This window comes from Rosa chinensis, chromosome 4, assembly GCF_002994745.2.
Source record: "Rosa chinensis cultivar Old Blush chromosome 4, RchiOBHm-V2, whole genome shotgun sequence".
NCBI classification, from domain to species: domain Eukaryota; kingdom Viridiplantae; phylum Streptophyta; class Magnoliopsida; order Rosales; family Rosaceae; genus Rosa; species Rosa chinensis.
The window spans coordinates 49,600,035-49,672,123 of record NC_037091.1 but is presented as its reverse complement, the minus strand read 5'-3'; the positions used below and the strand labels follow the sequence as shown (position 1 = coordinate 49,672,123).

At 40.0% G+C, this 72,089-nt stretch overlaps 1 protein-coding gene across 2 annotated transcripts; it reads right to left on the bottom strand.

Moving 5' to 3' along the window:
• Positions 1 to 16,289: 16,289 nt before the first annotated feature.
• Positions 16,290 to 46,161, bottom strand: LOC112196620 (cyclic nucleotide-gated ion channel 1). Of its 2 annotated transcripts, none has more exons than XM_040518882.1 (9): positions 45,904 to 46,161; positions 45,244 to 45,792; positions 42,452 to 42,643; positions 41,571 to 41,854; positions 35,595 to 35,706; positions 24,554 to 24,817; positions 23,843 to 24,457; positions 23,074 to 23,352; positions 16,290 to 17,232 (listed from the first exon to the last, which is right to left on the bottom strand). In XM_040518882.1, the coding sequence occupies exons 2-9, from the start codon at positions 45,760 to 45,762 to the stop codon at positions 16,639 to 16,641; spliced, it is 2,859 nt and encodes a 952-aa protein (XP_040374816.1). In that variant the 5' UTR covers positions 45,763 to 45,792; positions 45,904 to 46,161; the 3' UTR covers positions 16,290 to 16,638. The 2 variants fall into 2 exon arrangements, with proteins under 2 accessions (XP_040374816.1, XP_024192782.2); XM_024337014.2 differs by having other exon boundaries at positions 16,291 to 17,232; positions 45,900 to 46,161.
• Positions 46,162 to 72,089: the final 25,928 nt, after the last annotated feature.

Below are 72,089 nucleotides of genomic sequence, written 5' to 3'. Positions count from 1 at the left end.
AAGTGGATTACCTTGGTGGTAGTTATTGCCGTCAGTGGCTCTGTCTCTATCCATTTGCTGCTGTAGTCAATGGCGACAATGATGTATTTGAATTGACCTTTGGCGGTTTGGAATTTTCCCATCAAATCCAGGCCCTACGTTGAGTGAATCCAGGGGCTGACGATAACCGACAGAGGTTCCGCCGGAGCGTGTGGAAGATCAGCAAATTGTTGGCATTTGTGACAGGATCTTGATATCCGCCGGGCGTCATCACCAAGGGTAGGCCAAAAGTAGCCTTGTCGCATTGTGTGATTAGCCAAGGATCTGGCGCTTGAGTGATTTCCGCATTCCCCGCCATGTATTGTTGCCAGCACGACCTTTCTCTCCTCTGGGGTTAGACAATGAAGGTTGGGGTGAGTGAATCCCTGGCGGTAAAGTTTGCCGCTCTGCATGTTGTAACGGGTTGCTCTCCGCTGGAGCTGTCACGCCTTGATCTTGTCTTCTGGCAATGTCCCGTTGCGCTTGTATTGGATAATCTCGTCCATCCAACTAGGATTGGCCGCAATGCTAAAGATCTCCGCCAGGGTTTTGGTGATACTTGGCCTGTCCAGAGACTCTACCCTTGTGTCTGCTGGGCTCTGGTGTGGTTGGGCGGTTGCCAGTCTTGCCAGTGAATCAGCCTTGGCGTTCTTTTCCCTGGGGATTTGTGTGATGGTGTGGAACTTGAATTTCTTGAGCAGCGTTTTGGCGTACCCTAAGTATGCCGCTAACTGCTGATCCTTGGCCTGAAAGCTGTCGTTGACCTGGTTAACGACCAACTGAGAGTCGCTGAAGATGTTGACACTGTCGGCCCCTGAATCAATGGCGAGGAGTAGGCCGGCAATGAGTGCCTCATATTCCGCCATGTTGTTAGAAGCTTTGAAGTTGAATTTCAACGCATACTCGACGCTAAGCCCCCCTGGTCCTGTTAAGATAATTCTGGCGCCGCTGGCCTTGGCGGAAGCGGAACCATCCACGTGTAGGTTCCAGTCTGATTGTTGGGGTGCCGGCTCTACGGCCATAGCAATTTCCGTTCCGAGCGGTATATCGATCTTGGTTTCGGGTTGACGCTCGGTGAGCTCAGCAATGAAGTCTGCCACCGCCTAGCCCTTCATGGCGGTTCGTGGTTTGTAATCAATGTCAAACTCGCTGAGCTCAATGGCCCACTTGCTGAGGCGCCCCGAATGTTCAGGGTTCTGCATAACTTGTCTCAGCGGTTGATTGGTTAGCACATGTATTGTATGGGCTTGGAAGTACTGGCGGAGGCGTCTGGCGGCAAAGATGAGTGCGAGAGCAAGCTGCTCCAATGGAGGATACCATGCTTCTGCTCCATTCATGCTTCTTCCGGCATAGAAAACTGGGAGCTCGTCCTGGCCCTCCCGCCGGACGATGGCGCAGCTAACCGCTGACTGAGATACCGCTAGGTAAATGTACAATGTTTCTCCTTGGACAGGAATGGAGAGGAGCGGGACTGCCGCCAGGTATTCCTTAAGGCCTTGGAACGCCGCCTGGCACTCTGGGTTCCAGTCGATGACCTTCTTGTGGGTTGTTTTGAGGACTTTGAAAAATGGGGCACACCTGTCGGTCAGTCTGGAGATGAATCGAGACAGGGCGGTTAGCTTGCCCTGGAGGCATTGGACGTGCACCTTCCATTCTGGGTCCTTCAGGTTGAGGATGGCCTGTACCTTGTCAGGGTTGGCCTCGATGCCCCGTTCACTGACAATATACCCCAGAAATTTGCTGGCGGTGACGCCAAAGAGACATTTCTCTGGGTTGAGGCGCATGCCGTAGGCCAAGAGGATGGTTATTATGATTTTCAGATTTGCCACATGTCCGCTGGCCTTTATACTTTTGACCAACATGTCGTCTACGTAGACCTCGATTATCTTGCCCAGATGTTCCGCGAACATGGCGTTCATCAGCCGCTGATAAGTTGCCCCTGCGTTCTTCAAACCGAAAGGCATCACATTGTAACAATACAGGCCTTTGTCGGTGGTGAAGGTGGTACATTCCTGGTCGTCGGGATGCATCCTGATCTGGTTATAACCGGAAAAAGCGTCCATCATGCTGAGAAGCTCGTGTCCAGCGGTTGCGTCGACGAGTTGATCGATGCGGGGTAACGGGAAGCTATCTTTCGGGCATGCCTTGTTAAGGTTTTTGAAGTCGACGCACATCCTCCACTTGCCGCTAGCCTTCTTGACCATAACCAGGTTGGAAATCCACTGGGGATAGATGACCTGGCGGATGAACCCAATGCCCTGGAGCTTGGCAACCTCCTCTCTGATAGCGCGATACTTCTCTTCGTCGAAGGCTCTGCCTTTCTGTTTGATAGGGTAGAAGGATGGTTTGATACTCAACTTGTGTGAGATGATTTCAGGGGAGATACCTGGCATGTCTGCATATGACCAGGCAAAGACTGTAGCGTTGTCACGTAGGAACTGAGTGAGCTCCGCCACCAGCTCTTGGTCCAATTGAGCGCCTATGCGGACCGTCCGCTCAGGGTGCTCGTCCGAGATGCTGACAACCCTCAATGATGTTTCTGGGTTGACCGGCTCCTTCCTTACGTACTTCTTTTCATCCTCCCTGGGGTCCTAAAAAATGTTTGGTGGTGGTGCCTGACTGCCTACCGCTAGGATCTCGTGGCGGCTGGCTGATTGTGCTATGGTAGTAGAATAACACTCGCGTGCCAATTGTTGACTTCCCTTGACACATCCTGTGCCATTGCGTGTGGGGAATTTCATGAGCAGCATGTACCCGGCGATGATGCACTTGAGTTTGTTGAGCGCTGGCCGACCAATGATGGCGTTGTATGAACTCAAACAATCGACAACTATGAACTCCGTATGTATTTCAGCCATACATGGACTAGTACCCATAACGAGCCGCATATAGTCAGAGCCCAGCGGTTGCGTGACGTCACCGGAGAAGCTGAGCAGTGGTTCATGATCTTGGAGAAATTTTCTGTTCCTCTTAAGGTTGTTGTAACAACCACCGAATATAACATTGACAGCGGAACCGCTGTCAACCAGGATTCTTCCCACTGACATTTTGCCCAGAATAGCGTCAATCAAGAAAGGATCGTCGTGGGGCAGATGTACTCCGCGTTCCTCCTCCTCTGAGAAGGTAATGGGTTCCCAACCAGACCTTGGGAGTTTGGCGGATCTTTCGTAGCGGATGTTGCAGAGTTCCTTTGGGTGATTAGCTCGCGCATAACGCTTTCTAGCTCTGTGAGACATGCTGGTGATTGGAGCACCTCTGTCGATTGTGTTGATGAGGCCCATGGGCTCAATATCGGCGATCACAGGTGGCGGTTAGCGTACCTTGAACTGCTCAAGCTTACCGTCCCGGTACAAGGTCTCAATGGCCGTTTTGAGGGCGTTGCAGCTGTTGGTATTGTGACCGCTGTCCTCGTGGTATTTGCACCACCTGCCGGTGTTCCTTGGCTTTCCTGTTTTTGGGTATTTTCCCGGGGGCGGCGGTGGGATCTGATCCTTGCACTGATTGTATATTTCTTCATGTGAAGCCGTGAGGACTGTAAATACTGCATACCGCTGGGAAGACTCCGCATGTTTATTGCGGTTGTCCCCATGGGATGGGCGGTTTCCCTTGTAGTGCTAATCCTTTTGCCGCTTGTTTTGGTACTGACCCTGCTGCCACTCCCTCTTCTTGTCAGTTGGCGGTGTGGAGGTTTTATTAACGGTCCCTTGCTGACTGGAGGAGGGTTGTGTCGACTTTGCCAATGCCGCTGGTGGTGGTGGGGCCTCCCCATATGTGATGAATTCTGCTTGGGCATGAATGACCGCCTCACTCATGAGGTGGTCGTATACCGCATTTGGATGATTGTAGTTGAGGTGATAGAGAAATGGCCCTTTGAAGAGTCCCTGCTTAAAAGCCGCCGAAGCCATTGTTTTATCGAGATCACGGCACTGAGATGCTGCTGCTCGCCACCTTGTGACGAACGCCTTCAGTGTCTCCTCCGTACCCTGCTTAACGTTGAAAAATTGGCTTGTGTTGTGGTGCCCGACGGACAGTAGGATGAACCGAGAAAGGAAAGCATGCGATAATGCCTGAAATGAGTCAATGGATCCCCGCGGGCACTCGAAGAACCAATTCATTGCCTCATTGTCCAGCGTTTCACTGAACAAGTGGCACATGGTGGCGTCATCGAATCCCTTGTTGTTGGTGACTTTCTTGAAGGTGTCCATATGGACGAAGGGATCAGTCTTACCGCTGTAATGTGACATTTTAGGGGTCTTTGCATACGCCGGTCTGACGGCCAGCAAAATTGTAGCGGTAAATGGTCCAGGCCTGGCTGCGAAAAGTGGGTTTGAAGCTGGTGCCGGGGTGCCCGATTCCGCCCGGATTATCCTTTGTTCCAGCTGCTGCATCCTCTCCAGTATTTGAGCGGTTGCGTCGCCGGCGGGGTCTAGGCGGGTACTCCACTGAACTGATCCTCGCCTGGGAGCGGGCGGGTCTCCCTCTGTTCTCACCCTAGGTCTCGAGAGGTGGGTGTGCAGTGATGACTCCGCCTCCTGTTCCAACATTAGCTGGGGTGCAGGGGGTGGTCCCATTCCCGCTAGCTCTGGTTGGTGCAGCGGGACTTGCATGTGTACAACCGGTGCTGGTATCAATGCTCCCGTGCCGGGTCAGCTATGCCTGGTGCTTCGTGACTGCTCACTTCGTGCCGGGTTGGCGGTTGCCTCCAGCGTTTTCTTTAGCTCATCGAAGCGGGACACAAGCGTGGCCACTTGCCTCTGGGCTTCGGCCTTTTCCTTGCGCTCTTGTTCATGTTCTCTGTTCGCCTTGTGAAGATCCGCCAGTGCCAGCTCATACAGGGAGGCGAGGTCCTGGCCTGGCGGAAGGCTGCTACCTGTGTTCTTCTCATCGCCGGGGTTGACCGGGGTGGTGAATAACGCGCGGTTGACGCCTACCGCTAGGTTGGTGGGTTGGGGAATGGCGGATTGATCTTCCTGCTCTGCAGCGTTTCCCCCACTGTCGTTAGTCATGGTGATTGTGGCGGGATGACCTCTTGTTCAAGGCTTCCCACAGACGACGCCAATGTTGATGCTCAAGTCCGGCGGTAGCCGATTCCTTGCTTAACGCGGGTCCGGTGGGCGGACCGCTACTCCTAAGATTAGGTGATTCCTGTTAGCTGCAACACGATAGACAGGGCGTCAGAGGGAGACTGCGTTGGGCGGTCTTCACTTCTTCGATGCCTAAGTCAGTCACTGTATACGCGCAGCATAACAATAAATGAGTAGTAATTGCGTAATTAATGAGGAGAGAGGAGAGAACCTTTTATAGGTGAGGAAGAGGTTGATCATCTTCTTGTTTCCGATGTGGGACTGATGTGCTTTGATTCCCAGCGTCTGGAGCTTCTGATGCTATCTTGACGCGGCGCGTGGCGGCGCGTCAGCGGTGATCTGGGGGCGATCCAGGGCTCGAGCTGTAGCCCGCCTGGCCGTGACTTCGCAGGTCATCCCCTTGGTGAGAGTCGGTACCTCTGGCGGTACAATGAGCGTGGCTCATTATAGCTAATTATGCTCGTTCTAGCACATGTAGGTACATTAAATAACTGAGTGTTTGGTAAATTGTGTTTTTAAAAGTGCTCTGAGTACAAAAGCAGTGTTAAATGTGTTTGGTAACTTTAGTATAAAAGTGTTGTGAGTTTAAATAGTGACAAAAAAGGACATGAAGTTAAAATGGTGTTTCTTATGTATAGTTTTTAAAAATAAGGATTAAATTCAGTTTGCCCTCTCAAACTTTGGGGCAAACATCAGTTTGGTTCCTGACCTTTTTTTTAAGCATGATGGTCCTTACACTTTTATTTTTCATCACGCACGTCCGAAATTCAAATTTATCTCCAAAAATGACGTTAGATGCTGAGTTGGACCCGACAGCATTGCCCACTTTTCAGACTTCGAAGGGCATAATGGACATTTGAACTCAATAATCTCAAAAAATAAAATTAAATAATAAGCCCCATAATTCTTTAAAAAAAAAAAAAACCATAATATATGGGGCTCGGCTCAGATCGACCTTTTTTTGTCCCTTGGATCAAATCCAGTTGTTCTGTCCCTGATTGTCTTCTCCCCCATCGACGACGCCTCTTCTCTTCTCTCCTACACTTGAAAATTGCAGAAATCTTGTTCTCTTATCCGGGAGAAAGACCTTCCGATCTGGGTGGTTGGAGTCGCTATCGACGGAGACTACGCGGCGGAGCTAGGTTGCGGCGAGTTAGTCCTAGGCTAGGTCCTGTTCGGTGAGTAGAATTTTGTTGTCCGGGGTGGTGGTGTAGGAGGCCATGGTTGTAAAGAACAAGAAGATGAAGATGAAGAATATGAAGGTCTCCCGCCTCCCATGCATCTTTCGAATTTGATCGGGTTCCTCACTTCCTTGAATTTCACTCTGAGTATGCAGATGTGAAATGTGTAGCTGTGGTGCTCTGTTTGTTTTGGTCTCAGATCCATCCTCGTCTTCCTTTCCGCCAATCTCGTCGACTTCTTCATCCTCCAAAAACTCAAATTCGAGCAACTCCAATTGACACCCACCTCAAAAATCTAAAAAACTCCCCTAATCTATTTTCGAAGGTAACCCATTTCTAAAGCTTTCATCTTTCTCTTCTGGGTTTCTTTCATTTTGGCTAAAGTTTCAATCTTTAGTTATGGTATTTATTTATTTATTTTTATGCAGGTTAGCTCTGTTATGGAATTTGGGTTCTGGACCTTTGTGGACTTTGCCAGTAGCTAAGTTGACTTGCCGGTGTGTTACTTCTTGGAGTTAGAAGAGAAATCTGGTTTTAATGGTGAAGGCGAATTGAATTTTGTGTTTGATTATTTGGGTGGCGCAGGTGAAGTGAAATTTGGTTTTGATGGTGGTAGGGATGCCTCTGGAGAGTATAGAGAGAGTGGGTTTGGGGAGATCCGGAGATGAGGGAGAGGAGAGAGAATGCGTAGTTGGAGACTAGTTTTGACGGTGAAGAGGATTGAGAGTGGGAAGTGAAGTATGAGAGGATGGTTGGGTTGCACTCATGGTGGGGATTGGGCGGAGCTGTGAAGGAATCTGGGTTTTTCGGGTTAGAGAGAGGGTTGTGGGATTTAGGAGAAGAGGAGAGATGAGAAGAGGGTAGTTTGGACATTTCATCTAAAATTAGGGGACAAGTCAGAAAAGTGGGCCATGCTGTCGGGTCTAGCTCAACATCTGACGTCATTTTTGGAGACAAATTTGAATTTTGGACGTGCGTGATGAAAAATAAAAGTGTAAGGACCATCATGATTAAAAAAAAAAAGGTCAGGGACCAAACTGATGTTTGCCCCAAAGTTTGAAGGGGCAAACTGAATTTAGTCCTAAAAATAATAACATTTATGATCTTTATAAATTATACTCTAATCATTCAATATTTACCTTACAATTGTGTGTGTCTATATATATATAATTATCTACAAGTGTCTTTGAAACTATATTTCATGTTATTACATGTTGTAATTGTATAATTGCAAGGAAACATGGGTACTTTCCTATGAGTAACTTCCATTGTCTGAATGAATTAGCTTCATGCGTCCTCTTCCATGTGAAATCTCGTAATGCCATACTTTCTAGCCTGTGTAATTAGTTTGGTTTAATTGGTGGGATATCTATGCGAGTCTGGGTTTCACTAAGATAATGGACACATGTATGACCATTTGGGTGATTTAACCTTCCCCTTAATAAGCATAGCAGCTTTGAGATTATAGAAGCACCAAAATTGCAACTTCTATAAGTTCCATTGGGTTTCGTGAACTTTTGCTAAAAGTTGATTCTAAAACTTTTACCAAATAGGTCAACTAGCTTAAATTCCATATTAAGCTGCTTAATTGTTAACCCCAGCAAAGCCAAACTGGGCCTTAATGAAATTCCATATTAAGCTGCTTAATTGTTAATCCCAGCAAGGCCAAACTGGGCCTTAATGGAATTCCATATTAAGCTGCTTAATTGTTAATCCCAGCAAGGCCAAACTGGGCCTTAATGATGGAGCCACCATCAGAATATGCCACCAACTTAGGCCCAGTTTGGGATTGATTCCTAAGTTGCTTTTGGAGCTGCTTCTACTTTTGGGTCTAGAGGAGAGTGTTTGGTAAAATTTTCCAAAGCTACCAATTCGCAGCTTTTGGAGCTGCTTTGGTGAAAAACACAGAGCAACAGTACATTATTAATTAAATATGTCGAACTACCAAATCTGTCATCCTCATTTTCTAAAAATTACATTGAAACAGCTAAATCCAATCTTTGATCTGCAAATTCATTCTCCTCCTTCCTTCTTTTCCATCAAAAATACATTGAAACAAATTGGGAGAAAGGATCTCTACTTCTCTCCTTCTATCTCTCTGTCGTCACTAAAAGATTCAATCTTTCTCTCCACACCATAGTCTTTCAGGTTCAATCTTTTTTTAAATTTCATATTCGTGCTCATGTAACTGGTATTGTTTTGTGAGTTGGGTTTGTGCTTTTAAGCATTATTGAAGTTTCTGCCTTGCTTAATTTGTCATTCTCATCACTGAATTGTGCTTGTGTATGTTGATTCTTTGGTAGATAATGATCTTGTATGTGAAGTTTGTGATAATGGGTTGTCCATGCAAGATGTTCGAAAAAAATGCCAAAACCAGTTTGAGTGTTGTGATTTGTGAATAGCTCATATTTGTGTGTACTGCAAGGTTAGGAGATATGGGCAATGCAAGTAGATCTAACTGAATAGCTGATAAGATTTTTGGGCACATTGACATGCAGTAATAAACAAAGACATTAACTTTGGTTTGTATTGTCTTATGATTCCTGTGTTTTTGGGCACATTGACATGCAGCTCCAAAAGCTGGTTTGTATTGGTTCCTGGAGACATAATTAGCATCAAACTTGGTGATATTGTTCCAGCTTATGCGTGTCTTCTTCTTGAGGGAGATCTTCTGAAGTTTGATCAGGTAACTCGATATATGATGAGTATGTCATGTCATTGGGATACCATGTTACGTATCGTGTTAAGAAAACTTGCAGAACCATGTTAATTTGTTGATGATCAAAACATAAATCATGCAGTTGAACGATTATGGCATCACTTCATACTAACCTGGTTAGTTTGGCAGTTTCTTATGAATGATAGATACATGTGTTCTGCAATTAGTCGATCTTATAAAGCAATAGTCATACTCCTTATTTAGTCTTGCTCGTCATTAGATGATGACATCTTGGTTCTGGTTCATTTCTTTACCCTCTTTACTAGTACACTACATCAAAGCATAATATCGATCTAATCAATTTGGCATTTTGTTCATCTGGCATTACAAACATGCCTCCCATTAGTAGCTTAAGCGTTCGACCAACACCTCTAACTATAAAGTATTGTTCTCCAATAAGAACTAATGATTGGACAGCTGACAAAATTTATGAATACATTAAAATGATACATGACTTGTATTTCCAACAACTCCCAGACTCACAAAGGCCTCTTGCATTAGTAGAATCCACAAATGGTACCAAATCATAGTTTTGGACCTTCTTGTATATTTCTTTGTAATCGTCAATCAATTCTTTACAGTCCATTGTTAAATACCCTCTGAAATGTAGCTAAAAGTTGGTATGGATGGTTAGGAGGTGATGCTAAACTCCAATTGCATTTATTGAGAAGTTGGAACCTGTTTACAAAGTGTACATTATCTTGTCTTGTTCATGAAATATAGTAACAAGTACTCAATTATCTTGTTTTGGTGCAACCAGGTCAGATTTAATCCAGGATTGATCTTGAGAAATTTTCTAACACTCTTTCTGGAAACCACACAACTAGAGGAAAAAAAAAACTTAAAATTGCTTATATAAATTGTATAATTAATATAGAAGATGAGATAAATGGTGCATTGATAATTTGAACCAGTGTACAAGCATAACGCCATGGCCTCAGCTAGGATGCGTGGGAGGCCCGTGGGTTCGAAGGATACTTTGGCACGTTTCAATCATTTGATCATCGACACTCAAAATCCATCTCATGAGTATCTTCTGGATTAAGGTTACTGTTGGGGGATGCCTCAATGTCAGAACCTATTCCTGAGAATATAGAGCTCTATGAAAATTACACTAGTGTACATGAGACTTGGGATAGAAACTCCATCATAATTGATGACGTAATCGTGCTTTCCATTACGCATGAGTTTGTTGATTCCGATGATATTGAACCATGCTTCGTTGATGAATGAATGCCAACGTACAGAAATTTGGCCTAAATGGAAAGATGTGATCCAGGTTAAGATGAATTCTCTAACGAAGAAGAAGGTTTTCGAGCTAGTGATGCCAACACCTCCTAACATAAAACTTATTGACTAATGGGTCTTCATTAGAAAGCGTGATGAGAAAAAGAGATGGCAATCTCACCTTATGGCACAAGGCTTCTCACAAAATGCCCTGGAATCGATTATGATGAGACATATTCTCTTATGATGAGACATATTCTCTCGTAATGGATGTCATTGTACTCCACTACCCTGTCAGTTTGGTAGTTTCCGAATAACTGAACATGCAGCTTGCGAATGTGGTCACTACATATCTCTATGGGGATCTAGATACGGAATATACATGAAGGTTCATGGTGAACTTCACTTACCCAAATCAAGTGACTCTAGACCACGGAGCGCGTTTACAAAGAGGTTGAAAAGCTCACTAAAGTGACTACTTGATTGGGAAGGGATATGCCCGTGCGTTTCCATAACAAGTTTCAGATTGTATCACGGTTCATGTTGGACATAATATTCATTGGAAGCCCTTAAAGAGTTAAGGGAAACCGCTGAACAATTGAAGTCCGAGTTTGAGATGAAGGATTTTGGGAGAACACGATTATATCTCAATTTGAAACTTGAGCATTGTGTTGATAGATGCTTAGGCATTTTGACAAGGTCAAGCTTTCAAGCACCCCCATGATCGTTCGTAGTCTTAAACCTGAAAAGGATCCTTTTCATCTGAAGGATGATGACGAAGATGTGCTAGAGGTAGAAGTGTCTTACATGAGTACAATAAGCGCATTATTGTACTTACCCCAATGCACAAGACCGGACATCTCATATGTTGTGAACTTGTTAGCTAGGTATAGCTGTGTGCCAACGCGACGCCATTGGATTGGTGGAAAAAGATATATTTCGGTACTTGAGATATACGATTGATATGAACTTGTTCTATCCCTACAGAGAGATGATGGGTTCGAACCCATCACACACTAGGAACGCCGCCAACACTGGCCTGCATCCACTATCCCCATCCCAAAACGATAAGTGTTTTGGAAGGTTTTGCTGATGTTGGGTATCTCTCTAACCCACACAATGGTCATTCTCAAACTGGTTAAGTGTTCACCAGGGGTAAAGACCATGATATCTTGGAGGTCTACAGAATCGACCCTAGTCACTATATCTTCGAACAATATAGAGATCATTGCTCTTCACGAACACTTCACGAAGTGGTTCGTGAACGTATATGGATTGGATCCATAATTATGCATGTTCGAACAATTGTGGTTTGAAGTCTACCACAGATGAGCCTATGAGCATTTAGGGTAATGCTGCTTATTTTGAACAAATGAAGCAAGACTACATCAAAAGCGACAACACCAAGCATAATCAGCAACAACAGACTCTTCTCAAGATCAAAGTGAACTAGGTTCAATTTGAGGACAGTATGACAGACTTGCTCACTAAGTCATTGCCTAAATTCCACTTTTGAGAAACATGTTGGTAGCATCGTTTGAGGAAGTTATCGGAACTCCAATGACCGGAGTCATCAGGAGGAGATGCAGATATCAGGGGGAGGTGTCTACACGTATGGTCTCGAAACGTGAAGGGTGTATTGTGCTATTTTTCCCCTTTGACCGAGGTTATTTTTGTCTCACTGGGTTTTTGTTGCTCGGCAATGTTTTTAGTGAGGCAACGAGAGAAGCACCACGTTTGGGCGACACAAGGGGGAGTGTTCAAGTAAATCCCTATTTGTGTGTCTGGCCCAAACCCTAGGTTACTTAACCTAGTGGTAATAGGGTTTAATTAGAAGAATCTAGATATTCCTATTCAATGTATGATTACATTTCCTTGTATGATTCAGATTCTATGCATTGTAATCCTCTATATAAAGAGGCCCCTATTATCAATGAGAATACATAACAATTCTCTCTCAAATATCGTTTCCCTAAAACAATTATTTTTTTTTATAGCATTTATGACCATTGCTAATTATATCCATCCACAACACTTTTTACCTATAACTTACCAAATACTCAGAAATTGCTTTTCGTTCTCACAACACTTTTAAAAACATTTTACCAAACACTCAGCTGCTTCTTCTCACAACAATATTAGAAGCGCTTCTTCTCACAACAATATCAGAAGCGCTTCTTCTCACAGCACAACAATGCCAAACTGAGCCTTTGACGTCAAGACCTGCCCCAGATTTCACCATGAAATCTGAGGTGGCCCTGCAGGGCCCATCTTCAGAATAACTCTACCGAAAATTCAACAGAATTACCCCTAAAAATTGACTACCTAAGACCTGTAGAAAACATATTTACACTTCTAGACAAACCACCCTTAATCTCCTGGAGCCACCCTACTCCCCAAATCACAACAACTCCACATCCAAGTAAAAACCAATCCAACACTTCCACAGTTCACTAAAAATCTGAAAGTTAGCATAATCCGGAGTACATAAACATAACTCCCAAATTATAACAATTATCCCAATAGGTAATCAGAGCAATTTAGGAAAAAAACCGAATTACATTACAAGTAGGTTGAGCTAGTAACCTACAAAAGTTGGTAGCAGCGGAATGATGCTATGCCTCAACTCCTACTATGTCGACTCAGCAAGTCCGCAAACTAGGCATTTGAAACCGAAAGGCCCAGGGCAAGGTATAGTAAAACGTTAGAGTGAGTGGACGAAAATAAATAATCAAATTAACTTGAACAAAGAATTTAATACTCTCCCACTTTTGTAACATTCTTAAAACCAAGCATGCAATTCACATTAGCATAAGAAAAAGCTTTAAATCAACAAATGCGAAACACATTTATCAAAAAAGGAAGTCGGCAAACCAATGCCATCAAGTGTCCTCATCTAAGTTTACAACGGTAACCCTAAGGGCTAGAGGTCAGCACGAATAGACCTGCATACATCCTTACACAAATCTCAAACATGCTAATCCAAGCTAGCCTCCAGTACATCCCCTCTCTCCTGAAGTCACAACTCACAAGTACTTCTACAGCCACCAATACATCCCCTCTCTTCTGGTGTTTCCATTCCTAGAGATCACTAGTCCATCCCCTTTCTCCTAATAGTCCCACATCAACTATATAGCTACCAGTACATCCCCTCTCTTCTGACGCTACACTCCTATGAGACCACTAGTCCATCCCCTCTCTCCTAGTGGCTCAACAACATAATCAAGCAATAACTCACCTCATTATAATTGTTCCAGGAACATGGTTTGAAGGAAGCACAAGTTATTAATCGATCGATAATCCAACTTTGATGCAAGATTCATAACGAAATATTTTAATTTTCATAATATTGCAATTCAAATAGAAATAACAAATTAACCACATTTACTTAAAACAAGAGAAAAATCACTATGTTAATATAAAATCCAATATCGCCTTCCAAAATACCAAAGAAATCATTTCAAGAATATTTATTTTCAAAAAATTAGAATCGCATGCATTTTAATTCAAAATAAATGTCCATTCACAGTTTATTGCTAAAACAGCCAAGTGTCGATGGGTCGGTACCTCGTCCTAAACAAAATTATAACTAATAAACAATGATTCGAAAATTAAATACGATTCTAAAACAAAACCCAAAAACCCCTCGCACGAGTAATTCACCGAATATCAGAAATCACATCAGAATCCACCCAAACTCTGAAGGTTTACCCAACTAATTTATTCCAACATCCCAAAAAAAAATTAAGACTATCCAACGGCCGGATCTCCTCGAATCATAACTTGAAAAATTCAAAACTTCGAAAATTCTAATTGATATCAAACTTCCTCTGATTTTCACCAAATTCATACCTACACGTTCTACATGTTATGAGGAACCAAACCAGCCAAATTAGGAGGCCAGAATATGCCTCCACGTGCCCTCATGCTCCACCAACAGTGGCTACGCGTGGGACTTACGCGCCGCCGTCTTAGACCCCCAAATTGGGTGAAACCACCTATACCAAAATCTTCCTCTCATCAAGCAAAACAACTTTTACAACTACTACAAAGACTAGAAATGCATAAATCGGCCAGAATTTACCTTGAAACCTTAGAAATTTCAAATCCTCGATTTGACCTCCACACTTCTAATCTGATCAAGAGGCTTGGAGGGATTGTTGTTCATTTCCAAAGCTTCAAAACTTGACTGATGGCGCAGCCAGAGGTGGTTGGAATCACGAGCTACAACTGGGTCGACTGGATCAACTACTTAAATGGGTTTTTTCTTCGATTCGTTTTCCTCTGGTTGAATCACCTCGAACCACCACCACAGGCTTAAAGAGGAAGACGATGCGGTGCAAACGGCACCGGTGGTGCACCATTAGGTGGCCGGACAGAGAAGAAATGGCGGAGAAAAAATTAGGGTTGAGTCGGGTCTTCCAGGTTGCGGCAAGAGAAAAAGTGAGGTAGGGTTTGGTGATTTCTGATGGAACTTACCCAAAATGGTAAGTTTTCCCTATTTATACCATGTTCAGAAATAGTTTTTAGATCATAAATTTCGCATACGAACTCAAATTTGAGTGTGTCGCGTGTCCATGAACTCGGTTTGACGTCCTCTACAACTTTCGTAAGTAAAATTTTCTCAATGATGAACGAAATAAAAGGTCAACTTTTTGGTCCAGCCAAAAAATGCCTAAACAAAGTAAAAAGTGGAAGTAATTTTCTTTTACGGTCCAAATAACTAGTAAACCGGTAAACCGAGGTATGGGATGTAACAACCTTAGTCTCGTAGGAGATCTTCTCAATTTTGTTCGAGATAGCATCTCCTTCAATCATGCTGTACTAGTGTACTTGTACACAAAGTTGTCTTTGTCAATTCCGTCAATCTTATGCTTCACATAGCTGTATTCACTTCCTTCACCGAGGTTGATCTTCTTGATTGTTCCAACTCCTCCATTACCTTCAAGAACCTCGGCACTCTTAACAGCTTGGGGAGCAATCTTGGGGGATGAGGTTGTCAGCGTCAAAGACAAAGGCCTTGAACAACTTAGCTGGTGGAATGACAGAGGTGAACTCAGATTCGTAAGTGAAGACACCCTTGAATCCTTGATTACTTAAGTTAATGACTTCGTGAAAGAAAACAAGTAAAATGTATGTGGAATAAGTGTAGATAATCGATATTGATCGAAGGTTGATGTGGAAAAGTTTGAGCACTTGATCGATGTGCTATTTATAGCCTTATAGCCTTGGAGAAAGGAGAGTATGGACTAGTTTTTGAAGTTTTCAGTTGCTGTTAATATCACATGTGAAAAATGAAAATCAATTAGGTGATGTAATATTGAATTCAAGTCTCAAGTCATCCTAATTTGACTTGCTGGAAGTACATACTGGTTGTTGTGAGATAGACACAGCCAATTGTGGAAAGAAGCGCGGACATTAGAAACTGACGTATTTGATTCCATTTACGTAGTAGTCATTGTACGACTGTACGTACCTATATATAAACCTCAGTTGATGCTGGTGTAATTTAACCGCGTACTCTTTGCGCGCGGAAAGGTTATAAGTAACCGCTCTTATAGTAAAAGAGAGCTAGAGTGGTCAATTTCTCTTAACCCTCCTGAGTGAGTTAGCACACTGACGCTGCACGATCATTCCAGTCAAGTTAGTTCTAACTTCTAAAGGTGGTACTTCATTTTCTTGCAAAAGTGAAAGGATATTCGAAGACTAGAGAATAAATTTTTTTTTTTTTTTTTTGTTGCCAAAGGAAAAGAAATTTCATTGATAAGTAGCTTAGAGTAATTACACAAGATATTCGAAGATGATTACTCCTAATTAGAAGCTTCATTCAAAAATTGGAAAACTCGAGTCTCATTCGAAAATGGCAGCAATCGTACACCAACAACTGCTATTTAGTAAAAATACATTCCCACATTTGTTGACGAACAAAATTCAATTTATACTCAAAAACTTAAATGTCCAAAATAATGACTGTTGAATTTCATTGTTGATCATGGAAAAACATGCATGTTAAGGCTGGTAAACTAAGAGCTGTTGATTTGTTCAAGATCAGGGAGCTAGAGCCACCTCTTGCGTATGTAAAGGTGAATTCATCAAGTATAGAATCAAGTGTCATATCACAAACTATTAAAGTAGCGAAAATTCTATTATACACGCATGTATGCTGTGCACACAGAGATCTGACAATCAGTGATGACAAATAAAGATTACTTATGACTTACACACTGCTAAATTCTATGTATACGTCATACATGTACGTATATATTGTAGATCGAAGTTCCTTAAATAACTGCATATGTATCATAAAAAATATGTTCACATGCAATCCGTGCGGGTAATATGAGCTACATCAATTTCCAGATATAGAATCAACAAAATGTAGGAGCCTCCAAGGTATAATCGATATCCTTCAGGGTGCAGGTGGAGGTGTTCCTGGATATCCGGATTTTGCTAAAAACTCTGTCATGTCATCACGAAATTGGAGCATGCTATTTTGAGCAAGATTCAGCAGCTGCTCACGAAGCATGTCACCTTGAACCTGGATAATCTGTTCCAGTGCTCTATGCTCAGTAGTACCAGCAGTGAACGTACCGGCACAATTGTTGAAACCCTGATCCCACTTGATTTTATTTTCAGAGACTACCTGTCTCAAGTTCTCGGCCGTGAGAGCAAATGCTTCCACTTTTTTTTGACACTTAATATCTCTGCCCCAGATCGGAGCAGGAGTAGGAGCAGAATAGGATTTGTTGGTTGATGCCCAACTTAATATGTCTTCTCCACAGAAATCACCTTTCACAATACCCCTGGTGGTCAGAGGTGAGGAACTTGTTGCAGCATCACCATGCCTGTTGGTCCATACGAATATGCCTTCTATAATAATAAGCATAAACTCAAGTCGGTCACCTGTTCGACAAAGGTAGCTATTCTCGGTGTAGACCACTGGCTTAAGATATTTGCAGATCGACATTAGCACGTCTTCATCCATATTTTCAAGTATGGGTACCTACACAATTACATTTAAGAGTTAATAAATTTATGGCAAATTTCATTTTACCTCCCTGATCTTTACACCCTAAATCATTTGTGCCCCTGCATTTTTAATTTTATCACGCGTGTCCCTGTACTTACCAATTTCAATCAATCTTGTCTAACCCTTGGCTTTTTTGCCAACTATTGTGTGATGTGTTTTGAAATTGTAGTCACATACGATATAATTTTGCATCCCACATTAGTGAATCGTCATCATACAAGGGAGTCTATTAGAACCACATCAAAATACTTGACATAAAAATAAATTATTGGACATGATTGATTAAATTGGAGAGCACATGGGTACATGTAATGAAATTAAAAGTGCAGGGTCACAACTGATTTAACATGTAAATGTTAGAGAGGTAAAATGAAATTAGCTCTTAAATTTGCATTGTTGGATAATGTTGTTAGAACTATTTTGGACATATCACATGTTTATTATAAAGATAAGAGTTTTGCTATTGGGACCTCTAAATTTACTCACTTGACTTCCTATGCTTTTTACACCTCCTATTAAATTTTCAAATACTAAATTTACTCACTAAACCTCACTCAAGTTCCTCAAATAACCTTACTCATATAATTTGCAAATAAACTATTATCTTTAAAATAAAAAACTTTAGCCATTACAATGATGTAATTATTTTTTAAATCTTAATTACATGTTTATTTCTTAATCAGACAACATAAATCTTTTATCCAATGAATAAAAATCAAGCACAAGGTATTGGGTTTCGAAAATTAATTTCTAGTCAACAAGAATGGTTTTTTGTTTTTTAACTTTTTTTTCTCTCTTTTAGATGTGAAAAAAAATATATGAAGAGCAGTCATTTTTTCTTGGTGTTCATTTTTTTCCTCTAGTTTTTGTACCTCGTGAATAATTATTCACTAGTCTTTTAGGTTTTTTTTTTAATTTCTAGCTCTTTTTTGTTTTTTGTTTTTTATTTTTTGTTTTTTGTTTTTCTTTTTTTTTTTGCAAATATAATGGATAGACTTAAAATTAGGTCATAATATGATTTCTTTTGTTCTCCCTCACCAATATGCATTCAACATGTATGATGATAGAAATTTTTATGCTACATGATCTTAATCATAGTTTTAATTCTTATTAAATATATATAAATGCTTTAATGAGTATGTAGAGAAATTAGAAAATGAAATAGATAAGGAAAATAATAAAGAATGCAATCTAACATTATTGAATTGGAAAGTCTCTAGATAAAATAAATATAATAATATTTAGTATAATTATTGTCCTTAATAGTCATTTTATAGAAGGTTATATATGTCATTTAATAAATCATAATATAGTGAGGTCAAGTGAGTAAATTTAGAGGTCTCAATAGAAACACTCTAAAGTTAAATTACAATTGACTAATAACTTAATCAAATGACGTAGGATATGAAATAATTTAACTGTTATTACTAAAAAAGATTATTCTCCAACCGGTTAAGGAAATCTTTTGAAGGAATTACCAATTGATTGTCTGATATAAACATTGAGTGATTTAAGGAGGTTGATTGGCTTATGAGTTTTATCATGGGAAGAGTCTAGGGGCCGGGTCAACCATATATATAAAGGTAGAAAATAGTCCCCTGCACTCTCTATGTACTATTGAACATTCACTATCAACGCCCCATTTATGAGGATGTTCAAACCTAGATAACTGAAAAAGGCTACTACTTAAAATTTGCTGCCTCATTAGGTATGATCTCTAGTTTTTTTGTTTATTCCTATGTAAGATATATATAGCTCATTCTAGAGAGACCTTCTTACTTTAAGAATTTGAGAATTTTTACTATTTTACACTAATATGTGACAATTCAAAGATTTGAACCTTTGATTTTTAATATTCCTATGCAAGAATTGTGTATACAAAAAATCAACTAAAATTGTGTAAATATGTAGTCTATAAAATATAATTAATATTAGTGAGAAAGCTGATCTTATTAGTGTTAGGAGTGTTAGCGTAATTTTGTTATACCTATAAATAGGCTATTGATATACTATTCACAATTAACAGAGAATATACAATGTAGCCCGTTCAGTTTTATATGCTTTCTCTCCCTTTTTCTCATCTTCTTCTTCCTTCATCTCTGGTTCAATAGCTCAGCTTTTATGGTATCAGAGCCTAGTTCTTGCTTTAACTCATGAATTTGCCCGTTCAGTTGTCATGTACTTCTTTCTGGAGCTTTCATGGAACTCTTGATACTATATATACCCCATCATGTACTTCTTTAATTTGAGTGTCAACTCATCTCGATCATTTGGTACAATCACAGAGAGTTTGGTAATTTCTTTCCGATTGGCACCTCTCTCTTTTTTGCTCTTGAGCTATTGTCTATCATGGAATCTATGAGTACTTGGTTGCTATGTCCAGTTTTCATCCGTCCATGTTGAAAGTATAGTTGAATTTTGAAGAAGAAGAATTTGTGATATTTTCAAGAAGAATTGGTGGAATCTCTTTTCTGTTGAATTAGATGAATTTCGAAGAAGAATTAGTTGTACATATTTCACGAAGAAGAATTGATTGAATGTTGAAAGAAGAATTGAATCATTTTTTTGAAGAATTATTGGATTTTGAACAAGCAGAAGACTTAGTTGTAAATATTTGTGAAAGAAGAAGTGAATTTTGAAGAAGATGAATGGATTGAATTTTGCAGAAGTAGAAGTGAATCATTTTTTTGAAGAAGAATTATTGGATTTTGAACAAGTAGAAGATTTAGTTGTAAATATTTGTGAAAGAAGAAGTGAATTTTGAAGAAGATGAATGGATTGAATTTTCAGAAGTAGAAGTGAATTATTTTTTTTGAAGAAGAATTATTGGATTTTGAACAAGTAGAAGATTTAGTTGTAAATATTTGTGAAAGAAGAAGTGAATTTTGAAGAAGATGAATGGATTGAATTTTGAAGAAGTAGATGAATTAGTTGTATATAGTTTGAACAAGAAGAATTGAATGCAGTTTGAAGAAGAAGATTTAAGTGATTGTTAAAAGAAGAAAATTTAGTTGAATAGAAGAAGTTTTTCTTTTCCTTTTTGAATGGATGGCTCTGGTTCGACAAGTATGGATACGTTCAATTGGAGGTGCATACAAATATTATTGGTCATGGTCTATATTCGGGTGGAGTTCTGCTTACATGGACATATTGGTAGATTGGGGAAGTGTTAATTAATGGTACTAGCAAATAATGATCTTCAATTTTCTTCTTTTTTGGTAAGGGGCCAGCAGCTTGTTCACTTGGTCTCTATGTGAATGCAGTAATATGGTGTTCAAATTGATGAGGCAAGGGATTGATGAGTGGTTTTGATGATTGCAGCTACTAGTCATATGAGTAGAACGGGTATGCATGGGCTATATTGCATGGCTGCTATCTCTTGTCTTTGCTGGTGGTGGTTCAACAAGTGATTTTCATGGATTCAATTATGTGATACAAAACTTGTGTAGTTTGATGTAATACTATGGTGATATATCAGCTTGATAAGGATGAGATATCTGTTTTGGGCTAACAAGTATTTCACTTTGATGATACTAAGTATTCTTGAAGTAGACCAGATTTTCACATGTTCTAAATAGCTTAAGAGTTTGATACCATTGGGGTTGGACTTTATGCATTGTAGCAACAGGGTATAAAGTAATCTGACAGTAGCATGTGCAGTTGAGAAGAAATCTGTTTCACAGTGCCACAATGGCATAATGTTGGGCTCTTTCTCTCTTTTTTTGGTGAAAAAAAGTTTAGGTAAGAGGGAGACTTCCCTACACTACCAGGGCCAGGGAAAACCTACGACCTCAACCCAACAGGACTTACGAAACTGGCCAGTGTCTCAGCCCAGCCCATTGGTATGGAATTATACAGGACATTTTCTAGATTGCCCACCAAATGAGAGATTGTTGGTAGCGGGGATCGAACTTGTGGGTTTACACCTCAAGTCCGCCCTGCCAACTAAAATGTTGGGCTCTTTCTTCCAGTGAAGTTTTGACAAGACTTTGTCTGACCACTTATTGTCTATCTCCTACTCTCAGTGACTGCTACAGGCGTATGATGGTAATTAAGGGAAATAGTATGGTAGCAGCTCTTGCACTCTAGAATTTGAACTGAGAATGAAAGCTCCATCAATTATTTACATTGAAGAACTGTGGGTTAAATTGAAGATGCACCAATTCTACCATTTTTCAGTGTTCAAGAAGCACATCAGTTGAAGATTTTCTGTGGGGGTTTTCTTTTCAAATTAGATCCAACCATCTGCTTGTACCCAAGCCTATGGTTGAGGGGGGGGGGGGGGGGGGGGGGGTGTGTGGTTTAGGAATATGAAGGGTGTTAGTGTAATTTTGTTATGCCTATAAATAGGATGTTGATATGTTGTTCACAATTAACAGAGAATATGCAATGTAGCTCTTTCAGTTTTATAAGCTTTCTCTCGCCATTTCTCTCCCTTTTTCTCATCTTCTTCTGCCTTCGTCTCTGGTTCAATAGCTTAGCTTTCAATTAGTATATTATGGTTTCAAGTAAGCATTTACTTTCTAGTATGTCACCACCTCTGTAAAGCTAATAGAGTAGCCAAAAGTGCACTCTTCGCTAATTGGTGCATGGTAGAATACATACTTTTTGTTGAAACTCTTGTTATTATCTCGAGTAGTTCTCTATATGCTTATTGTAATTTGGGGTTCAGGTTTCATGTCCCCCCATGTATTCTGTAGTTTCATTAATGATCAAGGCTTAAGGGCAGCCATACTAGCCCTCTTTAAAAAAAAAAGAAATATATATATATATATATATATTTAATTAAAACAAACATTGTGCTAATCAAATGGTTAAACATTTTTCGATTTGGCTAATTTTTTGTATGATTCATATGTGTGTGTAACTAGATAATGAATGGGTTAATTTAGATTATTAAACTACATGCTAAAAGTAAAAGCATCCTCACATTTGAATTTTAAGGAGGTTATCTCTACATGCTCCATACATATATATACATGGCCCTTCTAGTAAGGGATCCCTTTTTTTGGCAATTTTAAATTATCGCTCATTAGACCCACTTTTTGTTTACATAGTCATATCTTAATCGTTCGGTTTTTAGGTATATATGAGTAGATCATCTCTCCAAATTTTCAGCCAAATTGATAATCATTAAGGCATTTATAACTGTGATTTACAATTATGAACATGAAAGGTTTAGGTTAGACAGATTCGGTTCATCCATTGATTTAATCTAGTTCGATACCTTAACGATCATCAATTTGGTTGAAAATTTGCAGAAATGATCTATACATTAGGACCTAAAAACTGAACGGTTGAGATGCCGAAATGCCATCGAAAAGTGAGTCCCACAAGAAATCCCTTAAAATGATAAAAAAAAAAAAAGAATCTCTCACTAAAAGGGCCCTATATATATATAAATATATATATATATATATATATATATGATTCATTGATATTGTTTATATTACTATAAATGATCCTGTGCTTGTACATGATTCTGTATAACAAATATTGGATTCTCAGTAGTACCTACGTGTGGAGAGTGTGTCATCGGAGAGAGTTACAACTTCGGGTTTTTAAGTTTTAACGTGCGTATTTTTTTTTTGACTGAATGACTTTGCTTTCAACAATCTAATTAAACTTATGCAAGGCTTGAAATTAAAAGCTTCTTCAATTAACTGGTCAAGAAAAATATATACTATATGTAGCATATATCGCTGAGGTTCAGTGAATTGTTTTTTTTTACTTGTCAGCCACTCATGTCTCATGCATGTTTAACAAGGAACGACAAAAAAAAAACATGATTTATAGAGAATGTTGAGGACGTACTCTCTTTAGTGTATTCATGCAGAGGTGCTTCTTTATCGATATACGGAGATGTTCTGGAAGATCAGTAGAGAGTAGCCACTTCACATCGACATCAGCATCCATGTCTATTTTCACTACGTTACCTACTTCCATGTTCGTCATGATTTCAGTCTTCAGGTTCTCAGGGAAATTTCTCGACACTACCCAATCAAGTATAGCTTTCTTTTTGAACATGATATTCCTCTTCTCTCTTAACTTCTCATCCTTAATTGTCTCCGTAGTTCCCGACCGGTTATCCATCTGTTTCAACAAGAAAGAAGAAGCAGCAGCTTATCAGTTCATCAAATACGACAAGCCGGTTTATTAATATTGTATGCGTTCTCTAATATATGTTTCATCTGGATCATTAGGCCGTACGTGTAATATCATTGAAATTCCACATGTTTTAGAGCTGAGAATACTTAGATATTTGTTCGGTTCAAATAGTTGAATCCAATTTCAAAACCTGATAAAGGTTGAGTTCCAATCCACACTTAAGGAAATGGAATTGTTAAGTGGATAAAGAAAGATGAAAATGAATATATGAAAGATTCAAAATTTCCAAGTAAAGGAAAATAATGTTTCTATTTTGAACAAGAAAAATATAAATTTTTATACGGGCCAGCAAACTTTAAAATTAATGACAAGATTTGTTGTCACACATGTAAGTAGAATGTATGACAAACATCTCTATATTATATAGTTTTTTTATTTTGATATTAAAAAGAATTCATAACTTATGTTTAATCACCTGGTTTAGTTTCCTCTGAATTTCTTTTTCGGAATCCGTCAAGTTCGACTGAGGAGTACTAGAGTTCTGATCCCACCGTCTCTTTCTCCAGTAGTCTACGACATTCTTCAAGTTGATAGAGTTCTGATCCCGCTGTCCCTTTCTCCAGCAGTCTACGACAATATTCTTCAAGTTGTTATTTTTCATGGAGGAATTAATGTCGAAATCGACATCGACATTTTCAATGTCTGAGTGTGGCTCGATCGTGCGATCAGTGTTGACATTTTCAATTTTTGAGTCTGGCTTGAGCGTGAGAACAAGGGCTTCTACTTGTGTAAGGCATTGGACATCTTGCTTGGATGTTAGAGTAGGGCATTCCTCTGTTTTTTCCCACTCCAGAAGTTTTTCTCCATAACAATCACCTTTCTGGAGAATGCGTGGCTCAGTATTCATTGATGAGGAGGTTGCTACTTCTTCAGCATTGCTACATATAAGTGTGCCTTTTATGATGATGATCATTGTATCAAAAGAGTGTCCTTTCCTGAAAACGTAGCTATTCTTGTCGTAAATTTGTGGCTTGGTATAGGCGCACATCATTCTCAAAGCAACTTGAGACATATTGTGCAGCATGGGTACCTAGAACACATATGATTCTTATTATCTTATATAATTTTATACGCAGTCCTGGCTACTTTCATCGAGAAAAGAGTGCTTGTTGAGGAACATACGTACTTTGTTTAGGGCATTTATGCAGAGACACTCCCTGAAAGATTCAATCAACCACGAGGGAGTACGAGAGAGGAGAAAATTTATATCTACATCAACATAGAGGTGTTTTTCCACTACGTTATGTTCTTTTAGGTGTCCCGTGATTTCCACCTTCATATCCTCAGGGGGACCACAGTCCGACATCCACGTATCAATATATTGATATTTTGTCTTGATCATCTCCTCCTCAATCAACAGCGATTTTTGAGTTTCCATCTGTATATATGTCTGTCTCGACAGGAAAATAGAAGACACAGAGATAGAGAAATAAATAAATAACATACAAGACCTTATTGTCCTTATAACATATCTTTATTAAGCATATAAACAAAATTTAGAGGCAATGCGTGTATATATCTACGTATATAGGTGCATGCATGGGAAATGATGCACGTAAACTTATACAATACAGTTTGTCAGCAAAAGTAGATAAGAAACAGACCTTACAGTCCTTATAACATATTTACACTATTGTTAGGAGAAGAGATTTTGATATCTAAAACTGAATATTTTTACCAATTTAACCTTTATATATTAAAAAATTATGAACTATAATTAATCAATAGGGATAATATAGTAAATTGTAAAATAAAAGAATAAAAATTTAATAAAAAAATAGAAAATGTGGTAGTTGTACAAGAAGCTTTCCCACTACTTTTATTAACTTCTCTACACATAGTGGGTGGGCCATGCTAGTCTTTATTAAGCAAACAGATTTAGAGGTAATTTTTTCATAACCCCGATAATAATTCCCATGGTCTTATAAAGACAAACAAAAAATTAAAAATTAAAACCCACGTTAAGGCAGTTTTCTTCTTCCTGCCTAATTTTCCATGAAGACTGACATCAGTTTACATTTGATGAATTGATGTTGCACGAAACCAAAAGCCGTAGAGAGTCAACTGTTTCTGATCCTAAAGTTATATCTAGAGATAATGTCTTAGCTTGAGGTTTGCAAGAGACGCACTATAGTAATAAACAATTCAGAAAGTAACTGAATTATACGGTCGGCTTCCCAGTGAGGGGATTTTGATATGGGATTACTCCGTTTGTATAACTTCTCTCCATTTCTTTGTTAATATCTCCCTCGGTTCGTTTTAATTTCATTGAATTTTTTTCTCCGACTATCAAAATACTAGCTTTAAGTTTAATACAACCAAAAAAAAAAGTACAGATAAATTATCAAGTTGTTTGCGGTCTATTTTAATAACTTTTACATTTATTAAACTAGTTTTATTGATTAAAGGGCAATTTTGGTATTTTGGGATTTGGTGAAATGTGGAGGCTTGGGCGCTTGGCTTTATAGTGCGAATAATGTTAGATGGAGGATAGGGATGGCAATGGGGAGGGTAGGGTTAGGGGATTAAATTACCATCTCCATACCCGACTTCATTCTTCATCCACATACCCTCCCCAATCCCCGTAATAAGATACTGGGGATTCCCCGTCCCCGTCTTCATTGGGGATTAGGTCCCCATACCCGCCCAATCCCCATTAACAATATTACCAATTTATTATATAAAAATTTATACAAACAATTATGGATTGTAAAATATGAAGTTAAAATTGAACATCAAAATAAAATAAATTTCTTATTTCAATCAAGGAAAATTAACATGTTGATAAAAATCTTTTATTAAAAGAATCTTCCTTTTTTTTTAACATATTTATTAACAGAATTTAAATATTGACAAAAAGATGAAGTTTACATAAATATTTATTTATAAATAATATCAAAATATATATATATATATATATATAAAATAAATCAACAAATATATATATATATATATATATATCTGTATTTCGAATAATTCTTATTGGGTGGGTATGGGGATGGGGATCAAAATATCATCCCCGCCCAGTACCCGATTTCAGAATTCGAAACTGAGGATCCCCATTTCCATTACCTGATTTTCCCCGAATTTCTCCCCATTAGGGTCGAATACCCTATGGGTACCCTACCCGATGGGAATTTTTGCCATCCCTAATGAAGGAGGTACCTACCTTTCTCATTTAACCTTCCTCACTTATCAAATGCCACGTGTATTTTGAAAACACTTAAATCTATGACTTAATGTTTTACAAACCCAACATGTTTTTTTTTTTTTTTGCAGAATTTGCCCTAATTAAAGCTAAAACATTGTTTTTTCTTTCTGTTTTCTATTAGAAAAAATTCTCCTAACCTCTTATTGTGTTGAATGATTTCATCGTCTTCCAGTCTTCCTCTTTCCCCTGGTTTTTTTTTTTTTTTGTTCATTTCAAACCCAGAATTCCAAATCATCATACCACATGATTGAGGAAGAGATAGTTGATAAATAATAAACCAAACTCTCTTTATTATCCATATTAAATCGGTAATTCAATACAAACTAAAAGGCTTAACAATAATGAACTAGCTAGAGTCAAAAATGAGGATTTTTGGGTTTCAGGTTGCAACTCTTTTTTTTTCCTTTTCATTCTCAAAGTTTGGTTACTGGGTTATGAAATTTGTGAGGCAAAACTAAAAGTTGTTTAGATTGAATTATTTAGGAATTAGACTAACTTAGTGATAATGAACTGATCTCTAGAAAACCTCAAAAATTGCAGTTTTCCTTTTCTTTTTTTTTGCCTTGAGAAAAGTCTAATCCATGAAGAACCAAGTGGGTTATCTCCATAAACAAGCTAGAACATCAATATGAATTTTAGATTCAATTAGCAGATTGGCGTAGAGATTATCATAAATATGTCTAGTTAATTTAAGGACAAAATACTGTTTACTCTCTATACTTAAAAGATTTCGACGTTTCAGTCCCTGACGTTTCAATTTCACCTAAAAAGTACCTGAACTTTCTAATTTCACCCAATTGATCCTTGCCGTTAACTTTCTGTTAAAAAATCTGTTATCTTGCTGACGTGGCACTCCTTCAATAGTAAAATGACTATTTTACCCTTACTGACCCAATTTTTTTTTTTTGTTCTTATTTTTTTATATTCTCTTTTCTCTGTTTTTTCTTTTTTAACTCTCTTTTCTCTATTTTTAAATTTGTTCTTTTTTTAATGCTCTTTTTTTTTTTAACTCTTTTTTCTCTATTTTTTAATTTGTTCTCTTTTTTTTTCTCTCTTTTCTCTTTTTTTTTTTTTAACTCTCTTTTCTCTCTTTTTTTTAAACTCTCTTTTCTCTTTTTTTTTTATTTGTTCTCTTTTTTTCCTACTTTTTCTTTTAATTTTTTTTTTTTTAACTGTTTTCCTCTTTTTTTATTTGTTCTCTCTTTCTTTTTTCTTTTTTTATATTTCTTTCTGTTTACCTCTTCCTCCTCTCTGCTCTTCGGCCCTATTTTCCTCCTTCCTGATCGCAGCTCCAGTTTTCGGCCACGCCTGGAAGCCGGAATGGTCGGGTTCTTTTCCCTTCAGATTCCGGCCCCTTCGTGGTGTCGGAGCTATATCAGAAGCTTTCTCTCGACGTCGATAACATTTCTTTGGTGTTGGTTTGCTGAGATGATGAGCCCCTTAGTGGATTTATTTGATTTGATTTGGGTGTGCTCCGATTTGGTTTGGAACCTTTGTATGGAGAGGGGTGATTAGGAGAGGTGGGGATGCTTGCTAGCATGACAGGGATGTTGGATGGATGCTGGAATGGCCAGCACTTACTTGGAGTGGCGGGCACGCCAACGGTGATTAGGAGAGGTGGTGATACTCGCTGAAAACTGGAGCTGCGATCAGGGAGGAGGAAAAGAAGGCCGAAGAGCAGAGAGGAGGAAGAGGTAAACAGAAAAGAGAAAGAAATAAAAAATTAAAAAAAAAAAAACAAAAGAGAGAGAACAAATAAAAAAAAAGAGGAAAAAAAAAGAGAGAGAAAAAAGAGTTAAAGAAAAGAGTAGGAAAAAAAAAGAACAAATAAAAAAAAAAGAGAAAAGAGGGTTAAAAAGAGAGAGAGAGAACAAATTTAAAAAAAGATAGTTAAAAAAAAAGAGTAGGAAAAAAAAGAGAACAAATTAAAAAATAGAGAAAAAGAGTTATAAAAAAAGAGAGTTAAAAAATAAAAAGAGTTGGAATAAAAAGAACAAATTAAAAAAATAGAGAAAAGAGAGTTAAAAAAGAGAAAAGAGAATAAAAAATAAGAACAAATTTTTTTTTCGTCAGTAAGGGTAAAATAGTCATTTTACTGTTGAAGGAGTGCCACGTCAGCAAGATAACTGATTTTGTAACGGAAAATTGACGGCAATGACCAATTGGGTGAAATTGGAAAGTTCAGGGACTTTTTAGGTGAAATTGAAACGTCGAAACCCTATAAGTATAGGGAGTAAACAGTATTTTGTCCTTAATTTAAAGTTTAAAAAAAAAGAAAAAAAAGTTTAAACTTGAGAAAAAATAAGAAAAGGAGAAGGAATCGTTTAGCAGAGAGATAAGAAGTAGAAGTAGAAGAGACGTTCGGGAGGGGGGAGAGAGAGAGAGAGAGAGAGAGAGAGAGAGAGAGTTGAAATCTCTACTACTATAAATGGAGGCCCTCTTTTGCTGTCAAAGGGCTTCACCAAATTTTGAAGGATTTGGTGTCAAAGCTTCACCAAATTATTGAACTTCCTATAATGTCCATGATAATCTTGATAGGTATAAAAACTAACTGATTTAAGAAAACATATAGAGGGGATAATGTGGTAAATTAACTAAAAAGGAAGTGAAAATATAGGATGTGTGTGCAACGAAGAGAACCGTTCGGTGAAAAAAGAAGAAGAAACTGCCCATGGCGCACGATCTCAAAGAGAAGCGAATTGTGTCAACATGGGACTGTGGGAGTGTAGATATGGCCTCACTACTATTCACCCAATCACCCGTATCTCAGTTTACAGTTAATACAAATGGAGAAACATGACCCAGAACAGAAGAAAATTAGCAACATTAAACCAAAGAGAGATATCAAAATCGGTACAGAGTTTAAAGATTTTACCTAACGGAGGAACCTAACTAATTGTTATCTGGTAATTGTGTAGTATCTTTTTCCTTTGATTTGGATTTCCTTGCTGATTGATTTTTGTTTTGTTTCCTATGGTTTTCTTTCAACTTTCTTAGGTATGTTGAATATATGAGTAATTTCTGAATAACGTGGAAGTTGGTGTCTTGCTATTATTGATTCCAGGTATGTTTAGGTTTCCTCTATTGTTTTTGTATTCAAGTAATCTTTTGGTAACCCATTTGAGTGGGAAGCAGGCTTCTATCTCTCTTGGCTTAGCACTGGAAGATTTGGAGTTAAGGGTATTCAGTTGCAAGAAGGTAAGCTTTTATTGATTTCACATTTTGCTGTAAAAGGTAGTTTTTGTTCTTTATGAATGATTTAGTTTCATGTTGTTTACATGGTACACGAGTATCACTGTCCTCGCATCTTTGTTTTAATTTCTTCCATTCTTCACAGAGTACTCCATACCGTATTAGCTTTTCGTGGCTAGCTTAACTAAGAATTGATTGGCTAGTGTATGGATAGTCTCTTGAGTTCTAACTTCTTAGCTGCTTCAATATTGAAATTTTGGTTTGCTTTGTTTCTGAACTTCATAGAACTTAGTTTTCTTCCTTTGTTTTTGTTGTTGAAAGTTTATTAACTGCTGGGGTTGAATATGGCTTATAGGCTTAGGGTTGAGATTTCAGTCTATTCCTCAGTTAAGATGTTCTTCATTAGCTTGCAGATTAATTACTTGGATGTAGATTTTGTTTTATGAGGTGATACGACAAAAATATTAAGAATGGATGAAATTTCAACAAGTGTGTCAAGCTCTGCTGCATTTAGAACTGCAAGGAAACCTCATTTGTGTTTAACATGTTTATCATATCTTCTTCCTTTGATATTCAATTAACTCCCCTGTCATTTGATTTGGACATTACTCTACCTATGGTTTTTTTTTTTTTTTTCCTACAAAACTAAATACATACGGTATTATTTTTTTCGCACGCTATTTGCTCTTTGGAAAACTTTTGAGGTTTGGTTTTCAAAAGATTTTAGAGTTTCCCACCTAATTGATTTTTTCCTGTGGTTTTCTTTAAATCTTGTAGGTATCTGAGTAATTATGGTTCCATGTAACCCCTCTGTTCTTCTCCATTGGACTAAATTTGGTTTCCCAAATACCTGTGGTTTTTTTTTTTTTTCAATTGGTCTCAATTCCTGAACAATTTGAACAAATCCTGACCCATCTTAGCTTAGTCTTTCCCTTCTTATGTCACTGTTTGGTTGAGCTTTTACATTATACTGTTTGGTTTAGTATGCAATTGATTTGCTATGAATGGGAATGGGAGAAAATGATTTGGATTAATTTCATGATTTTCATCGTCTGTATTTGCAGGGGTCCATTCACTTGCAATTGTCATGACTGAAACAGAAAGAGAAAGACTTGAGCGATACAAAGGTAAGGGCGTAAGGCATGCTTATGCAGATTGTAGATTAAAGTTTGAGTCCTGCAATCGAAAGTATAACGTTTTTTTTTTTTTTTTCCTCAGGTCTTGAAGATCTGGAATTTATATAAGGGGTTCAAACCTGGTGAATGGACAATATATATCACTGCAAGAAAGAGATTGTTTAGTAATTGATTTGGGTTTGCTTACTGAATGATTTTGATTCCACGTGTAGCAATCGATCCATCGCAATATGCAGAAGAAAAAAACAAGGTTATCTGATGAATGTGTATGTAATTGCTTAGTGTTGCTGATTTGAATCTTTTTTTTTTTTGGCTTATTGAATTGTATTTTTAAGCTGTGGGAGGGGAGAAACATGAGTTCTCTTCATGTCCTTAATATTCAATATCCATTGTTCACAATATCTGGGTTCGCTGTTCATGACAGTTTATTGGTTCGAGCATCAATGAAAATTCAATGTCCTTCAACGAAAAAAAAAAAGAAAAAAGAAAAAAAAAAAAACCGAATTTGAACGGTATATTCCTTTGCTTCCTCAAATTCTGCAAGTAGTAATTTGCCTTGGCTAGCACCTAATTTGGCTTAATTCTTTACTTCCTAATTGTTCTTTTTACTATTTAGTAAGTAATCCAGATATAAAGGTTTTGGCTCTTGTTCTTGGTTTTCAAAGAGCTTTTGCTTATTACGATGCTGTAGGGAAGGAACAAAGAATTTGAAAACCAAAAAAGAAAAAAAGAAAAAAAAAAAGAAGAAGCATAAACTGATAAACTTGCTCCCTTCTTTTCATTTTGAGTCTGTTCTTTTATTTATCTTGGCTCAAATAGTTTTTTTCCCCCTCTCAAATAGCAATTAGTGTTCGATTCAGTTGAACAATCATTTTCAGATACTGTAGTGTCTTTTATGACAATCCCTGTCAGATGCCATAGTGTTTCAATTGGTGATTCCAATTTTTCCTTCTCTCTTATTCTCAATAGCAGCTTCACAAATTTAGAGAAGATTGATAGTTTGGTCATAGATTTTCCTTTTCCATATTCATGGTCTATCTAGCTAAGGATTTGTCCCAATCAAGTTCTCTAAGAAAAGCTTTAGAGTCCTCTTTTCTTTTCTTTCTTTTTTGGTATTTTTTGGGGACCATGGCATTACTGTAATGCTTAGGTTTTACTGCAGCCGCGCAATGAATGTGGACGTTGTGCCACAGGTTTGGTTCTATTCTTTGAAGAAATTACATTATTTGTGTCGTATATATACTGTATATTTAGTACAAATTGTCTCTTTGGAATTCTGTTAATAGATTTGTTAGCATACTACCTATTGTATTTGTCAAGATATGGTTTGGAACCATTTAATATCATATTTTTATGATCAACTCAACGAGCCTTCTTGCTTTCTTCACATACCCGTTCTTCACTTTCAAACACAAAAAAGACTGTTAGTGTGTTTTTTTTACTCTTTAACACTCTTTGTTAGACCAACTCTTTATACAATACCATTTTCTTTTTTGGTGAAGGACAATGACACTTTTTAGACTAGCAAGAAACATGAGACAATTGCATTCTTTATGTCATCCTCAGTTGGTAATGTGCGCACAGTAATGGCAACGCTATTAAGCCTGGAATATTCCTTCCCAAGGGAAAAGGTTTTAAGCAGTTATTAGAGATGGGAACTAGAGAAAGCCTCGCCCCTCAACTTGCTACTGCCTAAACTGTTAAAGCAATGTAGTTAAACTTATAAGATATTTATGCTCTTTGTGGCATGGCAATCAATTGTATCCTTTTTATTTTGTTACTTATGTACGTAAATGAAATATTTTTTCTCTTTTTGGTTGCATAATACTTGATATGAATGCAAAGATTTGTGCAACTTATGTATTACCATTAACATACAAAATAGGATAAGTTTTTCCAACTTACTATTAATTTTTTTTTTCCTTATGACAAATTTGAAATAAAAAAACGAAGGCCAGAGAGACGAATTTAACAAGTACAACTCAAAATCGGAAACAATAATACGCATGCTCAAGCTCAATCCTTCCACATGAGCATAAAAAAATGAAGGCCAGAGACGAATTTAACAAGTACAACTCAAAATCAGAAACAATAATACGCACGCTCAAGGACAGACAATGTCAAATGTTGGTATTTACCTTCCTAATCATGTGTTTAGTCATGGACAATTGTACGTGGCTTTATAAGGAGTTGTTTCAGAGGCTACCACCAATGTTTTGGTCAAGAAAGGCTCATTCAAAGGCGAGGAAGGGGTGTTCACAATAAATATTGTGTATAAAGAGATTTTGCTTCCTTCCAATTAATGTGATCTTATAAGGTACCTATATATGATGCTATTTTAATTTCTAAAGGTTACTTTATTGAGCTAACAATACTCCCTATTTAATCCATCTACATATTTCAGGACACCATGGGTATGCTAATCTTATTGGCCGCGAGAAAGACACATTTTCAAAGCAAGAGGTAGAGAACCAAAGATCGATGGATAAGCTATGCTGCAGCCAGTCTTCATGTTTGGGTGAAGATAGTATTGTCTACCTTAATTTTAATTTCATACTCATCACTATATGAGTCAGCTTAGTTTCTTTTATTGTACCAATATTACATTTGTATTCTAAGTTCATATGTAGGATTAATAGCGTTGTGTCTCTTCTTCCATGTTATATCTTCTAGAGAAGGTTAAGGTTTTTATGTCCCCCCTTCCCAGCTAAGTGTACTATTTCTTTTCATCATCAATAAAGTTTCCCTCGCACCGTCGAGGTTTCTCTAAATAAATTATGAAAACACAACCTCAAGATAGTTATCAAAACATTTGTAAATAAATAGCACCCTATTAATATTTAGACAAAATATTAATCATAAAACAAAATAAACCCATGCGCGAGCGCGGCCCTTCCACACACGCTTGGGTTGTGCAGGAAGGCTAGTTAATAATAATTAAAATATATTTTGTTTTAATTAGGGGAAAATTTGGTAAAAAGTATGTTGGATTTTCAAAATAAGTTTTTCTATTGGAACCTTTAAATTCACTCATTTGACCTCCTATGTTTTTTACACTTCCTATCAAGTTTTCAAATACTAAATTTATTCACTCAACCTCACTAAAGTTCCTCAAATAATCTCACTCATATAATTTGCAAACAAAGTATTACCTTTAAAATAAAAAAAACTTAGTCATTTCAATGATTTAATTACTCTATAAATCTTAATTACATATATATTCCTTAATCAGACAAATAAATATCTTTTTCAATAAAAAAAATCAAACACAAGGTATTGAGTTTTAAAAATTAATTTCCAATTAACAAGAAAATAACATGAACTATTTTTTTTTCCATTTTAGTTGTGCAAATAAAAAAATTGAAGATTAGTAATTTTTTTTTAATGTTTATTTTATTTTCTCTATTTTATGTACCTCATGATTAATTATTTAAATATTTTTTTAGTTTTTTTTAATTGCTAGCTCTTTTTTTTTTTTTGCAAATATGATAGATAGACTTAGATTTAGGTCATAATATGATTTATTTTGTTTTCCCTCATCAATATGCAGTCAACATGCATATCATACATTTTTATGTCACATACTCACATGATGTTAATCATAGTTTTAATTTCTATTAAATATATATATTTTAATGAGTATGTATGAAATTGAAAAACGAAAATAGATAAGGAAAATAATAAAGCATGCAATCTAATATTATTGAATTGGAAAGTGTAGAGAAGATCAATATAATATTTTTTTGGTATAATTATTGTCCTTAATAGTCATTTTATAGTAGGTTATATATGTCATTTAATAATTCATAATAGAGTGAGGTCAAGTGAGCATATTTGGAGGTCCTAATATAAACACTCTTCCAAAATACATGTGGCAGTTGATGAGTTGGGAATGTTGGAAGGAAAAGGTAAATGGGGAAGGTAGCTAGCATTTCTCATATATGTTGTATATTGTTGGTCTTATTAATGATAATTACTTAATGGAGGCAAGTTTATTAAAACGAGACCTAAAAAAATTATAATTTATTACAATGTGAAGTTTATTTCTATTTATAACCGGCTAAGTTGGGACATGAATTTTGTATGACTAAATGGAGGTTATTCCTATATACAATATCAATATATGGAGATTTTACTGTAAGAGCAACTCAAACAGATTCCACATATTTAGGAAGAAAAAAAAAACTTTTTTGCTCCAACATATTCTTTATAACTATCCATATTTTAGGGATAGTGAAGAAAAAAAATTTTCTCTAAGTTTATAGCAATTTCTAAAATTTTAAGATTTTACTGTAAGAGCAACTCAAACAGATTCCACATATTTAGGAAGAAAAAAAAAAACTTTTTTGCTCCATATTCTTTATAACTATCCATATTTTAGGGATAGTGAATAAAAAAAAATTTCTCTAAGTTTACAGCAATTTCTAAAATTTTAAAGAACAATTATAAAAATTTTAGAGATTACTGAAAAATAGGAAATCTGTTAGAAGAAAAATTATGAAAAGCTTTGACTCTTGCTTTCTTATAATACAAAAATTATAGAAAAACTATTGCAGTTGCTCTAAGGCCCACATAATCTAGACCTTAAATATATAAATAATCATGTTTCTTAGTAATTAAAGACGTACCTGCACATTTCCGAGAAGATACATAAATAGTAGCAAGCCAATAGCACAAATAAGGATTGCAAAACAGCTTTCCCATATGTAGCCACTTGATTCCAGATTCGTCCCAAAATTACTGCAAAATTTAACAAGCTAATGAAGTAACTAATACATGCATTCTCAGTAAGGTAATCAAATTTTTTTTTTTTTTTTTAAAGTGAAGATGTCATCGATTGGTTCCATATTCGTCCTTAAATTACTGCAAAATTTAACACACTAATGAAGTAACTAATACATGCCTTCTCTAGTAAGGAAATCCGAACTATTATAAAATTGCAAACATCATCAATTCGATAAAAATATGATTTAATTCAATAATTAGAACTGTTGAACTGTTAAAGGCCTCTTTGATAGTTAAGTCGGCAAAATTTCAGCCATAAGCATTTGATCATCCAAATGGGGAAGCGTTGCAAACAAATACAAAACAGTGGACAGAACTGCGATTATAGTAATTAGTAATTAAATGGCTAAATGATTTACAATTTAATTCAAAATTTGAGGGAAAAATATTGACGTGGGATCTATAGAATGTATGTGTGTGTGATAGCAGCATTAAATAAGTACCGATTCACCTAGATTCAAGTTCTCCTCAAATTGTTTTTGTTTTTGTCTTCTTTTTTTTTTTTTTTGGGTGAATGAGGATTTGAAATTTTAGATTGCTTTTAACCAAACAAAAATTAGAAGCTCCTAATTTGGAGAAGCTAATGCGGTTGCAAATGTTGTGGCAAACAGTGATAATAAGTTTACAGGCAGGGCGGAGCCACGTTGGGGCACAGTGGGTCCCGTGCTCCAGTAAGATTTTAAGTATATACTGGTTCAATATACCTTCCTTGTCATACTGGTTGGGGCACATACTTATGTTAGGCTGGTCTGGTCCTTGGTTTGATTGCTGGTAGCAGCAATGTGCTAATCTTTTTTTTTTTTTCTGTTTTTTTTATAATATTAATACTATTATCTCTTCTCAGCAGTCAGCAATGTGCTAATATTTTTTTCATTTCTTTCTTTTTTCTAACATTTTATTCTTAGAAAAAAAAAACATTAATAATATTCTTTCATATAGTTTCAAAGTTCAAATATAAATTATATTTCCATTATGAAAAATTGTCTAAAATCTAAAAACTATAAGTTTTATTAATAAAATATGTAATTTAAAAAAACTATTGATCTTTTTTAGTACAAAAATAGATATTGATCTTTCCCTTACCTTATTATAATTATTATTTTTATTACAATTTTGATATATTTTAAGTTTATTATTATTATTATTTTTTTAACTTTTAAATGCCCCAGTTGAGATCTTGTTCTGGCTCCGCCACTGTTTACAGGTAATCGAGAATGGTTAATATGTTGCCGTCTAAGGCAGCCGTGTCCTCTACCTATTGACCTACTAAATGTTGGTTGTACCAGAAGTTTATCCATATATATATATATATATATATATCTGCAGCAGAAAAAAAAAAAGACACCAAAATAAATAAATATAACCCTAGTTAGTTAAAATGCGTATAAAACTTCAGTATGCATATAATTGAAAAAAATTCAATACATGTATATATTTTTACTGAATTATACGCGTCCCTTTTTCACTAACTATGAATATAACTAAACGACAAACTAGTTGATAGAAGTGAATAAGTTTTTGCAACAATTTAAATGATCATATATATGGTTAAAAGGAAAAAGGGGAATGCTACGTACAACCGCACCTATGCGGTTGGATAATTCAGACTTACTTCTCTGTCAAACACATGTATTTGCATTTAAAAAGCAACATAAATATGTTTCTTCAGATATTGATTTCCAGTTTTGCCCCTTGTGCGTTTTCGTTAACATGACATACCCGACAAAAGTTCTCTCTCGTGTGGCTGGGCAGAGACCCCTCTCTCTCCCGTTCTCTCTCCTACCCGAAAAATCTGTTCTCTCTCATCTGCAATTGGTTGGATTCATAGAGAAAGTGGAAACAACTTCCATGTTCATCAATGGAAACTTAGTACGCATCTCTGCAATTAGCCACACATATTTTTCTCTACAACTCCACGATTCCTCAGCTCTCATTGATTTTCCAATTCTCGATCTGGGTTTCCTTTCATACAATTCACCTCTATCTATCTTCCACCACACCATTCACTTACGTTCGATTCCAGTATTATTATTATTTTTTATTTTTTATTTTTTTTTACAAATGTTACATCTCCTTTGTTTGTCCTGGGAAAATTTTATTGCTGTCAAATCGAACTTTTGATGGGTTTCAAGCCATGTTTCTATTACATCAACATTAGAGCAAACTAAGAGCAAGTGCACCCGTAGTCAAGAAAAGGCAAAGTCAAGAAGTCAAGAATTCGACCAGTCAAGTTACTATTCACTGCCACTGGACATGGGTTTACACCCGTTATTTTTTTTGCCCGGTCAATACTGTTCATTATTATATAATTTTAGGGAGTCTCGAAAATCGACTTTTTACACATACATAATTTGGGAAAACTTCCTTCATGAAAGTTATAGAGATCGTCGATACGATCTCGTGCATACATGGAACGCAATATTCGGAGTTCGTATGAATTTATTATGAATTTTTGAAATCTGAAAATTTTCTATAAATAGCAAAAAAAAAAAATTTTCTATTTTGTTTCAAATGACCATTTTTTCATTCCCCCCCCCCCCCCCCCCCCGCCGCGATTCTTTCTCTCGCAGCTACACCAGACCCATTGTTTTTCGTCCGACCCGACCCGGATTTTTCTCCGTCCTCCAGCGTTCTCCGGCCAAGGACCCGGCCCCCCCCCCCCCCCCCCCCCCCGAGGTCGCCTCACCTCCTCCTGCAGCTCTGTGGCGTCAAACCGCCCAGAAGCTTCCCCTAGGTCGAGATCGAAGCAACCCAGCGGAGCAAATCGTCCGGCCACGTGAATCCTTGCGGCGCAGTGGAGGGTCTGGTGATGACGTCGCCCACGATCATTGCTGAGCTCCTCCTCACGTCAGCCACGATCAGGCTTGGAAACCGCTGGCATCTGGGCTTGACCGGTCAGGAAAATAGTCATGGCTGTGACTTATTTCTTGGCTGTAGTCAAGAAAGGGTTGGTTTTGCCCGGGCAAAAAACCACCGGTGGAAGGAGCAAAATCCATCTCAAGGTCATATAGTTAGGTTTTTCTTGACTATGCCCAGTCAAGAGCAAACCGGTGGACTTGCTCTAAGATTGGATTCTCGGGTTTCAAGCTTTGTGGTATGCCTGGGCTATGGGGAACTTCTTTATAGCTCAGAGGGTGTGGCTAATTAATTATTCCAAGAACTGCTGATATGGGTTTGGCTTTGATTGTAATAAGTAGCTGAGAGTTAAGGTTTTCTTCATTTTTTGGATCAATATAGTGAATAGAGAGTTTGGAGGATCTGTGGTTGGTTGGGTGAGAATATATAATTTTTTTTTTTGAATAAGAATATCTATACTATTATTAAGATAAGAGGTTTTTTTTTTAAGATGTATTAAGATAAGAGGTTTTGTTAGCTAAAATCAAAAATCTTGACAGAAATAACCTTAAGAGATTAACATACTTTGAGAATTAATTAAAGCACAAGAGCTATTACGACAATTACAAAATATATTTTTATTAATAAAAATAAACAAAATAAATCTCACAACCCACTTTTCTCTTCCACTAACTTCTCTCTGCAATAACCGTTTTTTTTTTTCTGAAAAAATATTACAAAAAAATTACTTGCACATGCAGAGCATGTGTGGAGGAAGGCTAGTATAATTTTAGTAGTAGACAATGTTCTCTAGTAAGAGACAGAACAAAAAGCCAGTGGAGTAATGGAGTTATCGAGAAGGCATAAAGGGCAAAAATGAAAACTAATGTTTGAACAAGAATATTCATGTTGCTTTGTTAATGCAAATACAAGTTTCTAACCGAGAAGTGCGTCTGAATTATCCAACCGCATAGGTGCGGTTGTACATAACATTTCTCAAAGAAAAATAAAGTTCTAAGGAAATAATTAATGTTTGCTACCAAAATTTCTAACCTACTTTAATCAGTACCATTTTAGAAGTAATCGCTTACCCTTGTACTATCTAATTTCTTAGACTCATAGTAGATCAAAGTGACATCTTATCATCAGCTTATGAAACAATAAAAATAAGGGAAAATGGTCCGTACGGTACCCCGTTTTTGGCTCCTTATAACTTTTGGTACCTGACAAAAAAAAAATATCAATACGGTACCTGAAGTTCTCTGCCCGACCAAGGATTGTATATATGGCCGTTAGCTCCGTTACATCGTTTGTCAGCTGGCAATTTTTGAAGGGTATTTTCGTCCTTTCATGCTTTAATTTTTTTTTTTCTAAGCATCTCTCTCTCTCTCTCTCTCTCTCTCTCTCTCTCTCTCTCTCTCTCTCTCTCTCTCTCTGTTTCTGCATATCTATGTGCTGAGGAGGAGTAATAACTTCCTCGTCTCCTCCGGTGTGGGAGGACGACGTCCGCTCCGGCGCATTTCCTACGAGGCCATTATAAATATTCCTGAAACTTAGATCCCCGAGCACAAGCTCAGGGCCCTATCAGAATATTATGCACATTCGAATCAAACCCCCAGAACCCAAAATCCAATTTCTGACTCATCTTCGAAATCATTCACCAAATGAACCCCAAATTGGGGAGTTTGGCTGCTTCAAATACAACATTTCACAATCAAATTCCCAATTAGTAAACACAAACACGAAAACAACGAAGCTCCTCATCCACCACCTAAAGAAACGGCGATGGTGGACGGAAAGCCACCTAAAGAAACGGCGTTCTGCACCTTCCTTTCACTTTTCTCAGTCCTCACACTTCACTAGCTTCAATGGCAAGCCGTTGGTCTGTCGCCGATTAGAAACGGTGGCTCCCACATCTGGATGCGTGGAGGCAGATTTCATCACTAAACTCTTCCTCCTCGCCGATAGCCGAGCTCAAGAGCAAGATTTTCAAGCTCAAAAATATGGGGCACCCAATGACTCCCCCATCCCAACTCTTCCTCCTCGTCGGTAGCATTGAAAGTGGTGACCCGAATAGGCCTGGACTTCTCAGTTTTCAACCTGTCCAGCTGGCCGTTCGGGTGAACCGTCGCCGACGAAGACTTGTTGGAAGTGGGTTCGTGCTCGAATTGGGACTTGGAGTTCATTTTCCAGAACCGTTTGATGACAACTTTGTTCCGGGACCGGCGGCGGGACGGCCACGAAAGACGGGAGCAGAGGCGGCGGAGGTTTCTGAGCATTGTAGGCGAAATGGGTTGGGGTCAAAAATGGGTCTTGCGAAGATGGAGTCTTTTGCAGAGATGAAGAAGAAGAAGAAGACACAAAAGTCTCTGGGGGTGAGGAGTTGGGTTTGGCATGAATTTGATAGAGGATTAGTTAAAAAAAAAAAAAAAAACCAGAGGAACTAAGGAAGAAGAAGAAATGAGGAAAAAACGTTCACAAAAAAAAAAATCTAAGGAAAAAAAAAGTAAAAAAAGAAAGGGTAAACTTGTCATTTTATGATCAAAATTGCCGGCTGGCAAGTTCTATAACGGAGATAACGGCCATATGTACCAATCCTCGGTCGGGCAAAGAACTTCAGGTACCGTATTGATATATTTTTTTTGTCAGGTACCAAAAGTTATAAGGAGCCAAAAACGGGGTACCGTACGGATCATTTTCCCTAAAAATAAAAGAGAACCCATTGATAGCAACAAAAAGCTACACACACCTAAACTACAACCGATTAACCTTAGAAAAATATTAGAAATAAAGGACTTAGAGCAGCATAATGAAAGACAAAAATTGGTGGGAAGGCTTAGGCTTTAGGTATAAGGTTTTGGATTAATCTAAGTGATTAGATGAACTTAAGGGTTTGAAGAATGATTAGTTTTATAATACGAAGCTAGCTAGTAAACTTTGGAGCTTTTGTAATTTGAAGGATCTCAAGATTTATAAATACATACCTTAGATTTCTAATGCCCCACCAGAAAGTGTAAGAGTACTTTGTTAAAAATCCTACCGATCCTGTATTACCAGACTGTAGAGCATCGAGGAATATTCCAAAATCAAATAGTGTAGTATTTGATGGATTTATTGGACATGATTCATTTAGGAATGCAATATTCGTGGAAGCACTTGTATTGCTGCAATAATAAGCATGTTTGCATCCTGCAGTATTTTTGCAAGCTTGTTGCCAACATGATGTCTCTCGTTCAATAGAACTAAAATACCAAAATGCTCCAAGTACCTAAAAAGTTAAAAATTTAGTTAACGGACAGATACTTGCTTCGCTAAAAAAAGAAGAAGAACTTTTCAAAACAAAAAAACAAAAAACAAAAAAAGAAGAAGAAATAAAGTTAATAAAGGAAAAGAAAACATGGCCACCCTCGCCTTTAGATCAAATAGCCTTTTTTAGAGTAGAGTGTCCAATTTCATTAATAAAAGTAAAATCATACAATATACATGGTGAGGTTGCATATTGATTTATATGTTCAGTAAATAGCGAATTCAAAACTCAAAATGTTCTGCAATATACTGAACTAAAAAAGGGGAAAATATCTGGGCCACAACAACTTCATCCCACATTGAATGAAGTTGTTCCGCCAAAATGTTTGGATTCTATAGATTAGGGCACTTTTTTGTGCTTCTTGAAGCTGTTGTTGGATATGGGTCCAACAGCCGACTATACCGAGTTCACCCCATATTTGCCACGCATGTATTATCTATTCTTTATTCTTTCTAATTTTTGTAAAATTTAAACAGTAAATAATTAAGGACTACAAGGAAATTAAAAACTCTTCTTTTTAAAAAATAAAAAATAAAAAATAAAAGAGGATGAACTTACATGAGCAGCAAGGATGTACAACAAAAAATTGAATGCGCCTTTGATCCATCTTCTGACCCTTTTAAATTTGATACATGATTGATAGATTTGGTAAGCCCTTACCAGACATTGTAAAACAAGGAAAGCGATTATGGGTGTTCTTGTATATACTATGGAATCTCTCATTCTCAAAAAGATAACCAATATCATAACCTGAACAAGTTACAAGGCGTTAGATTCAACGAGTAAAGTATGATAAAATATATACACATATACATGTATATATATGTGTGTGTAGCTATTGGCTTCACAATTTTCAAGAAGTTATCTTATTGTTATTGACATTCTATTAATTTGAATAAACTCATAAATAAATAAATAAGAAATACACCATACACTTTTCAATGTGGGGGAAGGGCGGTTGCAAGGTGGCAGGTGCAAGATGCACTAGGTTTGGGTGGATGGGCCTGCTTCCTTTGCATATGGGCTTGGGCTTGCCTTTACAAGTGGGTCAGGGGGCACTATTCTTTTGGATTTTATGTTTTAGTTTTAATTGCTTTTTTGTTAGAATTATTTTTCCAAGTTTGAGATATGTCGCCAAGAGGACCTTCATCTCCTACATCATTTTTATTCTATGGGTGTTTTTGGGTAGTTCTGGATGCGCTTAATTGCCTTAAAAATGTTAGATTATTTGGATAATGACTCTTTTGTCTGCCCTACGAGGGTGAGTCATTATTATAATTTTACTAATTTATAAATGAGTTGACGTGATTTTTCAAAGTAAAATTAATTATGGCTAACAAAGGGTTTTTAAAATTCTTTATTAATTATTTTGTATGACCTTTTTGTCGTTAATAGTTGACATTTTCTTCAAAAATTTCTAATAGTAATTCATATTTACTTGGGAGAAAACTCTAGCGAGAGAATTTTAAGAAAGCCGTGGTTGACTGTGCCTGTCCGGCTACATGTTGACGCTGGCGTTGGCTTCTGGCCTTGCCTGCGTGCCTCGAGTGCGGCCAAACGGGAGTTTGTTATTTCCAGTAATTAGAGAGGGGGCCTGAAAGAATCCCATTGTCCTAGCTTTCAGTCGAAGGCGGTTTCTGCACAGATCGGAGTTTCGCGGCTGACGGTGGTGGCCGGGTTTGTGGCTGTGATGCAAACCCGATCCGGGTTCTAGATGTGTGATTGGATCCATTCGGATCTTATTGCAGATTGACTGGTTGTTGGTTGCTGTGTGGATTCGGACCTTGTCACAAGTGACTCGACGACAGGGTTGGCTAGGATCTTTCCTCGGGAAGGCAGCGGTGAGATTGGGGATGGCGATGGAGGGATTGGTGTCGATCTCCTTTTTGGAATTGGGCTAACGAGGTGTGGGATTGTGGTGGTGAGTGTGGTAGTGAGGAATGATCTCTGCCAGTTCCTTGTCGGCGATGATGTCGGGGTCTAAGAAATGCAGTGGCGTGACGAGCATGGTGGTCCGATGGTGATGGTTGGCCTCCTTGTGCAAGGGTTGTCTTGGGCTGGGGTCAGGGCTTGGGCACTTCAGGCCTTGGTCTTGTGGGCCTGTTCTTGGCCTGGTTGTCCTTGGGCCTGGGGCTTCACCCTAGGTCCATTAGGTTTTATTTCATTTACTGTTGTTTTTTATTTATGCTATTTATTTTTTTGTGCTATTTGCGAGCAATAAGTCCCTACAATAGTTGTGTAGGGCTAGTCGGGCTTTGTGCCTGTGTGTGCACTCTAAGTGCCTTGTCTACTCTAGATCGGCGACTAGTTCATTGTTTTGCTAAATGGTCGCTACCGCCTAGTGGCAGAGTGAGACTAAGTGTCGTTAGATTTATTATTTGGTGGCAACATAGTTGGAAATCTGTGCGTATGGTAATTATGCTACATTGTAATACATATCGAGTTATCTTTTCATTATGTCACCGCTGTGTCAAAGCAAATGGAGTAGCTAGTAGAGCACTCTTTGCTAGTTGGTGTTTGTTCGAATACATGTCTGCTGTAGAGATTTCTGATATTATTTCGGGAAATACTCTAGATCCTTATTGTAATATGGGGTTTCGGCTCAATGTCCCTCCTTGTATTCAAAGGTTTCATTAATCAAGGCTTGAGAGCAGCCGCACCAACCATTTATTAAGAAAAAAAAAAGTAAAGTAATTCATTTATAGCTAACAACACCGCACATTGAAAAATAGCTATAGCCTATAGGTTTAATTATTTTTCTCTAGTAAAACTATTTTTTTTAATTTTTTTTTAAATGTTTTGCCATAAATTTGCTACAACAATACTATCTGTTGTCATGCCACATCATGCACACATGGAACCAAGACATAAATCAAAATCTAAGGGTTAAAAGGAAGTGTAAAAACATTGTGTCCTTTGACCTGGACGTAGACATAAGTCGTTTATATCTTAATACTTTAGGGAGCATTGTAGTAATTGACAATAACAAAAGAAACTCTAATTGTCCTCCGTGTAGATTATTTTACCAAAACTCACTAAGTTCTTCTTCTAAAAAAAAATAAAAACTCACTTATTTTTTTTTTAGGTTCTATGTTCTGTTTTCAATGGCTAAACTTTTTACTCAAATGGATATTTTGTTTTTGAAGAAGAGATTACTGTGGTTCAAGGAATAAGGGAAAAAGGAAGATGGATAAAGTTGGAAGGTTTTTTATTTTATTTTATTTTATCAGGGATAAAGTTGAAAGTTTAATGATAAAAATTGAAATGAGGTCTAAAATACCAATTAAAGAGGTATAAATTGAACCACTCTCAAAAGTAAAGTGAAACTAACAAAAAGAAAAGGCACGTACCTGTGGAATGGGAAGTACAGCAAGAAAATAAATAGCAATGTGGACACAAATCCGCCGGATTTTGAACCTCCTTTCCTTTTGCAGTTTCTGCAACTCTACACGGTCCATCCACCAAGGTTCCACCTCTGGCATGGCGGCAACCCTACGAATTTGGTGTATAATATGAAGCACGGAAGGGATATCTGTAAGTGAGCGCAGCACAAGAGCTGCAATCCTCAACTTGTTATCTATTCCAAGGCACTTGTTGTTCTCATCAACAATTGGGATGTATAAGAACAAAGGATCGACTGAGACCGCAATACATGATACGACAAACATTTGTTTCCGTGATGGCCGTAGTAAATCAGCCCGAACTAAGGCAAGTACAATCCACATTCCCAGAATTATTAGCCAAAGCATACCTACCGCCGCCATTACAGATCCAAATTGCGGAACGATTTTCACCAACAAGAACAATATTATAATTCCAAAAACATTCAACGGGCATCTACAACAGAGAATGGGGCCATTGAGCGCCATTTCTTCTACTGATCGATAAGAATAACAAAACTGCATGCATTATTTTCAGTCAGCATCAAAATAGAAATGTACGTGCAATCAATGCCAACAGAAATCAAAGAATTGAATTGATTAAACTTGAAAACTGCACTACGTACCTACCCTGCTGCTGCAACCAACTAAAGCGAATGACCAGCTAGGGATGGATGTGAACCTAGCTCAAGTATTCGAGTTTCTGGATCTAATAAGCTCCTAGCAGAAATTCCACTAATGGTTCTTCGGTATTATAGCTTGGCATACCGATGAGTAGTATTATATACGTAGAAGGTAGCCGGACGCAAATCGTCGTCTTCTTCTAGTCATCTTTCTATAATTCTTTTTTTCACTTTTTTTATTTTATTTTATTTTTTTTTCTAAAAGACGACTGTGGTCTGGCCGAGCGGGGTAGGGATTGCGATTTCTGAGGATACAAATTTGTTGCCCCAACTCTATTGGGGCCCGTGAGCTATATTTTTCTATTTGTTGCCCGCCTCTATAAAGTCTCTTTTCAGACATCTTTTCTATCAATGTCAGTTAATTATGTTTATTTATGCCTAGTGGTGTTTATTAACTAAATCGACTGGACTCAAGTGATAGTTTTCCAGAAAGGGTTGTAGTCACTGGTCAGTGAGAAAAAGCCTTGCGATGCGGATCTGGTCGGCACCCGCTCTTTCGAGGAGAGACAATTTGACGACTTCTCCTATTTATGATGGTTTTTCTCCCAATAAATATTGTATATGGAAGAAAAGAATATTATTATTCTTTAACAAATTTTGTTGAAAAGTTATCTTTGCAAATAGGCTTCATCATCATTAGTCAGGCTAAATTTTAGAGCTTATGGTAGGAGTGGGTTGGACTTTGACCAAGTCAAGGAAACTTAAGGCCGGATTGAGGCTTTAATATGATAGCCCGTACCCGCCCTTAAGATCCATTTTGCAAGGGTCAGGTCGGGCCTGCCCTTTTAGATAGGGTCGGGTCGGGCCGGCCCTTTTCGATAGGGTCAGACCTATCTAAAAGAACAGGCTCGACCCGGGCTTTACTTAAAATAAAGGGAAAATCATCATTTACCCAATTTCAGCTTAAAAATTGTCCATTTGCACCACCAACTGTTTTTTAACCCCATTTACCCAAAACACTCTAAGGGATTATTTCCCTAACACCCAATTAATTATTTTTTATTTTTTTTTGGGACTTTTTTGCCCTCTCCTTCTTTTTCACTTAGAGGGAGAAGTCATCCTCCACTTTGCCGGCCTCCAGTGGCCGAGCGCAGACTCTGGTGACCGGAATCCGGCGACCGATGACCAGAATCCGGAATCCGGCTACCGGACTGGTGTCCGGATTCCGGCGTCTGAATTTATTGCCCCCTAATAATACCTAGTAACCATATTATTGCCCTCCAGTAATCATATTATTGCCCCGCAATACTCATATTATTGCCTCTCAATAATCATATTATTGCCTCCCAAATTCATATTATTTTCGTCCAGTGAATTGTATAAACTTCCAAAACCAAAATGAATACACTACAGGGCACAATTGATCATATTATTGCCCTCCAATACTCATATTATTGCCTCCTAATAATCATATTATTGCCTCAATAATCATATTATTACCCTCCAATAATCATATTATTGCTCTCAAGTGAGCCAAAATGAATACATTACAGATACAAAAAATAAAAAAATAAAAAAAAATCTCAGGATACAGAAAAAAAAAAAAGTGCTCTGGGCACCCACGTCTAAAGATGACAACGGACTGGTGGTTGGTGACCATTACAGAGATTGCAACCAATGTGAAGGCAACAACTAAGATTCTGAGACCCGCTTGAGCCATCAAGAAACTCGTTTTCCGCCGTTGACTACTCAAATCAACAAAAGAGGACAAGTTCTTCTTGTCTTTAGCCACCGTCGAAGACTCTGAAGCCATTTTGATCTTCTTCTTCTTCTTCTAGCGGTTTTAGAATGGGAAAGTTAATAAGCCGGAGGGGATCCTAAATATATATATAAGAGAAGGAAAGATCGAGCAGTAGTAAATGCAAATCTGAGAAACCAAAGGAAATGGCCACTTGTCAAAAAAATCAAGAGAGCGAAATCCAGTCTAGCCTCGGAATTTAAGGGATAGAAGGTTTTAGTGGTAATGGTAATGATGGGGTAATAAGTGAGCGCAACCTAACTTTAGGACGAGAAAGGAAATGCATTAATAAATGAATACCCAAATCAGATTCCGATCCTCACAAATGAGAGAGAGAGAGAGAGAGAGAGAGAGAGAGAGAGAGAGAGAGAGAGAGAGAGAGAGAGAGAGAGAGAGAGAGAGAGAGTTTGGGAAGGAGAGAGAGAATGAGAGGAGAGGGATGGGTTTTAATTTCATTAATAGGGGCTAAAATGTCAATAGATGTTAGATTGGGTAAATAGGGTTAAAAAACTCTTGTTGGAGTAAGTGGGCAATTTTTAGTCTAAAATTGGGTAAGTGGTCACGGCCCCTAAAATAAACTCGAACTGGGAAAAAAAAAATCTTCAATAAATGCAATTAAATTGAAGTCCATTAAAACTTAAGAAGTTGTATGAAGTCTAATGATATCAATTACATCAATTGAAACTGAAACTTTCAATTAATTATGGAGAAGAACAGAGATATGAAGAGCAATCTGACACTCTGATGATATCAATTACTTCTTCAAAAACAAAAAAATACAAAATAAATCATTCTTGTGGACTTCAAGATTCCTGCAATTATGTCAATGAACTTCCACCATGCTCTATTGTACTCAGAATTTCCTGCAATTATGAATAATGATTCCTAATTGATCAGTACTTGTTCAATCTATATGAGAATATGCTTGCATAATCTTAAGTATATGATCTCATATCAGTATATATATTAAACCACCATGGCCTATAAAATTAATGATTCATATATTTTGTGACCTGTGCACTATTTCTTAAAGCACAAAACCCAAACTTCAAGTTCCTCTGTACACCAAATTAAAAACAAAAAGCAGTATGAACTTGGTTCATTTTCACACTCAACTGGACATATATATATACACCACATTCAACATAGAATGAAAACTCCGAACTTCAGTTTCACACTTCATGAAAGCAAGTTCAGTTTCACACTTCATGAAAGCAAGTTCAGTTTCACACTTCATATAACCAACTCTCTCTCTCACACACACACACACACACACACACACACACACACACACACACACACACCATTCAGTGATTCAGCATAGGCTGAAAATATAAACTAACCTACCCACTGTTCCACTCCATACAAATTGGCTAGTGATAGATGTTTCAACAACCAAGTTTGACTTTCATTGCCAGGAACATAAATAAACATTTAGACTAAACTAACTAGATTAGTCACACACCATTGTCGGCATCTTCTTGAAGTTTGGGAGTCTTCTTCTTCCTTCTCTCTCTCAACCCAACCAAAAATCCAAAAAAAACCCACAAACCACAAACCTCACTCAAAAACTCAAACTTGAACTGAAATTAGAAAAATTCAATGTAAAGCCAGCAGTACCCAATTGGCGTACCATGGTACCGAATAAGCGAATGGCGGCGATGGGGTCAGACTGGAGGCGGAGGGTAAGAGTTGGCTGTGAGGCTAAGAGATGGCGGCAATATGAACACGCCGTCGCCCGAGACAGTTGAGGAAGCAAGGACTCAAACCACGGATTAAAAAAGGCGGAGGCGGAGGCGACAATGCTAGAGGCGGAGCCTGCTACTAAGCAAAGGCTGCTAAGATTAAGTGTTTAGGATTTGGTCGAAGTCTGATGACCTAGATGACTTGGTAAGGACTAGGGACTCTTGAACTTAGACTGACCTGGGCAAAAAAGGGTCATTGGGCCTCAGACATTAATTGAGTTTATCAAAGGAAAAAGAGCTTTTTACCAATAACTACAAAAATAACACTACTATTTACCAATAGCAGACTCCAAAACCAATAGCCCATGCAGCCAATAATTGAAACAGGCTGTCAGCCCATTTTATAGAAAAAACACTCAAATATTAAGAAAATTACGAAACATGCCACTGAGACTCACATAACCCATTTCTCCTAAAATCAGAACGGTTCTAAAATCAAAACCATCCCAAAATCCAAATCCTCCCTAAATCGATCTAGGGCTCTGACGAAGGTAGGGGACAAAGCAGCTAGCGGATCGAGGCGGCGAAGCAATTGGCTAAGGGAGGCTGCGAATCCGGCGAAGCTAGGCTGTGAAGCCGGCAAAGTGAGGCGGTGAATGGAGGCTGTGAATCGGGCTAAGTAAGGCCACAAAGGGAGGCTGTGAAGCTGGCGAAGTGAGGTGGCGAAGGAAGGCTGCGAAGCCGGCGAGACAAGGCTATAAAGCCAGCGAAGGGAGGCTGCGGAGCTAGACGGCCAAGCGAGGGCGCAACCCCGGAGGAGAGGCCTCTGCTATGCTAGGGCTTGAAGGTCAGTAGAGAAATTTGTAGTTTCTGAAGGTCAGTAGCTAATTATGCATTCAATACTGTCGAAATTTGATCATGCTTAGAGCTTTAGCTGAGAAATTTTGAGGGTCAGTACCTTTAGCCTCATGTGGTCATAGATAAGCTATAATGACCTTGTGTTGTTTATTTGTTTTGCAATTTGGTGGAGCTGTACTGATCCTAATTTGTTTGTTATTTCTGCAGGGCTCAGCAACATTTTGTTTGTAGGTCAGTAGCTATGGTATGATTATTAGTTTTGTATTGAGGGTCAGTAGCTTTAGTTTGTGTTTATGTTAGTTTCTTATGGTTCTTTGTTCTTGCAAGTTCATGGATTAGTTGCAAATTTTGCTGCTTGTATCTTCTACTTTCTTTCGTTTTTTTCTTTTCTAATTTTTATCTTGGAAAGAAATGGAAGAAACTATAGAGATTAGGCTGTAAGTTTAGTGACAGTTCTTATGTGTTTGAATGCTATGATTTTTGAAGAGAAAGGATTAGAGTTGTAATCGCCAAAGCATTTTTGGGCACACTTTGTCACCCCTTATGCTCTGTGTTGCTGGTTGACTTGCAGGATGAAGCTAATGAAAGTAATGCTGATGTGAGCAAATGCAAGAAGGCCATGCTAGTATACTACTGGGGGTCAGTATACTACTGGGGGTCAGTATACTACTAGGGATCAGTACACTACTGATAGGGCTAGTATACTACTAGAGGTGAGTATACTACTGAGGGTCAGTACTCCAGGAAATTCAGCTGGAGAAACTTCTTCACCATGAGAAGGTGTGAAATTTAAAGCAATTTGTATGTGAAAGCAGCAAAGCCAGAGATAAATAATATAGTGTTCAAGTTTCATATTGTAATATAAATAGTTTTTGGAATTATTAAATAAATGTATTGTTTCTAGAAATATTATTTTTTCATAATGCTACTGACATTCAACAGTGTTAATTCACATTATCAAACCCACAAGAGCAGATTCATAATTTACTTGCTAATAAAAATAATTCAAAAAGGAAAGGAATCTGACAGCAAGGTATAATACCTTGCGCATGGGCCCTACACACTAACTCATGGGAATTAAAAAAAACAGGCCTGCTGACTGTAATTTATGAAAAAAAAGTGTAGGTAGTGGTAATTTGCTAAAAGAAAAATATGATTCTAATATAGCAAATACAAATTTTATATTTTCATTTCTATGTAATAGAAAATAATATAAAAAAAAGTAAATTTTTAGGGTAGGGCCGAGTAGGGCTTTTAGGGTCAGGCCGGGCTTGGCCCTTACGGGCTCAATTGGGTCGCGCTTCATTTGTATGACCCTTACCCTAACCTATTTGAGAAAGGATAGGGCCGGCTTGCCCTAATGGAAGGGTTAGGTCGGGTAGGGCAGAGCGAGCTTAGGGCCGAAGGGCTAAATGATGAGGTATTTGCAAATAGTATGAGGGGCCTAAAACAATATATAATAAAATCTCGATATTGAATGTTTAATAAATTAACAACTTGATTAAATAATAAAATATTCTGGTCTCTACTCAGTTCAGTGTACTAAAATAATAAGTTTCTAGTGTTAAAGAGAAAATGCGTTGCTCTCTCTGAGAGAAGTTAGGGTTGTTGCCTTCCTGCGGCGGCTTTGAAAATTCGGCTCAAGAAAATGGTTCTTCCTTTTCTTTTGCCCATCATGAGGGCGGTGGTGGCTCCTGTCATTGGTGACACCTTATTGTTCTCTTTTCCCTCATCTGCTTGGTGAATCGAAGCTTTAGGGGCAGTGGTTCTCAGCGGCCTCGGTGGCTCTTCTGTGTGGAGGAGGTTTTTTCGGCAGACAGATTCTTCAGTGGTGCCGCTATGGTGGTTTGCAAGGTGGTTGGAATATGCGATGTCTTCCAAGCTTGGTAGTGGTGAGGTGAGGTGCGACGCCATGGTGGGTGTTGATGCGACCCGAAGAATATACTTATCTTTCAGAGAGAGAGGATGTCAACGTGTTGCTGAAGTGCCAAATCTACTGACGGCGTGAGATGTGGTGCAACACGGTAACGGTAGGCTTTTTTTTTTGCATTGTCGACTGGTGGCATAGGGAGGCGGCCCCGGGGGGGGGGGGGGTAGGGGTTGGATGGGCAACTCTGTGGTTTGGGCTAGGTTTCCAAGTTCATGGGCTGGAGTCCTTTGAAGTTGCCCCAAGTTCATGGGCTGGAGTCCTTCTTACCATGTTTTCCACCATTTATTAAGAGAGCTTAATATTACTTCAATTACCAAATTTCATTGGTTAAAAAATTATGATTTCAATATATTTTATTTCTATTTTATGGATCCAATTTAATTTTTGACAACTCAGTACATTCTCTAGCCTAGATAATCTAATTGAGAGAGAACTAAAAAGCCTCTCTAAAACCTAGGGTTTCTTCTTGTCGACTATTCTCTCATTTTGTGGTGCACTGTCTTTGGCCTCGTCAGCGTGTGGCGCGTGCAATTGGAGAGGTCTTCTCCTCTTGTGGATTGTCGTTCCTTCAAGGTGCGTGTTAGGATCCAAATCTCTTTCAGATGGCAGAGGATGCAATGGTGGTGCCCTGGAATCAGATTCATTGTGGCTTGGGTGGATCAAAGTTTGAGTTGTCGTTGGGATCGAGGTTAGTGGGGTGGTGGGCTTGGTTCGCGGCGGTGGCGCCCTCCGTTGGTCTAGAGGGCCAACATCTTATACCGAGGTCTCGATTGGATTATCGGGCTCCCAGTCGATGTTGGGTTCAATGCAGTGAGGTAGTTCAGAATCAGAATTGGGATTGGGTTCGGGGTTCAAAGCGATTGGAATCGAAGGGGGTGCATGCTTGACCTTTTTTGGGTTGAAGATATGAGGAAACGCAGGTTCGACCTCTGTAGGTGACTGGGGGCATCCAGATTGGTAGTGGCTTGGAGGGGTGATCGAAGATGTTAGTGGTGTGACAGGAAGACAATCATGGATACATCTTTAGGCTGGGCTCTGCAGGCTAACTTTGTTTATCTTGTTACTTGGGCTTATGGTTGGATTTGACCGTCCGTTCCTTTGTTTACAGTCTTTGATTTTATTTTATTTAGTTTGATAGGTATTAGAGGTTGGTCTGGTGCACATCAAGTTGAGGTAGAGGCAATCATCGCTTTGGCTTTCTGGAGGGTCGTTCCCGTCTGGTTTTGGGTTGAAGGTGATGGCGTAAAGGAGTAGTGGCAGGTTAGTGGTTGGTGGTTAGGTTATCTTCTTCTCGTAAGCATCTCAGAGATGGTTTGGTGTCATCAATGATTGATTGGGATTGGAATCCATATTGGGTGCGGCCAATGTGATCAATTCAATGTGCACACAGGTGGAGGAGGATATGCATTTGGTATTTCCAGAACTAGTGTGTATCTGAGATGGTACAACTGAGGGAAGGTGACAACCAAGGAGATGACGATGAAGAGATGAAGGTGAAGAAATGAGGGTGTTGGCATGGTGTCGACAGTAGGGTGGTGGAAGTGCTTGGTTTACTACAGTCCCAGGTCTGAGTGTCCAGCAATCTAATTGGTCGAGTCGGAGTCACAATGAGTGTAGGCTAGGTCGATCAACGCACTATTCAGGTGGACTCTAGGTGGTAAGTTAGTGTTGCACAAGTGAGTTGTATGTTTCATTGGTCTTCTTGGCTGGAGGAGATGTGAGATGTTAAGGATACATAGTTCCTGTGCATGGGTTATAAAGTGAAGTTATAGTTGACTCTGCCCTAATGGCATTGTGAGAGTTTTTTTATCTAGTCTTTTCAAGTCTGTAGTTGGCGACTTTCAAGGTAAGAGGATAATAAAAATTCTCATCGCCTTATTAAAAGAAGCCTTGTTAGTAAGCCTTTGTGCTTTGGTTAGTGTCAGGGCCTTCTGGGTTCCAACAATGTGTCATTATGGACTTTCAGTTTGAAGTCTAATGTGGGTAAAGTTAGGTTCTATCACATTCTTGTTGACTGTTGATAGAATGACTTTTGCACCGTACTCGGTACTCATTGTAATCATTCATTATAAATGAAGTTCCTCTTCTGATAAAAAAAAAAATTTATTTTTGTAAAAGTAAAATGACAATTGGAATTGGTCTACTCATTTTATTTCATAGCCCCTTTATATAGGGAGAGAATTACAACGGTAATATCAATTACAATGATGACATTAACTGCTGATTGGTCCTTGATCCATGCTGATTGATGTTGATTGTTAATTACTTGATTCTCTCTCTGTCAATCACTTTGACGAAGGCACATAATGTGTTTTTCCTTTAACATTGACTTTTTTAATTAACTTGTTAGTGTAAGGATGATTAGGTTACATTCCATTAATTTCATTAAATTTATTTACAAACAACTTTTCACACCACAACACTAGCCGTTATATACATATATGTACATATCAATATTTATTTTTCACATTATATTTTCATAGTGTGTAGGCACCTAACCAATTTTGAATTCATATACATGTGTTATGCAAATCTATTGATCATAGTTTGTAGGCACCCAACAAATTTTGAATTCATATGCATGTGTTATGCAAATCTATTGATCATAGTTTGTAGGCACCCAACCAATTTTGAATTCATATACATGTGTTATGGTTAAAGCACCCACTACCTATGTACAAAGTCATGGGTTCGAGTCACCATGGGGGCAGGAGTGAAACCCTTTGATCCTCTTTAAAAAAAAAAAATTTGAAAAAAAAAAGAACAAAAAAAAAATATACATGTGTTATGCAAATCTATTTATCATAGTTTGTAGGCACCCAACAAATTTTGAATTGTTGTTTATATCTAAGCATGAGTGCATTGAAAGACAAAAAAAAAAAGCATATATATATATATATATATTATAAGAAAGCCAAAATAATTTAGAGCCATTACATTCTTAAAGGATAAGATGATCTTTTTCTTAAGAATTACATTACATGATTTTGCAAATAGGTAATGGTATAGGTGGCATGACAAGACACATAGAATTGAAGTCACAAATCTTATGCCTCATTTGATTCGAACAATCATTTTCCTTAAGGTCCCTTTTGGATGATAGGAAATCATGATATGAAATAGGAATTAATTTCATTTTCCATTCAGATGTGCCGTTTGGTTGTAATTAGAGATAGAAAAGGAAATAAAAAATGAGATCTGACTGGAAATTGACTCCCTCATAAAGCATGAATAGAATTACCTAGTCAGGGGTGGTATTCTATTTCCATTTTCCAAAGTCAAAAGGCAAAATTACATTAATTATCCCTCTAAAAAATATATATTCACCCACCAATATTCCTTATAAATGATGTCATATATGTACTTTAATTAGTAAAAAGACGTTATTGAAAATTATAATTTTATATTTCATTCTTATGACTTATTAAACACTATAATAGGAATGAAAAATTAATTTCAGAATTTAATTTCCAGTAATGTTCCAAATACCTACATGGAAATACCAAAACATATTTCATTCCATATCAGTCTGGAAAGGAAAATAAATCATTTTTCTATTTTGACATTCCTGTTGTTAATGTTTAAGATTTAGCGGTGGCCAAATCTTGGTTAACGCTGGTCCGATGGGCGGACCGCTACTTGTGATGTTCTCAACACTTCCGCTACCTGTCAAGTTAAATACAAAGGGCGTCAGAGGGAAACCGAGTTGGGTGGTCTTCCCTTCTCCGATGCCTAAGTTAGTCAATGTATTTATGTTGACAGAATAACAGTAGGTAAGTAGTAAATGCGTAATTAATAAGGAGAGATGAGTGAACCTTTTATAGGTGGGGAAGAGGTTGGCCTCTTCCTTGTTTTCTATGTGGGACTGATATGCTACAGTTCCCAGCTTCTGATGCTTCAGTTAGGCGATCTTGGCACGACACGTGGCGGCGCGTCAGCGATGATCTGGGGGTGAGCCGGGGCTCAGGTGATAGCCCGCTTGGCTGTGTTTTCGTAGGTCACATTGTTGGTGGTTGTTGGTGCCGCTAGCGGTAGCATGAGCGTGGCTCATTATAGCTAATTATGCTTGGCAAATGCTCATGTAAGTACAAATCCCCCAAGTCCCTAGTCAAGGAGGGCAATCTTGGTTAGGGAGTTGCCTAGCGGTTTGAAGTGTTACTTCTGCTAGACTTGCAAGAGCATAATTAGCTTCAGTGCTTTGCCAACCATGGATTTATTACGAGCAAACGCTTTATACCCTTTTGGGTGGGCCCCTGCTAGGCCCCCAGGGAGTTCCCCACTCCCCGGCTAAGATAGGCCTCCGTTTGGCTGGCATATTGTTTGTTGAGGGGGAAGCTGGGCGGAGCAGAGGGTGTTGGGTAGCGAGCCCAATCTTTGGTATCCGAGTATCGGGGGTTAACGTGCCTGATCTGGGCCGTCAAAGACTTATGTTAACGTGTCCCCTTACTTGTCCTGGAGGAACAGGGCTTGACTGCAACTCCGCGTGGCGGTCATTGTCCTTATGAGGCGTTGCCTCAGGAGTCGCCGTTGGTTGAAGTCCCTCCGCTGATGGTCAGCGGTGTGATGCGTTGCGGGGATTCTTACTTGTAAGATGGAAGGGAGAAGTTCCGCTAGCGGTGTTGCGCTTAGCGGAGACTGTCTCGCTCAAGGTCTTAAAATTCGATAATTTCGCCGATATTTCGGCGAAATTTTCGTTTTTTTAACTTCCCGATATTATCGCGATATACCAAGAAAATTTCGTGCGAAATTTTGGATATTTCGCGATATTTCTCGAAATTTCAGAAATTATCGCGAAATCCTCGATATTTTGCCTTTTGCATGTGGCCCAACATCCAAACTTAGGTCCATATTGGTTTTGAACTGAGCAAAAAGCCAATTTGACACCCTGAGATTCGAACCTTGGTAGAGAGGGAAAAACCCATGCATATCAACCATCCCAACTGAAACTTGAATTGGTAGGTATGTACCAACTTTAAATATATATAGGATCCGAAGTCTAAAAACACCTTGCAAAATATTAAATTTACCGACCATTCTAAATTTAAACGTTTCAAAAATTTTGCTTTATAAATAAAAATATTTTCATTAAACTCATTATCTTCCGCAACTTCATTTTTATGCTCCAAATATTTCTTGTGTTCCTAATTTTATATGACAAAAATTAGGTATGTTAATTAATACTGAATATTGATTCTTAATTATTATTTTTAGTAAACTCATTATTTATGTAGAGAAGTAGTGAAGTATTAAGACAATAAGTTTCAAAATAATAAATATTATTAAATCATATTTTAAGAATTGTCAGTAACTTGATGTATCAATATTCACTTTAAATTACTCTAACTCATTATTTAGTAATCTTGGTTCAACATTTTCATCTAAAATAGAGTACATAATTGATCAAACAAAAATCTTCTAAAGTTTCACTTAAAATTTCCATGTTTTTCCTCAAATTTCCATCATTTTTCTTGATTATTTACCGAAATCGATATATCCTCGATATTTCCGTCGAAATTTCCGTTTCCGGGACCATTGATATTTCCTCGAAACTCGATATTTTGGTCCTTGGTCTCGCTTGTAAGATGAAAAGAGAAGTTCTGCTAGTGGTATTGCGCTTAGCAGAGACTGTCTCGCTTGCAAGATGAAAGGGAGAAGTTCCGATAGCGGTGTTGCGCTTAGTGGAGATTGCCTTGCTTGCAAGATGAAGGGAGAAGTTCTGCTAGCGATGTTGCACTTCGCGGAGACTGTCTTGCTTGCAAGATGAAAGGGAGAAGTTCCGTTAGCGGTGTTGTGCTCAGCGGAGACTGTCTCGCTTGCTGATTGGTTTGCCTGCCTTTTTTCTAGTTACTTCGAATGGACGCTTCGTCTGACATCGCCCGACACGTGGCTATCATGCATTGGGTTAGCATGTGAGTGCACATCTCCTTAGCACGCCCGTCTCTTCCCCATTAATGCTAGTAATTATCGATTTTGTAACCAGGCGACGCCTCGGTTAATCTGGATAGTGAATTTGATCGTGGGGCAAGTGTACGGTGCTGGTATGATGTCGTTTTTCAGCGAACGGTCTCGATTTGATTGATGTTGACATAAAAGAGAGGGAACTCAGAGGCTTTTGACATTTTCTGCACTTCAAGACCTACCTCGTCGTCTTCAAGCTTTGTTTTCTGAGAGTTGAGGAGTACGTTCTGCAAATCGAGTGAGTGTTGCCATTTGACGAGAGAGATTCGTCGAAGTGATAACAAGCATCCCCAAGCGCACAAGGGTTCCCATATTTCAGGTTGGTAATTTGAGCCTTGTCCCTGTTTGATTATTTCTTGTTTCTGTTGGTTGAGATTTTATGCTATTTGGAGTGAATGGTGCCATTCCAATGTGTGTCTGAGGGTCTAGGATGGTTTTGGGGATGGGGTTAGGTGTTTGTGGCAGAGTTGAGGTTTATGGATTTTCTAGATGGTCGAATCTGAGTTTTGGATGCATATATGCATGTGTTCTTGTTTTGGTTGTTTCTGGGTTTTCTGGGTAATTGTTCTTGGTGTTCTTTGGCTAAAATCTGACATAGGGATAGTTTAGATTGTTTTGGAACTGATTGACCTGGGTTTTAGGGTGTTTGAGATGACTAGCGTCATAGAGATCTCGAGCACTGAGGATTCCTGGTCTGACGTGTCGCTTAGCTGTTCAGATAGGATATTTATTGACTCGTTGTGTTTGTCTGCCCCTGCAGGAATCTCACTGTCCGAACCGCTAAACATCGAGCTGCTACAGACCATACCATGGGAAGTAGCGATGGGTCATGTTGGACATCTAGAGAGTTATAGGGCAAGGGAGGACACTGCTGCCCACAAGCGGCGCGAGGAGAAGCTAGCTAGTAATAGCGCCGTTAGCTGTTCCGCTGATAGGGGAGAGGCTGGCGGGGAAGAGATAGAGTCAACCTGGGTCTTTCATGACGGTACTCTATTTGATGAGTTGGGAAGGTCAATGACTGTGGCCGCCGTGAATCGACTGAAGCGGGTGTTTTGCCTTCCTGGAATAGTGAAGCTACGTAATCTGACGAGGGCTGAGAGAGCGTCGATTTTGCCAGTGGGGTATGCCGCCGTGCATGAGGGCAGCGGGGAGTGACGTTTCCTCTACTGTCAAATCTCTAGATTTTGGTTTGCCAGTTCGACCTTGCCTTTGGGCAGATTTGCCCTAACATGTGGCGGTTGTTGATGACGTTGAACTCGCTGTGACGTCTGTCTGGCTACGAAGGGCCAACCGTGGCGGAGGTGCTTCATTTTTACGAGCCTGTGTACGTGAAGCACCAAGGTTGTAGCGGGCAAGTGAATTTGACCAGCAGCCAGGGGCCGCCCAAGCTAATCGAGAATCTGAAGGATTCCATGTCTTTCTGGCGGGGGACCTTTTGTGTTGCGACAGATGGTTGGGATTCGATGCCGGGGTGAACACAGAGGCCCCAAGTTTTAGGATTAAGTCTGAGTTCCAGACTATCTGAGGTTGCCACTGCATCCGCCAACCAATCTTCCTGCAATTTTTTTTTTTGACAGGGTCTCTGTTGTTTTTGTGCAGAGGGTATGCGGTTCACGTTGACCAGTGACGAGCAGTGTCACATTGCATCGATTACCGGGTGCTGGAAGAACCGCAACCTTCTTGACCTTTGCTTGCTCACCGGTTGGGAGTTGCTTGTCTATTTGAAGTGGACGCGTGCCCTTGGTAGGTGTTTCCCTCCAATTTGTGCTTTTCCTTATTTGTCCCAAGCTGACTAGCATTGTGCTTGCTCACATTCACCTCCGTGTAACAAAGTTAGCCGTCACGCTTTCGAAAAATCTATGGATCGCGCCGAGTTGCAGAACTTCCTGGAGGGCATGTATGCCACTGGGCTTACCGCCTAGCAAACCGTGGTTGACCCCCAGGCGTTGGCGTTGACCTAGGCGGAGACTGAAGTTGTGATGCCGATGCCGCATCACTCGCACTTAGGCGCCTCTAGTCAGCCTGCGATACAGGCGAAACCTAGCTCTGAGCATGGGGCTGCTTGCGGAAGCAAGTCTGGTGCCGCCCAGGGCAGGGGGAGAGAAAAGGTTGGCGCTTAGCGTGGGCCTCAGAAGGAGCAGGCGGTGCCGCCAGAGCGGCCTGTCGTGATTGCGGGGTTGGAGCCTCAAGAGCCGTCGAGGCCTGTGGTCAAGGGTGCCGCCCAGGGCACCGTCTTTCGAAAGAGCCGTCAGAATGACGTCGATGAAAGCGAAGAAGCGGTCGATGCCGTGCTTATTGGGGCCTGCTTGACTGTCACTGCCGCCGAGGAGGGACCAAGTAGTGGGTTGGCCTTTTTCGCCCCCTACGCTGAATTCTTGTCGGATCCAGAGCGGGAGTTTCTCTTCCATCTCTGCGAACGGCTAGGGTTCGGCGGGTTGGACGGGACCGTCCACTATACCACCGTTCAGCTCAGCATTTGGGCACCTATCCATTGGGCTACACGAGTTGTTCTTGGCAGCGTCGAAGCAGCCTCAGGTTGAGGGGGAGCTGAGGGAGGAGATTGAGGGTCTCCGGTGGGAGTTGGGGGTGACAAATGATAAGCTGGTTGAAACCCAGCACCTCTTGACCAAGGTAGAGTGCGACCTGGCGGATGTCCGAGGTAAGTTGAGCTTCGCCATTAACTGGGATGTCGAGCGGAACGACCGAATGTCCCGGTTAGAGCAAGATATTACCTTGTTGTAGGAGCAGCTGGCGGCAAAGACTAAGTGGGCCGATATTCTGCATAAGGAGTCAGCCGCCAAATCCACGGAACTGAAGAAGTTACAGGATGAGGTGGCCCGGTTTGGGAGTGAGAGGAGTTGCGCAGAGGCCGCCGCTATGGAATCGTATAAGCAGTCTCCGGCGTACAAGAAGGCCCTGACAGAGGCGGCGAAGGCTGGTGCCGCTGCCGACTTGGATCTGCTGAACAAGAAGGGTGCAATTGATTGGATGAAGGCATCTGGGCCAACCGGGCCATTGGGTCAGCATGGGTTTTCTATAGGAAGGGTGGCTCCTGCTCACGCTGAGGGTGTCCGTTCAGGCAGTGATGAGAGTGGTGAGCGTCCGGCGGACGAATCTCAGAGCACCCTACCTCCCACTCAGTCTGAAGTGTTGCATGCCGAGTTCCTGGCAGCCCACACACATGCAGATGTTACGATGGTGACGCCAAGTCCAACAGCTCATAGCTCTAATCAAACAAGCCGCGTGGTTGTCCAACAGTCGCCGGTTGATGGAGAAAATGTTGCCGCTGCTAGCATCAATCCCTGAAGATTTCTCTAGCTCAGTAGCGCCTTTATTTTGCTTTTGTTGTTGCCGCCGCTTAGGGCGTTCTTTTATGTGTAATCTTAACAATATTTTTGGGCGGGGAGTCCCGACCCTAAATATATGAAGGATCGTTATTTCTTTGAAATTTTGCTAAGTGTGAGATTGTTGCTGTTAACATGATTGTGTTGTTTGCATGTTTGCTAGAGTTTTCGACTTGTGCTAATTAAAATTGTTCTAAGTGCACGATGTAGCGGACGTTGTCCGCTGACTGTTGTTGGCGTTGCCAGTTAACTTGTGCTATGGAGAACAATGGTTTGAATAATTCCTCATTCATTGATAGCTAAGAGATTAGCGTTTTACAAAATGGGGGTTGTACCAGTTAGGTAGCTTCCCTTAGCTAAATGTTGAACAAAAATTTAGCTAAGTCAAGATGCTCTTGGGTAGCGGCATGACTATTTGTAGTAATACCGGAGGTGTTCGGTATTCCAAGGGTGGGTCATCGTGACGCCATCCTTGTCCATTAAATAGAAGGTGTCGGGACTGACGACCTCCACTATTTTGTATGGTCCCTCCCAAGTAGGACAGAGTGTGGTTGGCGGTGGAATGACTTTCTTCATTACCCAATCCCCAAGTTGGAGATTCCGGGCTTTGACTTTGGCGTTGTAGAAAAGTGATACCCGCTGTTTATTTGCAAGTTGTGCAAGTGGGCCTTATGGTGCTTTTCCTCGAGGAGATCTTTGTCGAGGTTGATGCCTTCGTTGTTGGTCTCGGGGTAATAGCCCTCGACCCTAGCGGTTGGTTGGGTGACCTCAATGGGTTTGACGGCCTCAGTTCTGAACATCATATAGAATGGTGTTTCACTAGTGGTGGATGTTGGGGTAGTTCTGATGGCCCACAGAACTTCTGGGAGCTTCTCCGCCCATAAACCCTTAGCATCATCGAGCTTCTTTTTTAGCAGCTTTTTGATTATCTTGTTTGCTACTTCGACCTGGCCGTTGGTTTGGGGGTGAGCAACAGATGCAAAGCTCATTTTGGTGCCCAGGTTAGTGGTGAAAGATATGAGCTCCTTGTTGTTGAACTGCGTGCCATTGTCTGTGATGATTGTTGGGAGCGCCGTAGCTGCAGTAGATGTTCTTCCAGAGGCAGTGAGTTACCTTGGCGGTGGTTATTGCTATTAGCGGCTCCGCCTCTATCCATTTACTGTTGTAGTCGATGGCGACAATGATGTTCTTGAACTGACCCTTTGCGGTTGGAAATTTTCCAAGTTAGTCCAGGCCCCACGTGGAGTGAATCCATGGGCCAATGATGATCGACAGGGGTTTCGTCGGGGCATGGGGGAGGTCAGCGTATTGTTGACATTTGTGGCAAGACCTGGACAGCTTCCTGATGTTGTCGCCGAGCGTAGACCAAAAGTAGCCCTGTCGCATTGTGCGATTAGCCAGAGACCTGGCGCCTGAGTGGTTTTCACATTCCCCGGCTTGTATCATTGCCAGCACGACCTTTCCTTCCTCCTAGGTCAGACACCAGAGGTTGGGGTGGATGAATCCTTGGCGGTAGAGCTTGCCATTTTGGATGTTATAGCGGGTTGGCCTCCGCTTAAGTTGCCTTGCCTCGACCTTGTCAACTCTAGTGTTCCATTGCGCTTGTATTCAATTATTTCATCCATCCAACTGGGGTTCACCTCAATGTTAAAGATTTTCGCTAGGATTTTTGTGATGCTTGGCTTGTCAAGGCATTCCACTATTGTGTCCGCTGGACTTTGGTGTGGTTGAGCAGTTGCCAGTCTGGCCAGTGAATCAGCCTTTGTATTCTTCTCTCTGGCGATCTATGTGACGGTGTGAAATTTGAATTTTCCAAGAAGCGTCTTGACGTATCCCAAGTATGCCGCTAGTTTTTTGTCATTGGCCTGGAAGGTGTCGTTGACCTGGTTGACGACTAGCTGGGAGTCGCTGAATATGCTGATGCTGTCAGCACCGGAGTTGATGGCAAGGAGCAAGCCTGCAATGAGCGCTTCATATTCCGCCATATTATTTAAGGCTGTGAAATTGAATTTCAACGCGTATTCCACGTTCAGTCGCCCTGGTCCTATCAAGATAACTCCGGCGCCGCAGGCCTTGGCGCAGGCGGAGCCGTCCACTTGGAGGTTCCAGTCTGACTGCTGCTGGGGCGCTGGTTCCTCAGCGGTTATCATTTCTATGTTGGCTTCTTCTGCCCTTAGGTTGGGTTCATCTTGACGCTCGGTGAGCTTAGCGATGAAATCTGCCATTGCCTGGCCTTTCATAACGGTTCTTGGCTTGTAGTCAATGTCAAACTCGCTGAGCTTGATGGCCCACTTGCTGAGGCTCCCTAAGTGCTCAGGGTTTTGCATTACTTGCTTCAGCGGTTGGTTTGTTAAGACATGAATTGTGTGGGCCTGGAAGTATTGGCGGAGGCGTCTAGCCGCGACAATTAATTTGAGAATGAGCTGCTCCAGGGGGTATATCTTGTCTCCACCCCTTTCATGCCTTTGCAAGAGTAGAACACTGGGAACTCTTCCTGGGCTTCTCACCTTACAATGGCACAACTTACTGCTGATGGGGATACTGCTAGGTAGGTGTATAGTATCTCACTCTGTACCAGAATGGAAAGAAGTGGGACTGCTGCCAAGTACTCTTTCAAGTTTTGGAACCCCTCATCACAGTCTGGGGTCCAGTCAATTACTTTCTTGTGGGTCCTCTTTAGAACCTTGAAAAATGGGAGACATCTGTCGGTGAGCTTGGAGGTGAACCGAGAAAGGACGGTTAGGTTGGCCTGGAGGCTCTAAACGTAGACTTTCCACACATGAGACTTCATGTTGAGGATGGCTTGCACCTTATCAGGGTTAGGCTCTATGCCCCGCTCACTGACGATGTAACCCAGAAATTTATAGTGGTGACGCCAAAGAAACTTTTTTCTAGGTTGAGGCGCATACCATAGGCCAAGAGAATGGCGAATATGATTTGGAGGTTTGCCACGTGTCCGCTGGCCTTGATGCTCTTGACCAACATGTCGTCCACGTATACCTCTATTATTTTGCCAAGGTGCTCCGCGAACATGGTGTTCATCAACTGCTGGTATGTTGCCCCAGCGTTCTTCTAACCGAAAGGCATGACATTGTAACAGTATAGGCCGTTGTCGGTTGTGAAGGTGGTGCATTCCTGGTCCCTGGGGTGCATCTTTATTTGGTTGTATCCTAAGAAGGCGTCCATCATGCTAAGCAACTCATGCCCTGCTGTAGTATCAACCAGTTGGTCTATGTGGGGTAGCGGGAAGCTGTCCTTGGGGCATGCCTTGTTGAGACCCTTGAAGTCTACACACATCTGCCACTTTCCGCTAGGTTTCTTAACCATGACCAGGTTGAAAATTCACTGAGGATAATTGACCTGGCAGATGAGCCCAATGCCCTGGAGCTTGGCAACTGCTTCCCCTATCGCAAGATATCCCTCTTCATCAAAGGCCCTTCGCCGTTGCTTGACCGGATATAAAGATGGTTTGATGCTCAACTTGTGCGTGATTATATCAGGGGAGATGCCCGGCATATCAGCGTAGGACCATGCAAAGACGGCGGCATTGTCATCATGTAGAAACTGAGTGAGTTCTACCGCTATCTCTGGGGCTAGCTGAGCGCTGATGCAGACTGTCCGCTGAGGGTGCTCGTCGGAGATGTTAATAACCCTCAAGGATGTTTCTGGGTTGACAGGCCCCTTTTTCACATATTTCTCCTCGTCATCCCTAGGATCTTCAAAAGTATTTGTTAATGGTGCATGGTTTCCCACGGTTAGGATCTCATGGCGGCGTGTCAACCGTGCTACAGTTGTTGAATAACACTTTCGTTCAAGTTGCTGACTTCCCTTCACTCAGCCTATCTGGTTAGGTGTAGGGAACTTCATAAGAAGCATGTATCCGGCTATGATGCACTGTAGTTTGTTGAGCGCCGGTCGACCAATAATGGCATTGTACGAACTGAAGAAGTCGACGACGATGAACTCTGTACGTATCTCCACTGTGCATGGCATCATGGGCTAGCGCCGATGACTAGGCGCATGTAGTTAGAACCTAGTGGTTGCATGACGTCACCGGAGAAACTGAGCAAGGGCTCGTGATCCTGGAGTAGTTTCCTATTCCGCTAAAGTTGGTTATAGCAGCCATTGAAGATGACATTGACAGCGGATCCGCGGTCAACGAGGACCTTTCCCACATAGCATTTATCGAGCATGGCGTCGATCAAGAATGGGTCGTCGTGGGGGAGGTGGACTCCGCACTCTTCTTCCTCCGAGAAGGTGATGGGTTCCCACCCAGACCTTGGTAATTTAGCGGATCTCTCATAACAGATATTGCAAACTTCTTTGGGGTGGTTGGTGCGTGCATAGCTCTTTCTTGCCCTATGAGACATGTTGGTGATCGGAGCACCGCCATCGATGGTATTGATGCGGTGCATGGGCTCGATGTTGGCAACCACAGGCAGCGGTTGACGCACCTTGAACTGTTCCAACTTACCATCATGATACAAAGTCTCAATTGCCGTTTTGAGAGCGTTGCAGTTGTTGGTGTTGTGACAGCTCTCTTCAGTCAATAAGAGCAAGATTGAGAATGAATTTTCTGATATGTCATTACACCTATTCTGTGGTGTATATAAACAGATTACAATCGTACTACAATGTACTACTACTATTGTGTACTACTGTACTACACAACATATACAAGGTAAGTAGTTACAACAATATATTCCCTTATTAGTCTATTCCTAATAGGGAACTATGACTCACACTAACACTCCCCCTCAAGTTGGCGCATGTACATCAACCATGCCCAACTTGCTAAGTGAGTCATAAAATGCCTTCCTGGAAACTCCTTTGGTAAGTATATCTGCAAGTTGCTCTTCAGTTGGAACAAAAGGAAAACTAATAATTTTGGCATCTAGCTTCTCCTTTATAAAGTGATGATCAACCTCCACATGCTTAGTACGATCATGCTGTACCGGATTTTGTGATATGTCAATGGCTGCCTTGTTGTCACAATACAACTGCATGGTACTCTTGAGTTTGAAACCCAAATCACGTAACAAATTTCTCAGCCACAACAATTCACACACTCCGTGAGTCATACCCCTATACTCAGCCTCAGCACTAGATCGTGCCACAACTTTCTGTTTCTTACTCTTCCATGTAACCAAATTACCTCCCACAAAGGTAAAGTAACCCAATGTTGACGTCCTGTCTGTGATGTTTCCAGCCCAATCTGCATCTGTGAAGCCACAAACCTCAAGAATGTTGCTGTGTTTAGAAAACAGTACTCCTCTTCCTGGAGCTGACTTTAAGTACTTCAAAATTCGCATAACAGCATCCATATGACTCTCACTCGGGTTATGCATGAACTGACTCACCACACTCACTGCATATGCAACATCTGGTCTAGTATGAGGCAGATAAATCAGGCGCCCAACCAACCTCTGATAGCGAGCTCGATCAGCAGGTACCTGATCTGGATACTCAGCTAAACAATGGTTCTGCTCAATAGGAGTATCAACAGGTCTGCAATCCATCAAACCTGTCTTTGTCAATAAGTCAAGAATGTACTTCCTCTGGCACAGATAGATTCCTTCTCTCCCCCTGGCTACCTCAATTCCTAAAAAGTACTTAAGTTCACCCAAGTCCTTCATCTCAAACTTAGAGGCTAACTGTCTCTGCAGTCTATCTATCTGAACAGTATCATTGCCAGTGATCACCATATCATCCACATAAATAATTAAAGCTATTACCTTCCCTTGTTGATGCTTAAGGAACAAGGTATGGTCTGAGTTGCTCTGTCTGTAACCAACCTTCTGGATGAACTGTGAAAATCTTCCAAACCAAGCACGAGGTGACTGTTTAAGACGATACAAAGATTTTCTCAATCTGCATACAAAATCACCAAGAAAAGCAACTACATACCCAGGTGGAAGGCTCATGTACACTTCCTCAGTTAACCCTCCATGAAGAAATGCATTCTTGACATCAAACTGTCAGAGTGGCCAGTTTAAACTAGCAGTGACTGAGTGCAGAACCCAAATAGTGTTCATCTTGGCAACAGGAGCAAACGTTTCATCGTAATCAATACCATACGTCTGAGTAAACCCCTTTACTACAAGGCGTGCTTTGTACCGATTCACTGATCTATCTGCATTATGCTTCACGGTAAACACCCAACGACAACCTAAAGCCTTCTTGCCTTGTGGTGGAGGCACAAGTTGCCAAGTATTGCTCTTCTGCAACGCCTCCATCTCTTCCTCCATTGCCTTCCTCCACTTTGGATCCCCCAATGCATCCTGCACTTTGTTAGGTACTGATACAGCAGATATTTGATTCACAAAAGATTCATATGACTTAGACAACCTCCTAGTGGACATATAATTGGCTACTGGGTATTTTGATTTGGCAGTAAGGGTAGGTTCATATCTTTTGGCTGATTGACCCCGAGTGGTCCTATTTGGTAACACATATTGCCCAACATTAGACTCATTACTACTAGTAATAGTGGGTGGACATACCTCAAATGAGTGATCTTCAGTACCAGGAAGATGTGGGTCAGGGGTAGAAGCAACGGTAGGAGGGACAGTTGTGTCTTCAACATCATTTTCGGCCATAGAGACCGGTGCTTGGATGTTTGGAGTTGTATCTGCAACATCATTTTCCGCCATAGAAACTGGTGCTTGAATGTTTGGAGCTTTTCCTTCTGGCGGCGAGCTAATGGTCTCAACTAGATCCGTCAAAATACCACCTGCTTCTTCTCCTCCTTATGATTCCTCCCCCTCTCCATGATACAGCTGTTCAAAAAATGAATTCTCCCCCTGGAGAGCTGTATCGGAAGAGGTAAAATAACTCATGTCCTCAAAGAAAGTGACATCCATAGTGACATAGTACTTCCTGGTAGGTGGATGAAAGCACTTGTACCCTTTCTGATACTCTCCGTAACCAATAAACACACACTTAAGTGCTCAAGCATCCAATTTAGACCTCTGGTTCTTAGGAACATGGGCAAAAGCAACACAACCAAAGACACGAGCTGGAAGATTATGAAATGAAGGTAAGGAGACATGAGATGCAAGAACCTCAAATGGAATTTTTCCCTGAAGGACACTAGAGGGAAGACGATTGATAAGATGGGAGGAAGCATATACAGCATCGCCCCAAAGATACTTAGGCATATGGGCACTAAAGAGAAGAGCACGAGCCATATCAAGTAAATGACGGTTTTTCCTTTTAGACACTCCATTTTGTTCAGGTGTTTGTGGACATGTGGTTTGGTGAACAATCCCATGGGTGTTAAAAAACTCTTGGAAAACATGATAACATATTCCCCCCCATTGTCAGAACGAAGGACTTTAATGGTGCTATGGTACTGTGTTTGAACAAGAGTACGGAAAGTTTGGAAAGCTGGAAAGACTTCATCTTTGGTTTTAAGAAGGGCAACCCATGACAATCTCGTACAATCATCAATAAACAACACAAAATATCTCATACCCGATACAGTGGGCTCTCTAGAAGGTCCCCAAACATCAGAATGAATCAACTCAAAAGGAATAACACATTTCTTAGACACTCTAGGAGAATAAGTAGCACGATGACTCTTGGCCAAAACACATGTTTCACAACATAAAGCAGACTCATGCACACCAGGAAACAGAGTAGGCAAGGTTGTTTTCATAAGACTAAAAGAAGGATGCCCTAAACGGCAATGCCACAACCAAATTTCACTTATCTTATCAGAATTTGAAGTCAAAGCGACTCGGGACTGTGCTCCTGGTTTCTCTCTTGCGTATGTCTGATCCAGATGGAGCAACCTGCCCCTCAGATACCCCCGACCGACTATCTCCCTGGTGAGAAGATCATGAAAAATCACATACATAGGATAGAAGGTTACGGAGCATTTAGACTCAGTATTCAACTGTGGAACAGATATCAAGTGATGAGACAAGTCAGGTACATATAACACATTATGAAGCTCTAAAGTGGGAGTAATACGCACTGACCCGGACCCTAACACAGGAAAAGCCTCACCATTGGCATTGGTGACATAGGACACTGGTGGGGAAGACAAGTTAGTAAAATATGATTTATCATAAGTCATATGATCGGAGGCACCAGAATCAATAATCCATGTATCAGAACCAACAAAGTTAGAAACCTGTAAAGCCATACCAATCTTACCACAATCCCTAAAAGAACCTCCATCTGAACTTCGCACAGACACTTCAACCCTCTAGGCCTCATTGGTCTTAGAACTCTGACATTTACTGTCATCACCACCCATAGCAATAATACAATAGAAAATATCCCAAAGTACGCAGCGGAAATAAACAAATAATAACAGTTGATTTTTTTATTTTTTTTTTAACCTGAGGTATGGGCTGACTGTTATCCCACGTGTGTGGCTGAGTTGGGTGAGGCGAGTTGACCGAGTGAGAGGGTTGGAACAGTGAGCCGGTTAGGAAGGATGCTGGCTGAAGTAGGTGACTGGAGAAGAGAGGACACCGGTCTGAACGGAGAGCGCTGACAAAGACGAAGCCGATCGAACTAAATGGAGAAGAGGCGATTCGATCAGAGAAGAGGCGACCCACTCAGGTTGAAGACGAAGCCGATCGAATGAGACCCGACCGGAGAAGGGACAACCCGATCAGAGATGGAGCAGAGCGGGGCTGGGCGACGAAGCCGGAGTGCGCGCGACGAAGCTGGGCAGACTCTGGACGACGGTGACGACTTGGGATGTAATGAACAGGTCTGAACTTGGTGTGGTATGAGACGACAGTCTGGGCAGAGCTGCGACGGGCTACGAACTGAAGAACCCGAACGACTAGGAGTGACGGCGGTTTGGGATCAACGACGAGGAGTGACGGCGGTTTGGGATCAACGACGAGGAGCGACGTCGGTCTGGGCAGGGCAGCAAAGTGACGCAGATGGCGGCGACATCGAGAATCGATCGATACATGATTTGGTGTGATATGAACGGGTCTCGGGGCACGGCTGGCTAGACAGGCTGATCTTCGTCGCCGGAGGAAGACGAAGGCAGTCTGGGGAGACAAGGCCAGTCTGAACGATATCCAAGAAGAAGATGCACTGATCGTTCTTGGACGGACGGTGATGCTAGGAAGATAACGACGACAGAATCCCAATAACGCCGTTAAGAGATTCAATAACCCTAACAATGGGGTTTTTGAGTTAATTCCTCAAATTAAAGAATTAGAAAATAAGAGACAAAGTCCTCTCGGATCTTTGCTCTGATACTAAGTCAAATAGAATAAGATTGAGAATGAATTTTCTGATATGTCATTACACCTATTCTATGGTGTATATAAACAGATTACAATCGTACTACAATATACTACTACTATTGTGTACTACTGTACTACACAACATATACAATGTAAGTAGTTACAACAATATATTCCCTTGTTAGTCTATTCCTAATAGGGAACTATGACTCACACTAACATCTTCGTGGTATTTGCACCACTTGCCTGTGTTTCTTGGTTTCCCCATTCTTGGGTACTTTCTTGGGCGTGACAGTGGGATCTGGTCCTTGCATTGGTCGTATATTTCTTCATACGAGGCCGTGAGGACAGTAAACACTATGTACCGCTGGGAGGACTCCATCTGTTTGCTATGGTTATCCCCGTGGGATGAGCGGTTGCCTTTGTGGTAATGCTGGTCCTTTTGCCGCTTGTTCTAGTAGTTGCCATGTTGCCACTCTCTCTTCTTATCAGTTGACGGCATAGCAGAGGTTTTATTAGCTGTCTCTTGCTGGCTGGAGGAAGGATGAGTAGACTTTGCTGGTGTTGGCGGTGGTGGTGGGGTTTCTCCGTATGTGATGAATTCTACCTGTGCATGGATGACGGCCTCACCCATGATGTGGTCATACGCGGTATTTGGATGATTGTAATTGAGATGATAGAGAAATGGTCCCTTTAGGAGTCCTTGCTTAAAGGCTGCCAGTGCCATTGTCTTATCAAGATCGCGGCACTGAGATGCCGCTGCTCGCCACTTGGTGACAAATGTCTTCAGTGTTTCCTCTGCGCCCTGCTTGAAGTTGAAAACTGACTTGTGTTATGATGTCCGGCGGCCAACAGGATGAACCGTGATAAGAAAGTGTTCGATAGTGCATGGAATGAGTCGATGGATCCCGGCGGGAATTCAAAGAACCAACTTATTGCCTCACTATCTAACGTTTCGCTGAACAAGTGGAAGAGGGTGGTGTCATCAAATCCCTTGTTGTTAGTGACTTTCTTGAAAGTGTCCATATGGACGAAGGGGTCAGTCATGCCGCCGTATTGTGGCATCTTTGGAGTCTTTGCATGTGCTGGTTGGATGGCATGCAGGATCCTAATGGTGAATGGCCTTGGTCTGGGAGCAAAGAGAGGATTTGGAATTGGCACCGAGGCGCCTGCCTCTGCCCGGATTAGCCTTTGTTCTAATTACTGCATTCTTTCAAGAATTACGATGGTTGCGTTGCCGGTAGGCACCACGCAGAGGTTTCGCTGTGCCAGCTCCCGCTTGGGGGCGGGTGGATTACCTTCAGTTCTAGCCCTGGTTGTGGAGCGGTTGTGACTCTGCTTCTTGCTCCAACATTAGTTGGGGCAGGGGAGGTGGGTCCATTCTCAATGGCTATGG

What these genes read in the sequence shown, in the direction of transcription:
- LOC112196620 (XM_040518882.1), bottom strand. Translation starts at nt 45,762, where the DNA reads ATGGCGCTCAATGGCCCCATTCTCTGTTGTAGATGCCCGTTGAATGTT. An exon ending in TGTACATCCTTGCTGCTCAT is followed by an intron (nt 41,855 to 42,451) that starts GTAAGTTCATCC and finishes TTAACTTTTTAG; the next exon opens with GTACTTGGAGCATTTTGGTA. An exon ending in GCATAAATGCCCTAAACAAA is followed by an intron (nt 24,458 to 24,553) that starts GTACGTATGTTC and finishes TATGTGTTCTAG; the next exon opens with GTACCCATGCTGCACAATAT.